Raw genomic sequence first — 72089 nt, 5'->3', positions numbered from 1 at the left:
TTCTTTGGTCATATGCTATAGATCCATTCAAGTCCCAAGCAGGGCACAGATACACTACTTGATGGAAGGAGAACCAAAGAGTTTGTGGCCATCTTTAACCTACAATACAGGGAATGTAGACAAGATGGGTAGAATTTCAGTGCATACAGGAGCGCTAGTAGCGCAGCGACTAGAATTTCAGTGCATACAGGAGCGCTAGTAACGCAGCGACGCTCCCGCCGCGGGTTCGGATCCTATATAGGACTGGCTGGTTCACTCACTGGCTGAGTGCCGGCCACGAAAAAAGAAAGAAAAAGAAAAAGAAAAGAAAGTTATCTTAAAAGAGAGAAATTCAGGGCTGGCCATAGCATCCCTAAAACAAGCAAACAAAACAACCGTAGGAAGTTCAACAGGGCTACAGGTAGAGATACCTTTTTCCAGAGAAACAATCAGAATGAAAAAGAAAAAGAAATAAGAGAAGAAAGGAAAAAAAAGTTTTAGAAGAAATAACCTTATATAATCTTGAAAAGGGCTTTTAAAGGGGAAATAGGGTTAAGATAATAAGAAAGGAAAGGTATAGAAATATCCCTAAAAAAATTTTTTTGCAATTAGACTATGTCTCTAGTGTTTGTTTCTCTGAACTCTATATCATTAAAAGAAAAATGAGACTTGCTCAATAGAAAATATTCAGTAAAATAATTTTCAAAAAGATAGCATATTCTGTTTTAAGGAAAGTCGTCAATGTTAATTCATCTTTATACATCTATTCCTTTAAATAAAGCACTAAGATATTTCCTTAATTTATAAAACAGTGTTTTGATTATATTTTGACTTCATCACAGCGGAACAAAAACATGAAAAAGCAATGCACATGCAATTTGAAAAACAGCCTTTAGGATGTGAAATCAGAAAACTACACTTTAAAATTTGACTTCAAATGTCAAGTTTTTATTAGACATATTTTATTTGGTTGTTAATTTGATCATTCCCTAAAAATAAATTAAGCAAAACAATCCAAAAGACATAGACTAACAATGTTGGCTTCTTCATAAGATAATCCTATGTCACATGTATTAGTCAGGGTTCTCCAGAGAAACAGAACCAATAGGATAGACAGATGATAGATTGATTGATAGATAGATAGATAGATAGATATAGATAGATAGATAGATAGATAGATAGATAGATAGATAGATAGATAGATAGATAGATAGATAGGCAAATGGATAGGTACCAGTATCAATATTGATATAGATATAGATAAGAGGGAATTTATTACAAGAATGGCTCATGTAAACCTGGAAGTTCCACAATATGCAATATTTTGCTGGTGAATCAGGAAGGCTGGTGGTATAATTGAGTCGAAGCTCGAAGGCCTGATAACAGGGAAACAGATGGTGTAACACACAAAGACCTGAAAACCGTGTGTGTGTGTGTGTCAGAGGGAGGGGCATTGGTGTAAATCCCAGAGTCTGAAGGCCTAAGAACCAGGAGCTTCAATGTCCAAGGACAGAAGATAAATATCTCAGCTGAAGTAGAAGAAAGAATTCAGCCTTCCAATGCCTATTTGTTCTATTACGGCCCTCAAGGGATTGGATGATGCCTGTCCACATTGGTGAGAGCAGATCCTTGCTACTCATTCTACTGATTCAAATGCTAATCTTTTCCAGAAACACCCTTATAGACAAACCCAGAAATAGTATTTTATCAGCTATCTGAGCACCCCTTAGCCCAGTCAGTTTGTCACATAGAATTAATCATCACAGTCTACCCCTTTTGAACTTGGCACCCATGTGCAGCTCCTTAAATCATACTTGATCTTCAAATAAAGACAATAAGGAGGCAATAATTTCTCCTAACATGCTACAACTATCCTGCATAAAACCAAAAATGCACTAATCCATTCCTCAGAAGAGGAAATAAAGTCCTTGCTATGGTTTGAATGTTTGTGTCTCCTTCAAAATTCATGTTAGAATTTAATCTTCAATGCAATAGTATTAAGAGGTGGGACCTTTTAGAAGGGAATTAAACAATGAGAGCTCTGTCCTCATGAAGGGATTAGTGCCTTATAGAAGGGCTGGAGGAAAGTAGCTAGGGCCCTTTTCCCTTTCCCTCTTGCAACATGAAGATGCACTGAAAAGGCCCTCTGAATGCCAGTGCCTTGATTTTGGACTTTCCAGGCTCCAGAATGATGAGAAATGTTTCTGTTCTTTACAAATTACTCAGTCTCAGGTTCTTCATTATAGCAGCACAAATGGACTAAGAAGATCCTTGAATGATATTTACTCTTCTCCTGATATCCTATAACTTAACTACTATGACATAAATAAGAAAGATAATTATTTAATATGCACACACACAAATTAATACACACCCACAAATGTATTCATAACAAATTAAGGAGAAAATACTTATGACAATTTTAATTCTCATTTCTGTGATTGTTCACATGGTCAAGGCTGGTATTTATAGCTATCTTTTTTCTACTACCCATTCTGTATTCCCTTTCCCTTAAATAAGAAGTTCATCTGGTTATGGTTCTTTACTTTGCAGGTGACCCAAGTCTTTGATCCTGAAATGTCTGGGTCTGAACTGGGTTGTAGTTTTGTACTGGCCTTAATCCCAAAGCATGGTAATACTAAGAGGTACCCTAAGGGATGTCTTGTATTCCTGACATAATCTTCCTCACCTCCAGTAGTCCAGTTTCCCCTTGTAGTCTGGATCAGTCAGCAATACCATATCCTTCCAATACCATACCCTTCACAGCCTTTTGAATCAGAGGTATGAGGAGCCCAAAGTGGCCAGGTGGCAGTCTTAACTTCCAGTTTAATGGAATTATTATATCTTCAGTGAAAATATTTCTGCATCTGGAACTAAGACCTCTAGACCAGTAGGGCAGAAAGTCATGAGAACAGAAAGCAAAAAATTTACTAGTGAGTTATAAGGGTTACCGATGAGTAGTGCCACTCCCATTTTCACACCTTGATGCCCGAACCTGTGAATCCTGGCTTTTGGAGAGATAGCATTATATATTGGAAGCCTTCTGGAGAACCTTGCCCCAACCCTGCAAGGTATTGCTACTTAGCTAGCATTGGAACTGAGTAAATGAGGACATTCAAATTCTTCTATCAAGCCAGCTGATTCAGGTTGGTGGGAAACATGGGAAAGACCAATGAATTCCATGAGAATGAGCTTATTGCTGCATTTCTTTAGCTATGAAGTGAGTTCCTTGGTGAGAACCAATGCTGCGTGGAATACAATGATGGTGGATAGGACATTCTTTGTATCCATGGATGATAGTTTTGGCAGAAGCATTGTGTACAGGGAAGTCAAGTCCATATCCTGAGTAAATGTCTATTCCAACAAGGACAAAACACTGCCCCTTCCATGATAGAAGTGTTCCAGTGTAATCAACTTGCCACAAGGTAGCTGACTGATCACCCTGGGGAATAGTTCCCTATCAGGGGCTTAGTATTGGTCTCTGCTGCTGGCAGATGGGCAAAGTGGTGGCTCTAGCCCAATCACCCTTTGTGAGTGGAAATCCATGTTGCTGAGCCAATGCATAACCTCCATCCCTGCCACCATGACCACTTTGTTCATGAGCCTATCAGCTGATGACAGAAGTAACTGAGGAAAGAAGCTAATTGGTTTCCACAGAATGGATCTTCCTATCTACTTGATTACTAAAATCTTCCTTAGCTCCGGTCATGCTTTGGTGAATATTCATATGTGATCCAAATATCCTCATTATTTTTGCCCATTCAGAAAGGTCCATCCACATGCCTTTTCTCCAGACTTCTTTGTCATCAATTTCAATCATGTTCCTTCCATGTCTGTAATTATCCAGTCAAATCATTGACTATAGCCCATGAGTCTATATAATCACACATCTAGCCATTTCTCCTTCCAAGCAAAATGCAAAAGCGGGTGCACTGCCCTAAGTTCTTCCCACTGGGAAGATTTTCCTTCACCTGTTCTTCAGAGATGTACCAGAGAGTGACTGTAGTACTGTAGCTGTCCATTTCTGGGTTGTGCCTGCATAGCATACAGAATCATCTGTAAACTAAGGCAAAATCTTCTCTTCATCTATCAACTGTTAATAGGGAACAACCCATAAGGTCATAGGTGCAGGCTGGGAAAGAGAAAGCAGTGTGGCAGGAGTGGGGACCATGGACACTTGGGCCACTTCTTCGTGTAACTTATTTGTGCTTTCAGAACCAGTCTGCATATATACCACTTCCATTTGATGATAGAGCGTTGCTGTGCACACCCAACTTTATGGCTTGGTGGGTCAGATAACACCCAGTTCATGATGGGCAGCACAGATCACATGGTAACTTAGTGGCCCATGGTCAAGCATTAAGCTTCTGCTAAGGCCCAGTAGCAGCCTAAGAGCTGTCTCTGAACAGGAGTGTAGTTATCCACAGATGATGCCAGGGCCTTATTCCAAAATCCTGAAGAGCTATCATGCAATTCCCCTATGGAGGCCTACTGAAGATTCCAAACAGCATCTCTATCTGCCACTGATACATCAAGCACTATTAGATCTTATGGATCATATGTTCCAAATGGCAGGACAGCTTGCACAGCAGCTTGGACCTTTGGCTGAGCATTCTTTTATTTTGGGCCCTATTCATAACCTGCAGCTTTTCTGGTCACTTGGTAAATGGGTCAGAGTAACACACCCAAATGAGGAATATGTTGCCTTCAAAATTCAAATAGGCCCACTAAGCATTGTGCCTCTGTCTTGGTTGGAGGAAGGGCCAGATGCAACAACTTATCCTTCACCTTAGAAGGGATATCTTGACATGTCCCACACCACTGGACCACTAGTTATTTCAGAGGAAAGAGGCCCTGAATTTTAGTAGGATTTATTTCCTACCCTCTGACAGGCAAATGTCTAGAGCAGTTGCTACTTCTTGCTCTCTAGGTCCAATCAGCATAATGTCATCAGTGTAATGGACCAGTGTGATATCTTGTGGATAGGAAAGGCGGTCAAGATCCTGCAAACTAAATTATGACATAGGGATGGAGAGTTGATAGACCCCTCCCCTCAGGTAGGACAGTGAAGGTGTGCCGCTGGCCTTCTCAACTGAAAGCGAACGTCTTCTGGTGGACCTTAGAAATAAATATGGAGAAAAAGGCATTTGTCAGAGCAATAGCTATATACCAGGTACCAGAAGATGTGTTAAATTGCTCAAGAAATGAAACCACATCTGGTACAGCAGCCTCCATTAGAGTAACCTTGTTAAGCATACAATAGTCCACAGTCATTCTCCAAGATTCATCTCTCTTCTGCAAGGCTAAATGGTAACATTTAATGGGGATATGGTGGGAGTCACTACCCTGCATCTTTCATGTCCTTGATGGTGGCATAATCTCCAGAAATGTTGTACTGTTTCTTCCCTATGTATAGGCAATTCTAATGGCTTCCATTTGGCCTTTCCCACCACAATAGCCCTCCTTACACACATCAGGGAACAAATACGGGGATTTTGTCAGTTGCTAGGTGTGTCTATTCCAATTATGCATTCTGGACCTGGGGAAATAACCACAGGATAATTTTAGGGACCCACTAGACCCACTGTGAGATAGACCTTAGCTAAAACTCAGTTGGTCACCTGATCTTTATAAGCACTTAGTCTGACTGGAGGGCCACAGTGACATTTTGGGTTTTCTGGAATCAGTGTCACTTTAGAGCCAGTGTTCAGTAGTCCCCAAAAGGTCTGATTATTCCCTTTCTTCCAATGTAGTTATGTTGTTAAAAAGCCACAGATCTCTTTGGAGAAGGATTGAACAAAGATTACCAGTATAAATTTCAGTAGTGTCTGGAGTCCTTCCTCGAGAGGACCTGGCCTCTCCTTTATTTAAGGTTAAATTCTGGGTCTGTGAACTGGCTCAAATCTGAGAGTTTATTGAGGTGCTGTGACCTTTTTTAACAAAATTCAAATTAGACTTTCATTCGTTTGACCTAAAATTTATCTGCTGGTACAGATCAGGTAAGAATTTAGTAGGCTTCCTAATAATTTCACTTCTAGAAGCAGTATGATTAACTTGCCAATGCCATAGGTTTGTGTGAATCGGGCTATTGTAACTGCTGTTTTGACTCTGTTGTTCATTATAGTAACCATGCCCACCTTGCCTTTAGCTGTGGAGTGCTACCACCTGGTCCCTGCCACGTCAAGATCCAACCACTCCCACTGCATTAAAGTTTTCCAATTGTGTGGCTATTCTTCCCACTGTAAGATCTGGCCTACATTGAAAAGCAACCACAGAGCTCTTCAAGGATGTTGGGGCTCTCCTCACAAATTTATTTCTCAAGGTATTGGTGAAAGGTATGTCTCTTGGACCCTCCCAGTGTGGGTAAGTCTTAAATGACATATCCATTCTAACACTTTAGTCTTCCTAAGCCTTTGAATCCCTTCATTTACATTAAATTGAGGGAGATAGACATATCCAATTCTCTCGCATTGGGCCTTCCTTTTAACCATGTTTTGGCCAAACACACAAATAAGTGGTTAGAGCTCTTTCTGATTTCCCAAGTTGCAACATTATATGCAGGATCTCTGCTTAGTGGGCAAATATGAATAAATCTGGACTGATCCAACTTTATGTTTCTTCCACCATTATTCTAAACCCTTAATATTTATTCCCACACATACTCCCTAGATTTCTGCTTATATAAATTAGAAAACTCAAGTAGTTCTTTGGGAGTGTAATGCACCTCCTCATGGGTCACACTTTGTTTTTTAGCTTTAGGGGTCTGCTGGGACTTCAGTCTATTTATATCTCTGGAAACAGAGGGCTGGCGGGGGTTGGAGTGGGTCCTGAGGATAATCAGAATTGTCTTACATGGCTACTGCCTCAGGGGAGACCATTACTGTTTCCTCAAGCATGGCAAGGTTAGTCCCCTCAGATGTAGGTGACAGGCTGGTACCACCTTGGAAGGGGGTGCCACTGGAGGTGGGAGGCAACTTCCACTGGGGGTGGGGAGGCTGCTTCTACTGGAATTGGGGAGGTCTCTTCCATTGGCAAAAAAGACTCATCAGAATTTAGGGTCTTGATATCCCCAGCATCATCAGGGTCTTCCCTCACATCCCCATTCCAACTGACAGTATCTGATTCGTTCCAATCAATACCTTCACTTTAACAGTAGACACCCTGCAAGGCTGGGAGTTCAACTTGCATTGTAGTCAAGCCAATCACAGGATAAGGTTAAGAGTTTGATTTTCAGCAATTTCAGCCCTTCAACTAAAGTTGATAAGTCTCTCACTCAGGACACATCTAGAAGCTCTTAGGTTATTTATGAAGCCCTTCAGTTGGGAATTCAGATCCCTGAACTCATCCTTTTCTCTCACCACTTTAGCGACATTAGGAGCAATCAATCAACATCATTATATTCCTTAGTTTTCCAAAACTCTTATGATATATATGATAAAAAAAAGTATCATATTCAGAGTTACTTAGCTCCTTGCTTCTTATAAGTGGTTGATTAATTCAGATATTTTGCATATCTCTAAAAATAGTTTACACCATGGACTATCAGTAATATCTTTACTACTGAAAATAGAGTCATTAGCATTTTTAAATATAATCAGATTAGAGAGCCATTTCTAGAAACCCCCAAATCAATTCAAAAATTTTATCCTTAAAATTCTGTTCTACAACCATTCTTGGTACCAAAATCTGTATTAATCAGAGTTCTCCAGAGAAACAGTAGCAATGGAATATATATAGATATACAATAGGGGATTTATTAGGAAACTGGCTTACATAATAATGAAGGCTGAGAAGTTACACAATATGACGTCTGCAGCCTGGAGAACAAGTACAAAGGCCTGATAATGAAGGGAGCCAATGGTGTAATTTCTACTCAGAAGCCAAAGGCCTGAGAACCTTGGGTGGGGATGAAGGTGAGGCACTGATGTAAGTCCCAGTTTCTGAAGGCCCAAGAACCAGTAGCATCAATGTCTGAAGGCAGAAAAAGATAGCTGTCCTAGCTCAAGAAGAGAGAGAATCCACTCTCCCTCCACCTTTGTGTTCTATTCGAGCCTTTAATGAATTGGATGATGCTCACCCTCATTGGTGAGTGTGGATCTTCTTTGCTCAATCTACTGATTCAAATGCTAACCTCTTCCAGATACATTCTCACAGACACACCCAGAAATAATGTTTTACCAGTTATCGGAGTATCCTTTAACCCAGGCAAGGTGGTACATAAAACTGACCATGATGTAGCTAATTTATAACTTTTTGATGGCTAAGCTCAACTCATCCTCAAATCCTGAAGATCCTCAAACTAACACATTCCTGTTCTTTTCTCCTGCTTTATTCTAATTACATTCCTCAGTCATCAATACAAATACTTCAGTCATCCTGGCATTTTCATTGATTTGGCTTAAATACTAGGCTGATAATTAATGCACGTCTTGTTTTCTCACTCCTTGACCAAGAATGTCAAAATATTAACTTCTAGCAAGCTCTATTTAGAGCCAATAATACACTTGAACCTATCAAGATTGAAAGATTAAATAAGCCTCAGACTCCATTCTATTTTGTAAATTTTCTCATTTCCATCCAACAGAAAGCAGCCATACTTCTTAATATATTTATTTATATGAATATAACAAGTATAAATATTTTCTTCAAGTCATTTTAATTTAAGTCATTAATGAGAAATTTATAAGATATTATTTGTTTGGGGCTCAAAAAATGAAACCCCAAAATATGGTGCTTGGACATGCTGAACTCAAGAAGCAACCTCAAGTACTCTCTGAGACCTCCACCACTGCCACCACCATGTTTCCCTACCCTCTGTCCTTCTCAGAGCATAGGATGGAGGTATTCTTGGATATTCTCTTATCTACCTTGATACTGGACCCACTAAAGAGAATACAATTGCCTTCCATTCCCTCTCTGAAATATCATTACCTATCGCAGAGAAGAAGACTGAGGAATGCAGCCCCACCTGGATGAACTTTTTCAAGAGATAATATCTTTTGAGTTTATTCAAATTTCAATGAGAATCATTCACAAGTTAATTTCTGTCTCCCTGGTCTATTTATCCCCCCTAAAATCATTTACCATCCCTCAAAATTGCTGCACCTCTGTATTAGTCTATTTCTGTTGCTTTTACCAAAATATAGGGAACTGGGTGATTCGTAAGGAAACAAAATTTATTGCTTATAGTTTCAGAGGCTAGGAAGTCCAAAGTCCAGGGAACACATCTGGTGAGGGTCTTAGTGGCTGTGACAGTGATCCAGGGGTCTAACATGGCAGAAAATGGCAGAGCAGAGAGAGACTTAACCTCTGATGTGCTCTTCTTTTAAAGCCCTCAGTACCATGCCATGACAACCATGTTCAATCCATTCACTATGTCATGGTCCTACAATCTAATCACCTCTTCAAGGCCCCACCATTCAATTACTGTAATAGGATTTCTTACCCTCAATAGTTACAGTTTGAATTAAGCATCTAATATATGAACTTTGGGGACACAATTCAGTCAACCCACAACACCCCCCATCTCCTCTATGAAGAAGAGTAGATAAGCATCTAGACCTTATTGAGTTATTGGGTAATCGTTCTCCTGCAATTCCCCATGCTTATGCATTTTGAATAAATTCTGTATGCCTTTATTTCTTTTTAAAATTAATCTGCCTATTATCAGTTCATTTTCAATAAACCTTTTTTTTATTGAATTATAATTGATTATACATATTTTGGGGATTCAGTGTTCACGTATGTTGATCAAATCAGTATTACTAGTATGTATATTGTTACAAATTGTACTTATTCTTTCTCCCTCTGCCTCCTCCCTCCCACCACTGATAACCCTAGATTTCTTCTCTCCCTCTGAAAGGGTAATGGTTACTCTGTGATTTGTTTCCTAGATGATCCCTCGAATGCTGAGGGGTGTGTTCAAGTCCCCCAATATTATCATAGAGAAGATGCTTCTGTCACTCTGGAATGGGCTTTGTGGAGAGAGACATCCTCTTCTTTTCTTTGGCCTCAGCTGGTGACTCTCCTTGTATCAATGCACTCCAGTGGCTTGTGGACCATCTGCATGGTGGTGGTGATGTCTAGCCACTTTCGCGGCAGCCGTGGTTACTGTGATGGCTATGGTGGGCCACCCACATGGATGTGATGTTTTTAGCATGCTCCTTGGCACTGGTAGTGTGCCTGGTTGTGGGCAGGGATCCTGTTCTGGCTCATTGCTCCAGGCCCCTGGGAGGGCACCTGAGGTGCTGGCAGTGTGCCAGGTTGTGGGTGGGGGTCTGGTCCCCAGCTCGATACCCCAGTCCCCCAGTTGGGGCCCTGGGTGCTGGAGGTGCGCCTGGATGTGGGCGGGGAGTCCGGTCCCTGGCTTCAAGCCTCAGGTTCCCAGGCTGGCCCTGAGGCACTGGTGGTGTGCCTCGGCTGGAACTAATTTTTTGTCCTTTGTTTATTTCTAAAATGGGGGAACTTCCTATGGGGACTAGTACTTGAGCTCTGTGGTTGAGCTGTATCATTGCTTTGCTGCTGTTTCCCTAGGGAAGGCTTTTTGTGTGGCTCAGGGTTTAATGGTTGACCTTATAGGTACTTCTGGCTCTCCAGAGACCCAGTGCACCTGGGTTGTGTAGAAACTCTGATCTGGGCCTGAGTTTTTTCATCAAACTGCACCCCATGCAATTCTACATTCCTGACCAGTCTCCTCTGAGTGGTCCTATGCTGATTGTTGGGTGGATCAGCTGTCCTTGCTGTGTCCCAGTGTTCTCCCAGTGGGCCCATCTACGCCACTGCCCATGCTCCAAACATTTCCCATGGGATGGGCCCTGCGCCGGTCCCTTGCGATTACTCACCAGCCTCTGAATGGCTCCCCTTTTTCAGCTGTTCTGGCTCCTCACTCCTATGTGGGTCCACGGGAACCCTATTAGTGGTTTTGCTGTCCTAGGGGCTACCAAGGTCCTCTTCTCCCCTGCTGCCTCCAAGCAACTCCATCCGAAGGGCACAGCTGCAGTTTCTGCTGGCTCCTGCTTCATACACTCAGCAGTTCCAGGCTTAAAGCAACTGCAGCCCAAAACGCTCTGAGCAGTATTTTCTTTCTCTCATCATGGTTTCTCCCGCCTTCGTAAACTCTGTAGGTCTCTCCTCCTCTTCCCCTGAGCTACAGCAGCCCCAGCCTAGTTGTTACACTTATATTTGTAAATTGGTTGATTTATGGGGGAGAGTGACGCTGGGAACCATCTGTTCTGCCATCTTGACCAGAACCCTTCCATTTTCAGTAAACCTTTAGAGAAAGGAGGGAAAGGTTTCCCTTGGCCCCTATATATTTATTGAAAAAATACTTATTAAGAGTCTAAAACAAAAATAGTGGTGGCTGTACATACTACAGGGACAAGAAACCATCAATTGAAGTCAGACTTTTTTAATGGCCACTCAAAATTTTAATATATTTCAAAGCAAAAGTATATTTTCTGTGAAGGCCAGTATCTTATGTTATAGTCCATTGTTAAAAAATATATTACATTTTTTCTGTCATAAAATATCATTTTCCTGACAAATTGAATTAAATTATTTCCTTTTTTAAAAATTTTATTTTAATTGGTCAATATACAATGTGGTTGATTACTGGGCCAATTACCGAGACCTCCCTGCCTCCTCTCTCTCCCCCTCCCTCACAGCAATGTCCATTCTGTTCACTTCTCGTATCAACTTCAAGCAATTGTAATAGTTGTGTCTTCTTCCCTCCCCCTCGTTGTTTGTGTATTTATTTATTTATTTTTAGCTCCCCAAAATAAGTGAGAACATGTGATATTTCTGTTTCTGGGCCTGACTTGTTTCACTTAATATAATTCTCTCTAGGTCCATCCATGTCATTGCAAATGGCAGTATTTCATTCTTTTTTATAGAAGAGTAGTATTCCATTGGGTAGATATACCACATTTTCCATATCCACTCATCAGATGATGGACATTTGATTCCAACTTGTAGCTATTGAAAATAGTGCTGCAATGAACATTGGGGAACACTGTACCTTCGACTTGATGAGTTCCATTCCTCTGGGTATATTCCCAGCAGTGGGATATCTGGGTCATATGGTAGATCTATCTGCAATTGTTTGAGGAACCTCCATACCATTTTCCATAGAGGCTCACCATTTTGCAGTCCCACCAACAATGTATGAGAGTTCCTTTTTCTTTCTTTCTTTTTTTTTTTAAAGATGACCGGTAAGGGGATCTTAACCCTTGACTTGGTGTTGTCAGCACCACGCTCACCCAGGGAGCCAACCGGCCATCCCTATATGGGATCCGAACCCGTGGTCTTGGTGTTATCAGAACCACACTCACCCGAGTGAGCAATGGGCCACCCTGAGAGTTCCTTTTTCTTCGCATCCTCACAGGCATTTATCATTCACAGTCTTTTGGATATTAGCCATCCTAACTGGGGTGAGATGGTATCTCAGGGTGGTTTTGATTATCATTTCCTGAATGCTGAGTGTGGTTGAGCATTTTTTCATGTGTCTGTTGGCAATTCGTATATCTTCCTTTGAGAAATGCCTATTTAGCTCTTTTGCCCATTTTTTAATTGGGTTACTTGTTTTTTTGTTGTAAAGTTGTTTCAGTTCCTTGTATAATCTGGATATTAATCCTTTGTCAGATGTATATTTGGCAAATATTTTCTCCCACTCTGTTGGTCATCTTTTGACTCTGTTAATTGTTTCTTTTGCTGTGCACAAGCCTTTTAGTTTGATAGAATCACATTTATTTATTTTTTCTTTGGTTGTCCATGCTTTTGGGGTCATATTCATGAAGTCTGTGCCCAGTTCTACTTCCTAAAGTGTTTCTCCTATGTTTCCTTTAAGAAGTTTTATTGTTTCAGGGTGTATGTTTAATTCTTTAATGCATTTTGAGTTGATTTTAGTATATGGTGAGAGGTATGGGTCTAGTTTAATTCTCCTGCATATGGATATCCAGTTATGCCAGCATCATTTTCTGAACAGGCAGTCTCTTCCCCAGTGTATAGGCTTGGTGCCGTTGTCAAATATCAGATGGCTTTGGTGTATAGGTTGATTTCTGGATTCTCTATTCTATTCCATTGATCAGTGTGTCTGCGTTTATGCCAGTACCATACTGTTTTGGTTATTATAGCTTTGTAGTATAGTTTAAAGTCAGGTAGTGGTATGCCTCCAGCTTTATTTTTTTGGCTCAACGTTACTTTGGCTATGCGTGGTCTTTTGTTATTCCATATAAATGTCTGGATAGTTCTTTCCATTTCTGAGAAAAATGTCATTGGAATTTTGATGGGGATTGCTTTGAATTTGTATATCACTTTGGGTAGTATTGACATTTTCACTATGTTGATTCTTCCAATCCAAGAACATTGGATATCTTTCCATCTTCTTGCATCCTCTCTAATTTCTCTCAGCAGTGGTTTGTAGTTCTCATTATAGAGATTTTTCACATCCTTGGTTAACTCAATTCCTAAGTGTTTTATTTTTTTGGTGGCTATTGTAAATGGGCAGGCTTTCTTGATTTCTGTTTCTGCATGTTCACTATTGGAGAATAGAAATGCAACTGATTTTTGTGTGTTGATTTTGTATCCTGCTACTGTGCTGAAATCATTTATCAATTCCAAGAGATTTTTTTGCAGAGGCTTTAGGCTGTTCGATATATAGGATCATGACATCTGCAAACAGGGACAATTTGACTTTATCTTTTCCAATCTGGATGCCCTTTATTTCCTTCTCTTCTCTGATTGCTCTGGCTAGTACTTCCAACACTATGTTGAATAGGAGTGTTGAGAGTGGGCATCCTTGTCTAGTTCCTGTTCTCAAAGGAAAATCTCTCAGCTTTTCCCCATTCAGGATGATATTAGCAGTGGGTTTATCATATATGGCTTTAATTATGTTGAGATACTTTCCCTCTATACCTAACTAATAGAGGGTCTTTGTCATGAATGAATGTTGAATTTTATCAAATGCTTTTTCAGCATCTATAGAGATGATCATATGGTCCTTATGTTTGATTTTATTAATATGGTGTATCACATTTATTGATTTGCGTATGTTGAACCATCCTTGCATCCCTGGGATGAATCCTACTTGATCGTGGTGAATAATTTTATGTATGTGTTGCTGTATTCTCTTTGCTAGTATTTTTGTGAGGATTTTGGCATCTATATTCATCAAGGATATAGGCCTGTAGTTTTCTTTATCAGTTATATCTTTACCTGGTTTTGGTATCAGGATGATGTTTGCTTCATAGAATGAGTTTGGGAGATTTGTGTCTGGTTCATCTTTTGGAATAGTTTGTAAAGAATTGGTGTCAATTCCTCTTTGAATGTTTGGTAAAATTCTGCTGTGAATCCATCTGGTCCTGGGCTTTTCTTTGTTGGGAGCCTTCTAATAACAGCTTCAATCTCCTTTATTGTTATTGGTCTGTTCAAATTTTCTACGTCTTCATGGTTCAGTTTTGGGAGCTTGTGTGTGTCCAGAAATTTATCCATTTCCTCCAGATTTTCAAATTTTTTGGCGTATAGTTGTTTATAGTAGTCTCGAATGATTCCTTGTATTTCAGATGAATCAGTTGTAATATCGCCTTTTTTATTTCTAATTTTGGTTATTTGAGTCTTCTCTCTTTTTTTTTTTTTTTTTTTGTTAGCCATGCTAATGGTTTGTCAATTTTATTTATATTTTCAAAAAACCAACTTTTTGATTCATTGATCTTTTGAATTGTTTTTTGGTTTTCAATTTCATTCAGTTCTGCTCTGATCTTAATGATTTCTTTCCATCTGCTAACTTTAGGTTTGGATTGTTCTTGTTTTTGTAGTTCTTTAAGGTGAAGTGTTAGGTTGTTCACTTGCCATCTTTCCATTCTTCTGAGGTGAGCATTTAATGCAATAAATTTCCCCCTTAGTACCACTTTAGCAGTATTCCATAGGTTTTGGTATGATGTATCATTGTTTTCATTAGTTTCAATAAATTTTTTGATTTCCTGCTTGATTTCTTCTTGGACCCACATGTCATTAAGTAGAATGCTGTTTAATTTCCATGTGTTTGTATAGTTCCCTGAATTTCATTTGTTATTGATTTCTAATTGTAATCAGTTGTGGTCTGAAAAAAATACATGGGATAATTCCAATTTTTTTGAATTTGTTGAGACGTGATTTGTGACCTACAATGTGATCTATCCTTGAGAATGATTGATGTGCTGATGAGAAGAATGAATATTCTGAGGTTGTTAGAAGGAATGTTCTGTAGATATCTGCCAAGTCCAATTGGTCTAGAGTGTTGTTTAGATCTTGTGTTTCTCTGCTGATTCCTTGCCTAGATGATCTGTCCAATATTGATAGTGTGGTGTTCAGGTCCCCTGCTATTATGGTATTAGTGTCTATTGCCTTCTTTAGGTCTAATAGAGTTTGCTTTATAAATCTGCCTGCTCCAACATTAGGTGCGTATATATTTATGATTGTTATGTTTTCTTAATGGATCAATCCTTTTATCATTATGCAGTGGCCCTCATTATCTCTTTTTATGGTTTTTAGTTTAAAGTCTATTTTATCAGATATAAGAATAGCTACTCCAGCTCGTTTTTCATTTCTGTTTGCATGGTAAATTTTTTCCATCCTTTCACTCTTACTCTATGTGAGTATTTATAGGTGAGAAGGGTCTCTTGAAGGCAGCTTATAGTTGGGTCTCCTTTTCAATCCAGTCAGCCAGTCTGTGTCTTTTGATTGGGGAATTTAAACCTTTTATTTTAAGAGTTGTTATTGAAAAGTGTTGATTTAATCCTAGCATTTTATTGATTTTTGTTTGGATGTCTTAAGTGTCTTTTGTTCCTTTCTTTCAGATTTACTGTTTGTTTTCTGTATTTGTTGGTTCCTTGGGTTGTAGATAACCTTTTTGTTTTGTTTTATTTTCTCTTCATTGTTGCCATTTTTATTTCACTAATGGGTTTTGATTTTTCTTGGGTTTTTATGGCAGTGGTAGTTGTTTTTCAGGTACCAAACCCAGTATGCCCTTGAGAATTTCTTGTAAGTGTGGTTGTGTTGTAGTGAACTCCCACAGTTTTTGTTTGTCTGAGATATATACTATCTGCCTTTCATATCATAAGGATAGCCTTGTGGGGTAGAGTCCTCTTGGCTGGCAATCTCTGTCTTTTAGTATTTTGAATATATCATCCCAGTCCTTTCTGGCTTTTAGGGTTTGTGATGAAAAGTCTGATGTTAGTCTGATTGTGGCTCCCTTATATGTGATTTGATGCTTCTCTGTTGCAGCTTTTATGATTCTGTCTTTGTCTTTGAATTTTGGCAATTTGACTATAACATGTCTTGAAGATATTTTTGGGTTGAATACATTTGGAGATCTTTGAGCTTCCTGAATCTGAAGATCTGTGTCTTTTCCTATACCTGGGAAGTTTCCCACCACTAATTTCTTGAATATGTTTTCAAAGCAATCTCCTTTTTCCTCCCCTTCTGGAATACCCATGTCTCGGATATTTGAGTGCTTAAGGTTTTCTGATATCTCTCTTAGATTTTCTTCAATGTTTTTAATTCTTTTTTTTTTTTTGTCTGCCTGTGTTATTTCAAACAGCCCATCTTCAGGGTCAGAAGTTCTCTCTTCTACTTCTGCAAGCCTGCTGGTTAAACTCTCTATTGTGTTTTTTATTTCATTGAATGAATTCTTCAGCTCAGCAAGCTCTGCTACATTCTTTTTCAGGGCATTGATTTCCTTGCACATTTCTTCTTTCAGGTCCTGTATACTTTTCCTCATTTCATCATGTTGTCTAGCTGAGTTTTCTTGTATCTTATTTAGTTTCCTTAGACTTATCCCTTGAAATTCCTTGTCAGACATTTCAAGGGCTTCTTGTTCTATAGGATCTAGGGCTTGAGAGTTATTACCCTTTGGTAGTGTACTTTCTTGATTTTTCATATTTCTGGTATCTTTCCTGTGATGTTTAGTCATTGTGGCAGGGGATTTCACAGTCCACTGGTTTGACACTATTGTCTGGCTAGGATGCTACTGGGGCTGCCAATTTGGTACAGCTGCCTCAGTGTCTGCTCAGTTGGCCACTAGTGCCTTGGGTGCATGGTCGCCTCAGGTCTTAGGCCTCTCTGAGGAGGTGCCTCTCTGGTTGGCATGCACTTGGCCAGGATGGGGATGGAATCCGGTGATGGCGAGGCCACCAAAAAAAATGTGGACTTGTTTTTTAAGTGGAGTCTGAGAATATCAAACTTTTTAATCTTGTAATTTCAAATAGCAAAATGACTAAACAATGCAAGATACATAAACTCTAATACAATTTCAAAATTCTATGATTATAGCAAATATGGGTCAATTATAATTGAGATTATTCTTCCAAACCTTGAAAATGTGCTCAAAATTTTCTAAATGTGGAGTTAAAGTACATTTTTCCAAAATAACAGTACATTTTGAATTTAAACCCCTAAGATAAATAGCTCACCCTGAGTATGAAATCTTTGAAAGCAAATTCAACAAACCCTGAAATTCCTTTAAAAACAAAGTAACTTATTACTGAGACTTTCAAAGAAGACTACAAGAACATTAATTTTTTTCTGCTTATAAAATGGGTCTGAAATCTGTTGAATATCAGATGGGGCAAATAAATGTAATAATGTTAAGGATACCTCTGAAATAATTTAGAGATGAAGATTATTTACATGTAACACATTAATTGTAAACAAATGACAAAATAATTTTAGAACCACATAAGTTTTATGGTTCCCGAGACATGTGTGTGGAGGTACATGTGTGAGAGCTGGTGTGTGTCCTATGTCTTGAGGGTGGTGGTGAAGGGATAGGGATTGTTGTGATCAGAAGTATCATGTATTTCTAAATATGTTTTTCTTATCCAAAAATGGAGTTAGGAGAACTACACATTTTCTAACGTTCCTTACATTTGTAGCTATTCTATGCAAAGTTAGGACCAGTTTTTAAAAAATCAACTACAATGTACCTCATTTTTCTCTCAAACCAGTTTATTATGAGTCCCAATTCAGCCTAGACAAAGAGAAGGATGTCCCTTTAGTGATTTCTAAAAGATTAGTTTCAATTCTGCCTCCTTTTCTTTTACTTCTTTTTATTCAGTCATTAGCTTTTCTCTGGCAGTGAACAAACCACTTGTCCTAGGCCTTAATGATGTTGAAAAGCAACCTAAGCTTAAAAATCAATTTAATGACATGTTCCTATAGCATTAGGGTCCATTGCTTGCCTGTATTTGGCAAAGTTAAATCACAGGGTGATCTGTTATAGCACCTATAAAAATAAGTATACTCTCAGCTGTGAAAGCCCATGAAAATCCAAAAGGCATTACTATCCATCTCATTTCTAAACATCTGCGCATCTTCATCCAACTCCAGGAACAGTAAGTGATTAAGAATGCCTGCGAGTCAGCATTCACCAGCATTGCCATTTTCTTCCAAATTTGGTGTTCAATAATTTAGCTGACTTGCTCACTGAAATGAATCTGGAATGGCTTAAAGACTTGATTTCATAAAATACTTTAATCCTTTTCTCTTTCGAGAAGTATATTTGGTGAATGCAAAGTAAATCAGTGACTTTTTGAGAATTCTTAGCTGTTGACATTACCACCATCATTATTTTGTCTGTTAGCTCTGTTTTTCTTGTTTTGCCATGATTGTTAAGAGTTATGAATTTGTAAGAGCACCAGTGTAGAATAATTGTATTAATTTTTTTCAAAATCCTAATCCATGTATCATTATTCCTTCATTTACTTTTTTTCTGACAAAAATGTTTGTTTCTTTTTAAAGATTTGTGCTGAATTTTGATTATTATGGCTCTGTTTTGTACATTTTGCACACCTCAAACAAATCTCACTATAGTTAATAGAATACAATATTTTTTTAAGTACAGATTTTTTTTTTCCTTTTCTTATATAAGTATCAGGACTGGACTTATAGTTTTTGCTTTTAATAAAACAAACCATTATGTTTCAGTTTTTAAAACTACAATTTTTACTTGAGTATCTGTAAAAATAAGCTTAGTATTTTCAAGAAATGCACACACCTAATCCAAAGATAAAAGGACTCTCTTCTACGTTGCTGCCTTATGTGTGATCTTCAGACCAACAGAATCAACTTCATTTTAGAGCTCAGTAGACATTTAGAATCTCAGGCCCTACCCCTAAACTTCACTTTAACACATCCCCAGGTGGTTCTTCTGCATGTGAATATTGGAGAAGCCCTGCTCTAACAATCTTTTGGATACACACATAATAACTTTTTTGATGCCAAGCTTTTATTTTTACCTCCAAACCCTACCCTCGCTGGTTTTTAGATTGTGTTTAAAGTTATGATCTAACCTTTTGATATTATGCTTAATATACTCTATACCAAAAGTGTAAGGATTTTTTGTGTTTGTTTCTAAAGAATACCTTGTATTGGCTAAGAATCTTGCATAATGTTTATATAGCAATCTTTCCTTGGTAAAAGGATGCGTAGTTGAGCTCAAATCTCAAATATATTCTAATTGGAAAAACAAAAAGTATGGAAGTAGAGAAATGTGAACTATTGGGTGATTATTTTGTGAGAAGCTTAGTCAGTCTACCAAAGGATGCTCCTTAATATACCCTGTTTCATTTATAATAATTCAATTTATAAAGATTCAGTTTATATACCCAGAAGCACATATAAGACAGCCAATGGATTATGACAGCAGCAATTATTTAGGGGTTATGACACAAAGAATGGTTCTATAAATAGCCATAATGCCATGTTTTCCTCCAGGGTCAGCCTGAAGCTTGAAGCATTTCTGACCATAGATCAATAAATCCTAGGCCCTTTTATCTTAATTTTTCTAAAAGAGATTTAGAATATTTTAAAAATAGTAAGTTACAGATAGTTTTCTAGGAAGAAAACACATATTTGATGAAAAGTATAAATTAAATGCATTTAATGTTGAATCATTAGAAATGATTTTATTTTCATGAAAGATCAAATATTCATTCTTGTATCCTTATATTAGTGTTGAAAACCAGAATTTTTATTTATTTTCATTATTTGCAATATTTTATTTTAAGTATATCAATATCTTAGAAAAATTTTCCATCCAACCAATCTAAACTAGTTTAGTGATTATTATGAAACTTCGATAAGAACATAAAGGTTTCAATGCTGAATAAAATAAATCACACATAAATGGAAAAACAAATGTTGGATTCTTTTTTTGAAATCGGAAAATATTTGATTATTTAAAAATAAATTAAATCTGTTTTTTTCTTAAAAGTAATATTACAATAGCACTCATGTTCCTGATTTTGTATCAGTATGTATAATCATTTCAAAAAATCACAAGTGATAGACAAATAACATTCTATATTCTTTTGTGGATTATATAATATCAAAACAATTTTTAAGTTTGTTCCACCAATTCAATTATTCTAATGTGAACCAAATAGAATGAGTATATAAAGGATTATTAATAGGAATCACATGTGCTAAAATGAAATGCAGAATTAGATGTATTTGTTGTAAAGCCATTCATTTTCTCTACATTCACTTTAGGATTTGCAGTTTTGTTTTCTGGCTTTTGTTCTAGTATAAAATATTTTAATATGTTTCTAGAGGATTTATTTATGAAATTTTGTTTACAAAGTCGTAACAATTAGAAACATGAAGCAAAGGTATCTCCACAATAACTTTAGCTTACAAAAATTAATGTAATGGATTCTCTGAGAGCAGGAGGAAATGTCCCAACAGCACTGGTACCTCCCTGTGCTGGGACATAAAGAGCCTATATCTGTGTGGTATTTCAGGAGGATCCAGCCTCAACTAACCTCATGGTGGATGGCAGGTGGGCAAGAAGACCCTGGGAGATGCTGCCCAACCATCGCCATAACCTTTCTCTAGCAGATGATCAAGCCTTTTCCCAAACAGCAAAAAATGATGCTCTCAGGTGTCACCTCCTACAACCTCTCACTCTTTTCCTAATAACTAATATATCATGATATCTACACATCCTTTTATCTTCTCCAGTTGCTAAAAGTGAGGCCCCTCTTCCTGCTGGAGTCCAGTGCCCTTCATTTCTCCCATTTCTGTCTCTATTCACTGTCTCATAGCTTCAAAGCCTCTCTCTTCCTATAAATATATATTGTCTTGTATTTCTCATCCTAAAACTGTTCTGTATTTTCACAGAACCCTCTTCTCTGTTTTCTTCCTCTGTATTCCTCTGAATGCCTGTGAATGTTCTTACCTTGGTTCTCTTCTCTTTTCATTTTATACCTTTTCTTTGTGTGTTTTTCCCTTTCTATCTGTAATTACTTACTGCCATTTGCTATTCAATTGATCATCAGTTCTTAAGATACTACTCTTCCCCAGCACGGTCCCTCCTCCTTCCTTTCACACTGTTATAGGTTGAATTGTGTTCCCCCAAAGACATGTTAAAGTCCTAACTTCCAGTACCTGTGAATGTGACCTTATTTGGAAACAGGTTTTTCTGCAGATTTAATCAATTTAAGATGAGTTTACGGAGGGTGGGCTTCTAAGTCACTATGACTGGTGTTCTTATAAAAATGAGAAATTTGGACACAGACATGCATTTAGGAAGAACGCCATGAGAACATGAAGGCAGAGATCGAGGTAATGCTTCTATAAACCAAGGAATGCCAACAATTGTCAGCAAATCACCAGAAGCTAAAAGAGAGGCATGAAACAGATATCCCTCAGAGCTTTCAGAAGGAATCAACACTGCCAACACCCCAAATTCAGACGTCACCTTCCAGAACTGTGAGACAATAAGTACCTGTTGTTTGAGGCCACTTAGTTCATGCTACTTTGTTAGGACATCCCTAGTACACTAATAGACACCCATTCACCTCTGTTCAGTATTTAAGAGAGTGATGCAGCCCAAGCTTCTCAGCATGATACAAAAATGGCAGCTATAACCATTCTTGCTTATCCCTCACTTTCATCGATTGCTACCTCCATTTACCTTCTCCAACTTTACGTATCATGAACGCAGTCCTGTTCATCTTTCCCTTAGCACCCCTGTTCTTTCAGAGTAGTTTTATACATACTGTTTTTCTGCCCATTCTGTTCCTTTGCATTCCTTTGTCTATAATACCCTATCTCTTGTCTGATATGTAAACTGTTTTTGTTCTATAAAAGCCAGTTTAGATTTCATTTCTTCTTTGATGTGTTCCTTGACCCCTCTTTGAAACTGCCCATCCATCTATAGTTTCATTTACTATCTTCTGTCTATGCCTATTATGAGATTGGGGTTTGGGGAGGTGTTTATTTATCTTTACATCCTTCACCTCTAACAGAGTGGCTGGCCTACAGCAGTTAGTGTCTATATTATTCAACACATTTTTGTGTACTTACTACTTTAAACATGTTCAAGTAATCTGATTTCAGATATAAAAAACAAGGAAGAGACAATCTTCTGTGTAGAGGTTTGGTGTTTACTAACAGGTAAAGGCTTGTTATAATATATAAAAATTCTGTAATATACTATAATGTATGGCATTGAAGCAGTGACAGGTAGACAGATTAATTCTAAATAAAAATCAGTTTGTCCCTTATAAACAATATTGAGATTTATTGACAATAAAAATACTTGGCAATTTTAATTTGTTGTTATTTTCTATAGAATTTTTTTTTAATTGTGAGTTTTATTCATTAATACAATGAATTTATAGATTTAAGTGCTAACTTGCTCAAAATAGACTGCTGACATCATAAATATTTTATCGCACATTGATCCTGGTGGTGTCAAGAATCAGTGAGCCAGGTTGTGATCTGAACTTTATCATGAAGTGATCAACTACAGATACAGAGGCCTCAGAAGCATCAGCAAGTAAAGCAGAACAACACGTAGGGCACAGATTTTAAAAGCAGCAAAATACTCAAGAAATTCTTATTGATTATTAGATATTTAAGCATCCGCATTATGCATAGTTTCACAAAAAAAGTAGTAGACTTGAGGATAAGAGGATGAGAAGACCAAAACTAAGGATAATTTAGATGCATCTTAGCCTATTGGTCCAGATTCTAGAAATTTAAGTTCATGGAGGCATGCGCAATATAGACCAACTAATTTGCCTCTCTCTGCAACTTCTGCTGCAACAGCAACAATATATTTGGACCTCTAATCATTTCTATAAGAGTAACACATTTATTTGAAATTTCTATCCTGGAAAGGAGAATATATTTAAATATAATTATTTGAATGAGGGCAAGTTGGATGCAGAGTTGCAAATAGTGCATGGATTACAAATATAAACTATGGTCACATATCAGAAATAATTGTATCTGAATTGTGTCTTATTCAAAGGTCACACACAGCTCACTTACACAGTAACTCCACCTTAACTGTGGATGATGTTAACAATTTATCACTGCTCTTTAATCCTTCTTACATATTTCATGATCATAGATCACAACCAGGTTTTCCAATATTTCCTATCAATTCTAAGACTTTCTTGCTGTGAGCTCTCTTTTCCAGCTCTTTTATAACTGTTTCAAACATTTCACTCCCTCCCCTCCTTCATCACTGTCAGTATGTATTCCAGCCTTTTACTCTTATTTCACAGACAAAATAGATGGTGATATGCCCAGTCACTAGCTACCAACTTGGCTAATCTACTTGTATGTCTACTAGTCTATCACCTTCACCATCTTTCTCATTCCCCTACTTATCCTTCAACCCATTTCATTGTGGTGTTTTATCTTTAGCTCCTTACCAAAAGCTTTAGATAGGAATTAAACAATTTCTGCTTTGTAAACATACACTCTTTTGAACCAGAAAATACCTCTGTATCTCTGGCCATTCCACTTCAAGTTTGTTTATGCCTGCCTCTTCTTCTATCAGTAGAATTCACCCTGCTGAGTTTTGAACTTCCTTGGGACAAGTGATCCCTTTATTCCTTCCAATTTTCCCTTTTGAAATGGGAATGTCAATCCTATGTCTGATGCACCATTAAGTTATGGTAGCCGATAACTTGTTTTCTAGTTTAAATCCACAGATGGAGAGGAATTTTGCCCCAGGTTGGATTGTACCTAGACTCTCACTCATTCCTGATTTAGATGATTTAGAACATATGATTTTGGACTTGAAGAGTTGTTGCTGGAGTGAATTAAGACTTTTGGGGATGTCAGTATGTTGTGAAAGCATTCTGCATTTGGGGATGACGTGGATTTTGAGGACCAGAGGGTGGGAGTGCTGTAGTGGGTCGAATTGGGGTCCCCCCAAAATAATGCTCAAGTAAGTCCTAACTCCCAGTACCTGTAAAAGTGACTTATTGGGAAATATGGTCTTTGTAGATGTAATCAAGTAAAGATGAGGTCATACCAGATTAGGGTGAATAGAATAGAATAGAATAGCCACTAATACAGTGGCTTCTATCTTTATAAGAGAAAGAAGTGACAAATTTGGACACAGAGTGTCCAAACATAGTGAATAAGGCCATGTGACACTGGAGACAGAGACTGGAGTGACAAGAACCAAAGAAGCCCAGGATTGCTAGCAACCACCAGAAGCTAGAAAAGGCAAGGAAGCATTCTTCCCTAGAGTCTTTGGAGGGAGCATGGTCCTACTGACCCTTTGATTTTATATTTCTAGTTTCCACAACTGTGAGAAAATAAATTTCTGTTGTTTTATGCTACCTAATTTGTGGTCATTTGTTGTGGCAGCTCTAAGAAACTAATACAGATTTTTGTAGTCCATTCAAAGTAGTTTATTCAAAATTAGTATTGAACAAAAATGCCCCCAAAAAAGTAAACTTGAAGAGATATGAAAATTTAAAGCAACCCTCAGGGTATCTTTCTAAATTTGGAGTAGTTGAACTTTTAACTTCTTACGTGTTTATAACTTGTCACATTTGCTTAGAGAGAAGTTTCGGAAGAATGATGTCATCTTTCTTAACATCAAATCAGTTAAGAGCTGTTTTATAGAATCATCAGTGTGGTTGTTGGTGTTTATATTTTTAGGGTTATTAGTTGCATTGTAGGTGTTAAAAACAAGAGCTTGGTGGAATTCTGGAGTAGGTTAGAAAACCAAGATCAATATAGCCTGAATAGCCAGTGAAGGTTTTTCAGAGTCTTGAGGTGGAAGATAAAAAAGTGGAAAAGGAGAGGAAGGATGAAGAAAGCAGGAAAGGGAGCACATTTATGTTATAAGAAATAGTATGAACAAAGATGCATGGACTGAATGTTTCATATTATGTCAGTGGACTTTAAGGAAATCAACCTAGTACAGTTAATTTTCAGGCTTATGTATTGTTAATCACCAATTCAGATATTTCAGGTTCTCAATTATGTTTTTTTGTTCTAGTGAATTGGGGTTCACTAATAATAATAAAGAAAACTAGAGAAACTGTTTAATTTTCTTTGCCTATATACTTAATATTTTTCTATGTGTATAATATCTATTCATACTTAGTATGAATTAATTCATCTTTAAAATGTAAAAAAATGCATGCATTCTAATAATCCTATATACACTTCCATGCTTAGAAATATCTACTTTTATGAATATATGTAATTATGTCAATTTATGTTCTGGTCTTGAGTTTCTTATATGATTCACCTATTTTTTCCATAAAAATGTATCTCTTAAGTACAGAGTGAAAGAAATTTTGGTGTCAATTCTTACATACTGTTATGTATAAAGATTATATTTTAGCAAGGTAGATGGTTTCTCTGTAGAGTAGAATCTAAAAACTTCTTGCAAAAGAAATTGAATACTGGTTAAGTGCTTTTCATCTTCATGTGCTGAATAGATTATTAGTGATTCCTTTGTATTTTTGATAACTTTATAAGCCATGCAAATGACAATATTGTAAGATATGGTAGAATTTTTATTTGTGAATATTGGAATAGAACGTTGGAATTATATTTCCCGTTTCAAAATTGTGAAAAAAAGAGAGAAGTTAAAGTTATTTTAAAGGAGAAAAATACATAATTAAATCAATTCTCTGAATTATATATGGTATTAACTGTTTGAATAGATAGTTGACAGTTAGGTAAGAAATAGCAAATGACTAGATAATGTAAGATTTTATGGTGGAAAATATACCCACAGTGTATGTAATATTATATTTTTTCTCTATATACAATTAAATTACCAAAAACTAATTTTTAAGTTGTCACATATTTGTTACTAGAATAGCACTTTATTGTTTGAAATTGACATATTATTGTTCTTTTAAGGTTTATACAATTAATAATTAGAAAGCAGTAACATTTACGGTATTTTAAATCTTTAACTGGATGAATGATAGTGAAATTTAATTAGTCTCTTTAACTACAGGAGTTATTAGTTGTACCTCCTTGTAGCAAATAAATTAAATCTTCCACATTTATACAATATAAAACTAAAAGACACAGAAATTTTGGTTTTAAAGTCACTTTGATACTGAAATTATGAAAGAGCATCCACAGTACCTCTGAATGGGCCAAGCTATAATTGTTAATGGTTTGGTTTTCCCTTTACATGACTTGTCGGAACATTACATTTAAAACCTATAAATAGAAACTGAATCTCTACAGAACAAATTTCAAACAAGCTATATCCTAACATCCTTTCCTTTGAAAATACATCTAAATAATTTAATGTGAATCTTGAATGAATAAAACGTTTGTCATAGCACATAGGAGTAGAAAGATAACATCATCTTTTATGCTGTTAATACTTCTTCACCATTACATTCCAGGAGTGAGTTAAAGAAATTCAGTGTATTAGCCAGTTAATTTATAATGATTGAGCATCTTTTTCATGCCAGCATGGTTCTAGGAGGATACATATTAATATATACATATTTCTGTTCTAGGAGGATACATATACAGTTATGCACCCACAATGACATTTTACTCAACAGATCCCGTATACAGTGGTCTAATAATATTATAATGGCTATACCATATAGCCTAGGTGTGTAGTAGGCTATAGCATCTAAATTTGTGTAAGTGCTCTCCAAGATGCTTGCACAAAAACATCATCTTACGATGCATTTCTCACATCATATTACTGTTGTTAAGCAATGCATAACTAAATAAAAGAAATAAGATTACTGATGTATGGCCAACCTTGGTATTACTCAGAAACAAAAAGAAACAGAAATAGAAAAAAGGCAATGTGGCTGGAGGAGAAATATGAGGTGAAAAAAGTTTGCTAAGGAATGAGATTGGTCATAGGTAAGAAGAGCCAAACTCAGGTATTTCCAATTGAGTGCTGTATACAATTTATAGGTATTCTGAGACAGTGACTTCCCCTCAGAACTGGGTGCTGAGATGAGATTAAAGGCATAACTGGAGATGTATCCTGTCAGCCCTTGTGTGGCATGTGGGGACCCATGCCAGCTGGAAACTTGGGGTGTGGTTCCTTTGATCTAAAGGAGCCCCATTCTTTTCTCTAGGATGCCCCACAAGCATTATCATTTTCTATAGGCACTGTCACAAAAAGATCTGAAAAGCCTCAAATAAGGCCTTTTTGGCCATTTTAAGGAGTTTGGAGATTATTCCTACTGAAATGTAACACCAGGAGAGGTTGCAAACACTGGAATGAAATAATCTGATCTACATTTTCAAAAGGTATCACTTTCTGCTTTTAGAGAGTAGATTGTAGAAGAGTAGAAAAGTGGAAGCAGGAAGACCAATGAGAAACTTTTTGTAGCTGTCTATTCCAGGGTCTCTCAAAATGTGGTCCAAGGACTAACAGCATCAGCATTGTTGGGAAAAATGCCAAAACAATTTTCTCATAAGCTTGTTTTGTCCTTGAAGTAATATTTTGTTTTTGAAACAGTATTTGCTTGTTACACTAGTCTGGCCTCTCTAATCACTACTTGCATTTTTGGCTTCTGTAACCAAGCTTGCTTATCAGCCTAGACCACATAAATTCTGAGAAATGAAACTTACTGCTATGTATGCTAGCCTCATAAATGTGTTGCCTATAAAAGCTTTGTAAGACCTGAGCTTGGGGTCCAGATTTCCAAGCATTAGTTTATCTGGGCCAGCCAGGGTAATAAAAATACCTGACTCTCCAACCCTCTGAGTGCCGACCACTTCTTTGTCCAGTCCATTTCCATAACAGCATCACAAAAAACTTGCTAGAAAAGAAAATTTCCAGCCCCACTACCTCCCAATATTTACATTAATCTGTGTTTTATTTATGTCTTAATCTATGTTTTATCTAGGTGATCCCGATATGCACTAAATTTTGAAAACTACTGTTCTAATGCAGAAGTGATGTCTTGGGTAGAATGGTAGTGATGAAGATGAAAAGAATTAAATAGATTTGGTGTTTGCTTTGTTTTCTTTTTAAGTGAGGCCAACAGTAAATACTTCAGTATCAGAGTATCAGCCATAACAATGTCCTCATTCCAATAGTTACTAATGAATAATTTTATTTCAGAGCAAAACTCAAAATTTTCTGGCATGACATTTACATAATGTACATGTTTATTAACAGCATATATATAAAATATATAATGTGCATAAATTTATAATGTGCATAAAATATAAATTGCATATGTATATGTGTGTATACATATATGTATACACACATATACATGTGTGTATATGTGTACATATATAAGTATCTATATAATGTGTATTATATACACACTATACACACATACTTTTTTCTTAAGAGAGTGTCGTGTCGTCTTGATGAAATATTTGGATGTAGATCCAAACCAAGCAATTATTTGACAAGGTCAGTTCTTTCGTGTAACAATAGATCTGTGTTGAACAGCATCAAATTCTCTTGCCATAGTCACATCCATATTTTACAGTATGTAAACTGTGGTTTCATTTGCGTACTAGTGGGAGCATGTAAACTGATTCAAAGGTGCCTCTTGGGAAGTGTCATGATAATCTCTACTTAATCAAAAATACAAATTAAATTCTTTAATTTTCATAACAAAACTTAAACTTTGGCAAAACTTTAATTTTGGCAAAACTTTGGCAAAACTTTTCTTTAATTTTCATAACAAAACTTAAACTTTAACAAAACTTAAAATTTACCTAACGCCTCTTAATAACAAATGGTTATGTAAGATGCATGTTTACATGTTTACAATGACCTTGGTCTCAAATTACAAGCTAACTGGCTCCTGTGAACAGTGACAAATGAGTGGTACAGAGAGTAAATGCTGCAAATTCTTAAGAAGAAGAGAGAACTGAAATCTGGTCAGATTGTCAGAGAAGGCATCCTGGTTATGAGAGGTCCAGATAGGGCTTTTAAGGAAAGATGGGAGTGAAATAGGCAGGAGGAAGACGTGGTACACAGTGAGAGGAGCAGTTACAAAGGAGGGGAGGTGGGTATGATCACAATGTGGTCAGGCAGAGTACACAGGCCGTTCTAGACCAAATCACTGTGTTTCTGGAGGGGAGTGGTGCGACAAGACTTGACCATTAGAGTGATAGGTTAAAGAGATGTCTGAAGGAAGCCTTTAAAATAGTTTCAGTAAGCTGGCTGGTTAGCTTAGTTGGCTAGGGTGTGGTGCTGATAACACCAAGGTCTGGTGTTCAATGCTTGTTCTGGCCAGCCCCTCCCCCCCCAAAGTTTCAGTAGAGATTTTCATGATAAAACTATTATAATGAGTATGTCATTTGATGGTGATGTTCAAGATGGATTGAAATAGAGAGGAATATTGAAGAGTGTTTTAGAGACATCTAGAAAGCTCCAACCATGCTGTCATTGCATTGACATGAAAAACAGAAAATGGCTTCCAACTGGTCACAGGTCAGTAGAAAGAGCATTGCATTGGGAAACAATAAACTCCTTGAGGGTAGGACAATCTCTTGCTTTTTTTTTTTATACTTTTCACCTAAATCAGCATTAGATATATATACAAGAGATACTTGTAATCAGTTAATTAGTAGAATTTTAGTTCTGGAATTATCAAAAATTAACAAAATCATAAACACTAATCCTTCTGAAGTTCATTGATAGAAACTAAATTCCAAGGTCCTTTCCAACCCTAAAATGTCATCACTTAGTAAAATGAGAAAGGTATTTCCTCTCCATGAGATATAAAAAGATATTTTAATATGTCAATAACTCTCTTCTATTTTTATATAGCTCTATGAAGGCAGTAGATTTGAGAAGAAATTCCACAGAAAACAAATCTCTCTTCATCCAACCAGCTTTGTTTTATAATTTTTTTTTAAGGAAGAAATCTACCAATAACATCTAATTTTCATTTCTTCAAGATGGTCACCTCTCAATAGCATGGTTATCTAGTATGATAGCATATTTCTGTTCCCTACTCGCAGGTATTGCCTAGCCTACTGAGCTTTTTGGGAGCTTTACCTTGTTATCCAATAACTATTTTCTGACACCACAGCTTCTTAGAATCCTAAGGGCATGGGCCAAATAAAAAGATGAAAAGGAAAAACTAAGAAGTCGTACAAACAAAAGTCTATGTCAAAACCATCAATAAATATATTCTCATTCATTGAACAAGCACTTACTGAACATTTACTATGTGCTAGACACTGTTCCAGGGCAGAAGATACAGCAGAGGACAAAACAGAGAAAAACTTCTGTCTTTGTGGAGCTTATATACTTGTATGTTATAAGATTTTGAAAGCAAGTTTTGTGGCTCAAACTCTTGATTCAGAAAATTCTTTTGTTTTGAGTTCATGCTCAGTTACATTACGAAGTGAATAGAGTGGACCATTTCACACCTTAGCCTTCAAATCCCAGAAGATGAAAAATGTGTTTCTGCACAAAACATTCAAATGTATTCTTGAAACAAATGGTGTGTGATAAAAAAGCTCATTTGCAGATTGTTGCTAATTGTGTCTCTTTCATATACGTTTGCTTCCTTCAGTGTGAATTACAGTGGTAAAAAATGATTATATGTTTCAAAGAAGAAAAAATTTACTGCCTGGATGTTATAAAATTTAATAGTCTTTCCTTGTGTGATGTTTTATCATCGGCTCCAATGGATTAGGACAATTTTCATGGTAGGACTGTGAATAATTGAATATTACCATGTGAAGCAAAGTGAGAAGAGATTAGAATCCTATTTAAAAGATACTAGAACTGTCAGATATTATAAATAAAGTATTTGAGTAGAAAGCAACAAAAGTGCTGATTACCATTCTGAAATATTATCATAGTAGTCACTGAAATGTAATTTTTATTTCTAAATGGCTCTGAAAACTGTGAGACATTCCTTTTGCCCCTTTTTAAGTGGTTAGAAAATGGATCTTGTTTAATGTGTTTTCTTATTGCCAAGTATAGCAATCACCTTATGAAGGTGCTTTCTAAAATAGTCCTTGAATGGCCATGTGTCAGCCAGTTGCATGATGGGTCTGTGTACTTTCCACTCAGATGCTGTGATTGTTGGCTGCTAAAAACACACAGCTGCCCCCTTCTTCAGATGTGCCCCTTTAGCAAAATGTGACTTAGAGGCTTCTGGCTCTGCCTTCTCCCCTGGAAGAGAGCAGCTTCAGCCATAACCTTCTAGTATTAGACACAAAATCTGGCCTCCTTGCCTCAAAATGAGACTAATTTTATGAAACAATTTAGGCTCCAGAGTTTCCTAGTAGAATCAGAGAGAAGCGAATCCACAGAGAGAAGCCAATCCCCAGCCAAAGACCACATTTTGTTTAGCTTTTATTCCTGTGCCCTGTCTCTCTTGTGTCCTTCACATCCCTTCTCCGGAGAGCACTCCCCCGAATAAGTCCTTGGAACAAGAATCCCAACCCCAGGCTGTGCTCCTATGGAACGCAGCCTAAGTCATGATATACTTATAGATGGAATTAAGTTGCTGCATGAGAAGACGTCACTGCTTCTAGGCCTTTACTGGCTCTTTAAATCTGCAAATACAGCTGACCCCTAAAACAACTCACAAACAAAAGGCAGTTCCCGGGGATTTCTCATTCCCTTAGTTTCCAGTTTGCTCCTGAGCCACTCCATTAACCTTTTTCACTTGGACCACTGATGCCAAATTGCAAAATTGACTTCAGTATTCTCTTCCCGTCCCTTTAGCCCATTACATGTCCATTCGGGTTTATTGAACTCAGCACTGCAGCTCCCAGCTGCTTCAGCACTGCCAGGCCTTGCGTTTTTCTTTTTGCACAGTTCTGCTGAGGATGCACCCTGTCCCACAGAGCCCGCTCTGCTGAATGATGTTTGTGCAGACACCAAAGGAAAACTTCACCCCTAAAGGTTCATTAATAACAATCACTGACAAATTTAGATCAATAAGAAGAAAAGGCATAATAAATTGTATTATTTAATGTTCTGGGAGAAAGCAAAGCATGGAGGAATCACAGGAGAGTAATGTCCCAATTTTCCATTGGGGTAAAGAGCTAATATACCCATCACCATAGGGAAAGGGGATATGGGGGTGCAGGAGTAAATGATTCTTAGGGGGGTGCAATGAGCCTGGAGAACATATCATGGCTCGGAACAAAGTCTATTTGGCCACACAGCAGATAATGACTGGTAAGTGATTTTCTTTAAAATGCTGAATGGGACCAAAATATAAGACAGTAGTCTGTGATGAAAGTCTGTCCAGGTGTGTTGACAGACTCCAGTCTTCCTTCTTGTGATATGAGTTAAGTTAATGAACACTCAGGGCAAAGACAAGAAGTAATTGTCTTCTTTGCTGGACTTCAGGCAGATAAGGCAACAGCTTCATCCTGTGCTTTGGAAAGAGACAGGGGATTGAGGGACATGAGGGAAGAAAGAACCCTTGAGGGAGACCTCAAGAGAGACCTTGAGCCTGCTTCTTTATTTCAACCTGTCAAAGCAGCATATTTGGGAGTAATAGCTTTTTGCAACCCAACACTTGTGACCTAGGACTCAGACAAGCCATACTTCAAGAGTCTGCTACTGCTGTTGGCTCATCTGTATCCCTTCAGCCATGCTAAATTATACCTCCTTCTAAAAGGAATGGAGAAGTAGGATGGTCCCAGGAGCTTTTAATACCCTTATTAAGTAAAGAGAGGAGGCTAAATTTTATGAAAGGTACATGTAAATTCTTTTTGTTTTCCATGTGTGCTGTATATTACACATTATATGTCAGCAACATGGAAGGATCAATTGAAAAAACAAACATGCTATGTGGTATGTGTATTTTGTTAGTGAAGAACCTTTTTCCCAACTAGAATTTTTTTAACGTGCTCAGGAAATGGTGAGTTTGACTTCTGTTTCCTGCATATCAACTCACAAGAGTAACTCTTTCAACAGCTGTGAAGCAGTAAATGAAAAATTGACTGAGTTACTTGTCATTTAATTTGCAATGATTTCAGTGCTTTTCAAGTGCTACACAAGGCACAGGGTATATATAATTCAATTGTATTCTTTTTTGTAATTTGAGGATGTTAGACTAAAACTTGCAAGTTAACTGGAAGACAAAAAGTTCATGCAAGTTTTGAAAACTAATTAGTAAATAAATATCATGCCATGTCAGATTAGTTACTCAGCATTTTTCTGCTTACAATTCTTCCCCTGCACTTTTGTAAAAATTCAGTATTAAATACTTCATGAGGTTTTATTTCATTTTGGTTTATAGTTGTTGCATGGAAACTTTGTAACCTTTACTGGATTTATGAATTTTATTTAAACCAAGTTATGTGTAGGGACAAGTCTACCTTACCATTATTCCCTGGAAACTGGCAAATTTGTTTTGTTCTCTGCTGTGCGTGTTATTTTCTTGCCCAATTAAAAAAGGTTTATTTTGAGTAAAAATTGTAGGAATGCTAAACTCTAGACTAGAGCATCTCTTTCTCTAATGGGTCTTAATTAACTTCTATGTAAGAGTCCTTAATGGCTCCTATATTAACTCTATTTCTTTTTTTACAGAGCTGAACTGTATAACTTTATTAGATTTGACTTGATTTATCAGCCAAATCCTTAATTCCATTTTACTGCAATTTAAACTTTTTGAATTAAGAAGACAGATGAGATTGATGGCCCTGAAAATTCTTATTATTTCCATTTTAGGTATAAATCACCAAGCTTGGAATACAACTGTGATGTGCAAGGGTTGCCAGAGAACAGGTGAAAGAAAATTATTTTACATTAGCAGAAAGAGGCTATCAGGTGCTCTAAATTCTAGTTTCTAGAAGGATTATCGAGTGTGTTATTTGAAGAGGAATGTATACTTCTGTACACCAAACTACTCTGTTGCTCATCAAGACATCTGGAATCATTCTTTCCTATTCCTACTTCTTGTGTGTGTCCACTCTTTTGCCATATCCTGTTGCACTTAACAATAAGGTTTACTGGAAGTCAGCACTTCCATTTTGTTTTTCTGGCCATTGCTCCAATCAAAGCTGCCATGATATCTCCCAGGACTATTTCAGTGGCCTCTTACCTGACCTCCCCACATACACTCTTGACCTTCTAGAATTAATTCTTCACTCAATAACTAGACTTTGCTATATTGAAAACATAAATTGGGTTATGTTTACCTGCTGTTAAATATCCCCCAAATTTTACCATTGCATATAGAATAAATCTAAATTCCTTACCACTCTAATCCATCTCCTGCAACTTTATGACTGTCCTATGTATATCTTATGTGTGGTGACCTTGGACTCCTTTTGATTCCATAAATATACCATTTGTTTGTTTGTTTTTTAAATCTCAGGACCCATGCTGCTTCATTTGCTGTAATGCTCTTTCTTCTAGACTTGATAAGTCTGACTCTTACTCATTCTTCAAATCTTATCTTAAATTTTATTCTCTTAAGGAATTCTTGCCGGACTCCCATAATCTAAAATGATCTTCCAACCATTCTCATTCCTATTTTGTTTTGGGTTAGTTGTCATGGCACTGATGCATTTTGTCATCATGTGTGCATTTGTTTCCTTTTGTAAAACCTGTCATTACACCAGCCTGCATGAAAACATGGACCATGGCTATGCAGTTCGCTCAGAGACTAGCATAGATATATGTTGAATTTTCTAAATGTGACTATTCTAAAATAATTGATTGTTTTCTAAGATGTAAATATATTTGCTGTGGTTTTTTTGAGACTAGAGGGATTTGAAGTGAGGTATACAAACTGGGAATTCATTGAAATAATTGGTGATTTACATGTGTACATCTTGGATGACATTTTCCCTATTTTATAAGTGGTTAATAATTATGCATAAACTCTGTCAGGCTTCCCCAAGTATTACCATACAACTTGTTAATAAAGCAAAGCTAAATAGATTAAAACTTAATGTGATTAAAAAAACTCCATCATACAGAGGACTACCAGTGCCTCAGAAGTAGGAAGTCAAGATGGATATTTATTTACACAGTGTGGGGAGGACTTGAGGACTTTAAAGTTGGTTTTTCAAGGCAGGCAACTGATTGGTACTGGAAAGTTTATGACATTAACAGTTCCTAAACTGTTGGTGACATAGCAAAGTAAAGGTTTTGGACAGAGAATTTTAATAAGTAAATTGTTTATGGTAACTGAACTGTTTACCCAGGTGAGCTTAATACTATCTTTGATAAATGGATCTGCAGGAATTGCCTAAAGCAATTAGTAAAGTTATTTATTATTTTACAGTCTTACCTTTCCTAGGCAAAACTTTTCTGTTTCAAGCAGCCAAATCCTGTTGACACAGGTGATTTTGATTATTAGTGATATTAGCTATGTCATTTTTGATGAGGGAAGTCACAGTGCTTCTACAGAATAATAACATTCTACTACAGAAAATCATTTTACTGTATATTTTGCAAGAGAGACAAAAAAAGAAACAACGGATACACAATATACTTGACTAAGAAAAAAGTAGAACGAGAGAGAGAGAATATTTGCTAAAATGGGCTTTCCAATTTGGGCCACTATTTCTCAAAGGATATTTGAAGAATATTGCTTCTAAGAAAGCTTGAGATATTATGCTAGAATCTGTTTCCAAATGCACTGGAAAACACTGAATTAAATAATTTTAAACAGGTATTCCCCTCCCCTTCAAGGCATTTTATTGCCTTTAATGTGTTAAAGTATGTTGTGAATTTCCAACAGTGAAATAAAACAAAGAAAATTTGCCAAATTTATTTGACCAAAGTACTCTTACATTGTGGATGGTCTCCTGGGACCAGTGAATAATGATGCCCACTTTATGAAATGCTGTTACAGGTCAATAGAATTATATAGTATTAAGAAAGTATACAGTTATACTGCTTCTGTCTTCAAAACCATTTGTGAATAAAAATCTATAAAAAGAAATATTTAAAATCACATATCAGAACGTTAGTAATATTTTACAAAGGGTACGTGATGATCATTTTGGCACAATTATAATACCTAGTTTTATTTATTTTTATTTTATTTTTATTATTTTTTAAATTTTATTTTGTTTTGTCAATATACAATGTGGTTGATTATTGTGACCCATTACCAAATCCTCGCTCCCTCCTCCCTCTCTCCTCTTCCCCCCCAACAACCTCATATCTGTTCGCTTGTCCTATCAACTTCAAGGAATTGTAATTGTTGTGTCTTCTTCCCTCCCCACCCCCACAGGTTATTTGTGTATTTATTTATTTATTTTTAGCTCCCACAAATAAGTGAGAACATGTGATATTTCTCTTTCTGTGCCTGACTCGTTTCACTTAAAATAATTCTCTTAGGTCCATCCATGTTGTTGCAAATGGTAGTATTTCACTCTTTTTTATAGCACAGTAGCATTCCATTGTGTAGATATACCACATTTTCCATATCTACTCATATGATGATGGACATTTGGGCTGATTCCAACTGTAAACTATTGTAAATAGTGCTGCGATGAACATTGGGGAACAGGTATACCTTCGACTTGATGATTTCCATTCCTCTGGGTATATTCCCAGCAGTGGGATAGCTGGGTCATATGGTAGACCTATCTGCAATTGTTTGAGGAACCTCCATACCATTTTCCATAGAGGCTGCACCATTTTGCAGTCCCACCAACAATGTATGAGAGTTCCTTTTTCTCCGCAGCCTCGCCAGCATTTATCATTCACAGTCTTTTGGATTTTAGCCATCCTAACTGGGGTGAGATGGTATCTCAGTGTGGTTTTGATTTGCATTTCCCGAATGCTGAGTGAGGTTGAGCATTTTTTCATGTGTCTCTTGGCCATTTCTATATCTTCCTTTGAGAAAAAGCTATTCAGCTCCTTTGCTCATTTTTATATTGGGTTACTTGTTTTTTTGCTGTTAAGTTGTTTGAGTTACTTGTATATTTTGGATATTTATCCTTTGTCAGATGTATATTTTGCAAATATTTTCTCCCACAATGTTGGTTGTCTTTTCACTCTGTTAATTGTTTCTTTTTCTGTGCAGAAGCTTTTTAGTTTGATATAATCACATTTATTTATTTTTCCTTTGGTTGCCCATGCTTTTGGGGTCGTATCCATGAAGTCTGTGCCCAGTCCTACTTCCTGAAGTGTTTCTCCTATGTTTTCTTTAAGAAGTTTTATTGTTTCAGGGTGTATATTTAATTCTTCAATCCATTTTGAGTTGATTTTAGTATATGGTGAGAGGTATGGAATGCTGCTGGGATAAATGGATATCCATATGCAGGAGAATGAAAATAATACCTAGTTTTAAGTAGCCTTTTCATTTTGCATGTTTATTGTACACAGAATGAGATTGTACAAACTTGATTCTTTTTCATTGAAGAGCAAAAATTATACTGTGAATGAAATTGTTAAGTATGTCATATTTTCAGGAACATTTTTTCAGTTCATAAAGAGTTAATAGTTTTGCATATAGAAGAGGATGGGTTTGCCATGTCTTCCTTATATTCACCATAGGCCCTGTCTGACATGTTCCAGCTTTGCCTTTTCTAAGGGAACTGGTCTTGGGCAAGTTAATATCCCTGTGCTTCATTTAACTCATGGGTAAAATGAATGATGTAGAAATGCTCTGATAATAAAATGAATTAACATCTGGTAAAGCTCTTGAAGCAATGCTTTGCAAATTCTAATAATAAATGCTAAACAGTATTACTAAAAACAGAGAGAGATTTTAAAAAGTTTACGTTTTGGCTTCTTCCCATTTCTACAACAAATTTTGATATTGTTTTAATTATTTAAGCATATTCCATAGGTCAAATCTGTGATATTTCAAAACATAATACTATATGTTATTTTCAAAATTCGACTCCAAGGGTAAAAAGTAAACATAAACTTTTATTGTTATAATTCACCCAAATTATCAGAGCTATGTAAATCCTAGAAACTACAAAGTTAATAAGATGCTTATGCTTTTATCCAACTTCCGCCTTGGCCCGTCAGAACATATTCTTTCCTGACTGATGGTAGCTGAACACAATATGATGACTGAAAAAAAGAGTTCTTATCAGTAGCACTGGTCTACCCCTGCAAACTTTTGATTGAGTTGCTGATGTATAAACACCATCTATAATTGTATTCTTGCAACTGAAGATAGATGACCAAATTTGTCATCAGTCTGCAAGAGTTATTAACTGGAGTTGTGCTCATAATTTCCAATGCCACATTAAAAAATAAATAAATAAATTTCTACTTCCAGCTAGTTGAGAGAGGGTGTGAAGGGGATGTGAAATGGGAGAGGCAGGTGACAGGCAAGAGATGAGGTGATTTCCTTTGCCAGTGAACAGCTGTAGATCTAGGCAAGAGGGGAAAAAAAGAGCAGATTTATGCCCTAGATGAAATTAATATAAATCCAAAGTTGTTCCCAGATGGTGTGATTTCACAACTTGTATTTTATAACACTTGGTTTAGTGGTAAAATGGTCAATTTTTGTACTGGATCATACTTGTAAATTCTCTAACAGAGTGTCATATTTTTCATGTAAATACTTCCAAAGCAAATCTTATTTTTAGCATCAACTATAGGAAAGAAGTCATGAGCATTCTCTTTTGGAGTCACTTATGTAACTGTTTTCTATAAGAACTTGAAGAAGAAATTAAAAGAAATAGTCAAAGATGTGTATAAGGGATATTCAGTTAAGATGATTGAATTAGTTTGAACTAGGGTAAAATCCTCAGCAGATGCATTGAAAATTTGACCTGGGATTAAAAGTGATGCACTAAAGATGTTGCTAGTTGCAGATCTTTCATCGGGTGTTGACTATATGGCAGACACCATTACATACCCTAGTAAAATGGCAGTGAACATCATAAAGACTATGCTAGATGTGAAAGACAAAAAACCATCAAATAAAACAGCAATATGTTATTGTAAATGAGAAACAGGCTATGAGGACTGAGAGAGCTAGAGTATTGAGGGTTATGGTGCTTTTATATAAAGTTATGAAATGTCACTGTTAAGATGACATTTGAGCAGAGACCTGAAATAAGTGCAGGAGCAAGTCATGGGATAATGGCCGTGTTTTAATATGGAATTTAACCATTGGAAAATAGATATGTTAAAGTGAGATAACCTGTCTCTATCACTATGCATCGAGTGAGCATAGATGGTGATGGGCATGCTGGGATTATACAGATTGGTTTGGACCAGTCTAAGCCTATCATTGGAACCAAGCGTGGGTTGATTCCAAGTGAACAACCAAACTCATTGGCTGCTACTCAATAAAGAAATGATGAACGAATCTAGGGAGAAAATCACCACTGTCTATTAAAACTCTTAGGATAGTTTTAATATGCTATCAATATGCATATTTCATTAATCAATAATGTTAGTATCAGTCAGTGTTCTCCAGAGAAAGAATACTAATCTCTCTCTCTCTCTCTTACACACACCCACATACACACACACACACACGTATATATATATATGAGAGAAAGAGAGACTTTTTAAGAAATTGGCAAAGGATTGTGGGGGCTGACAAGTCACCTGTAGGACAGGCCCACAGGCTAGAAACTTAAGCAAGAGTTCATGTTGTGTTCTTACAGCAGTATGTTTTCTTCCAGAGGAAACCTCAGTTTTTTTCTCTTAAGGTATTGAACTGATTGGATGAAGACCACCCACATTATCAAGGGTAACCTTTAAAGTCTATTAATTGTAGATGTTAATGACATCTACAAAATACCTCACAGCAACATCTACACTAGTATTTGATTAAATAACTGGGCACTATAGCCTAGCCAAGTTGAAGAGGTCAGCTTCTTTGCCAGACACAGATGTTTTAATTAGAAATTTGTACCAACTTTAAGGACAGGTGTGTTCATGTACATGAGGTGTCTAAATATAATTTAATGAATGTCATGTAAGATTATCTAGTTATCATATTTTATAACTACTAAGAAACATGATACTATCATGGGAGAGGAGAGAGAAAAGTTTCTGAAAGTCTTTGACCTTCTTACAAAACCAGGTAATATTAGCATATGTGAGCATCAATATTATATGGTATTTATTTTGTGTACAGAAAAGTAAGTGTGAGATGATGTATCCATCCTAATAATTTAGAGATCTCTCAGTGCAAAATGCTACAAATGCACTTAGGGTGAGAGGTAGTTTGGATAAATTTCTAGTAAGTTGCATGCTTAATTCTCAGGAGAACACTTATATTGAAAGAAGAAAAATGGAGAGGAGTCAACACATTTCTCAAAACCACAAGACAAATTATGGAAAGCAAAGTAGCATATATTCAGGTGTAATGTGATGTGCAATGATAGCCAATATATAAATTATTAATAGTGATCTATAGCTGTCTGTAAAATAAATTGGTAATTACAAAAATATATTCAAGAGAGTTCATCTTTAGTAGCAGTTTTACTTTTGCAGATCTATCTCTGGCTTTTTACTTTGGTTGTCAGGCTGTGACTGTAGTGATATGTATCTGAGGAGCAAGAGCTGGTAGGCCCTTTGGTCAGTTATTTCTAGATACAAAAAAATAATGTAGGCATATAGTTTCTATTCATTTCTTATAAAATTTTGCAGCTAAGTGAGTGTGGGGGCCATAGATACCACTCTTAATTGTCACTGAATAACACCTTAAGAGAACCAGCAGCAAAAATATTTGATTTCTCGTTCATATGATTAATAAGTGATAGCAGTAACTTTTGTTCAAATTATGTATTTAAGTAATGTTCAAAGTTTTTCCAGTGTGTAAATTCAGAGCAAATCAAGGACTCAGGGAATCCGCTTACCTGGTAGTTACCTAGAGGAATTACATAATTAGATATGCATTTTATGAATGCATTGTAAAAGGTAAATTGGAGAGACTGGAAGTCTAGAGTCAGAAATGCCTGCAAGGAAGCTATGTTAATACAGGAGGTGACAGGTTGGAAAGGAGAGTGTACTTGTGATGCCACTACTCGATAGTATCTTTACTGTGGTAGTAGATATATGAACCCCTGTGTTGCAATTATACACATACACATGCACACACACAGGAGAACAAATAAAACTGAGGGAACATGAGTAAGATCCATGTCAATCAATATCCTCATTGTGATATTATACTATAGTTTTGCAAAATATTACCATTAGGAACAACTGTGTAAAGGGTACACAGGAGCTCGCTGTACTTGTGTTATTTCTTAAAACTGTCTGTGAGTCTGCAATTACCTCAATAAAGATTTCAATTAAAAAAAAAACAGGACTTGGTAGTTGATGAGGTACTGGAGCAATAGAGATGGAAAGTTTAGGCTGACACTTTGGGCAAATGGTAACACCATTCCCTGGGGTAAAAAGGTGGGGAGAGGAACAGATCTGAGGAAGATTATGGTGCATTGGTCAGCTAAATTAATAAATTGGCCTGGAGCTAAAGGTAGGTTTAACTGGTGATACAGAGTTCAGAGTCATCAGAAAAAGTCAGAGTTTGCAGCCATAAAAATGTATAATATTGCCTGCTTTTTACTCAAGTCTCATCTTTTAAGGTTCCAGCCCTATCTGGAAGAGAATGGAAATAGAAATCATGAAAACTGACAAAGATCAGAAAAGTGGCATAAACTATTTCCTCATTATTCGCATTGAATCACCCATTGTCCATGATAAGATTCCCTGTGATGAATGACAGTTGCTCGCCTCTTCTCCACCCAGGAGTCTCGGGATGAGTTAGTTCCTTCTACAAAACTCAATTCTCAGGAACGAGCCTCCAAAACTGAGAAAGGCTGCAAAATTAAAGTTCAATCATTGATCCTGAATTTCTGAATCTAAAACATTTCTCCATAGCTACTATGTTTCAGCACACACACACACACACACACAAGTGGATTTTCAAAGACTGAAGATTGATGTTGGCTTAAAAATAAATTACAATATTGGGAAAAGGTTAATAGATTTAAATTTAAGCGTTTAATTAAAAATTACAGAGAATACTATTTAACTATTTCTCTCTGATTAATAAGATATTTAAGGATGTCTGTTGTATAGTAAATCCTCACCAGTTAAAAACAACTTCCTGGGATAATATTAATCACTTTCTCATATAATTAATATTTAGGTTGAGATCAACAAAAATAAAATGAGTCAATTATATATATTTTCTTCTGATATCTATTTAACCTTAGTCTTTTTTCTAAAGGGAGAGATAAAACATTGACTAATAGAAAGAAAATGGCAGGCACATTGTGATAAGATATTTACCTAACTGATTCTTCTAGGCTGTAAGGATTCCAAGGAAATTGCCACCGTATGCATACAGTTATTTCTGTATCTTTGATATTGTATGTTCTGATCACTGTATGTAGTATATTTAGAAATTAACATCAATTCCTATCTCTCATTTATAATATTAACACATACTCTTCATGTTCTTAAGTCAGTAAGTAAAGGATTGTGGAATGGGGTAGAGGTAAAAAAAATGTATTTAAAATAACTCTTTTATTTTAAATTATGGCTGTGCCATTGGAAAATAGCCTCAAATGTTTTCTCATATCTCAACTCTTGGCATATTTTATTGACCCTCATGAATATTTTCTGGAAAGGCACATTTTCTGTATTTTTCCTCTTATTTGTTGATCTGTTAGACTAAAAAGACTCAAAATTGTACCCTTTCATTTTTGTTTATCTTAATATACAACTACAATAAAAGTTATTTCTACTTTTTTCTTAAGCTTCTTACCAAAATAAAACCCTTACTTTTTTTAAATTATTTTTTTTGATGTTCCTGCATTTTATGCTAAGTGTCTTTGTAAGATATTAGCATGATTTTTATTTGGGTCAATTTTAATATTCTTTAAGCTGTAAATTTGATATTTTATGTTCACACTAATGCTTATTCTAGGTTCTTTTTTATTTTTCCTATTATCACTAATCCTCGAAAAGCAATAAATTTTTATCCAACTTTATATTAAAAGTCAACTGATTCAAAGAAGTTTCAGTTTTAAAAAGCAAAGCAATCTTATAATATTTTTATCAATTTCAATGTGAAATTTACTCTGTGAATTATTACCAAAAGTAACTTAAGCTGTCAATTAGCTTATAATACTTTATGAAAGTTGCCTTAACTAACGACAATATTTTATCAAAAATTACAAATGTGAGATATAGTGATCAGTGGTTATTCATAATGTTATTTGCAAACACATTTTTCTTTCATGGTTCTATTGCTGTATCTAATTGTTCTCTGCTCATTGACCATTCCTAAATCTCTCTTTTTTTTAAATGTTCAGATATTTTTTCCGAAATTTGTCACTTACTCTAGCTCACTTGTTTGAATATTGCTTTCCTCATCGCAGATTTTTCTCAATATGTAAAACTAAATACATTATGTTCTCTTTTTTAAAAAAATTACTTTTCTTAACATCTCTACTTAATCTGAATGACCTACTTTGATTTCTTTTTCTCCTTTGTTCTTTCCTGCTAATAAAACCCTGACTTTAATTGAATGTAAAGTATAATGTAGGCTGGAATTTTAAGTGATGACTGAATTTTTTCTTTATTTTGGAGAGGGAAGTTGTCACATTTTATCAAATTTTCTTCTCTCCTAATTATCACTGTTCAGTTAAGGGGGCTAGGAACATTATTTCATACACCCTTCCCTCTTGGTTGGCTAAGATACAGCCCTATTTTTGTGAAAGTTGAATAGCTATTATTTTAGTCTCAGGTAAGTGTACCTTAATCTCATTGTCCTTTGTTTTCTGGGATTGTTAGTGCTTTCCTTTCTGAAATTTATTCTCTTTTCAGGAAAATAGCAAAGAGAGTGTGTCATAAAATCCAACTAAAAGAATGTAGGATTAGAAACTGTAATACATTAATTAAAATTTCCACCTCTTCATCAGTGTGACAGTCATTAATAATTTATTTAATTCCCTACACTTATTTCCTTATGGATGAAGTGTAAAGTTTATTCACTGCTCTCAGGCAGATACAGTGCTAAAGAAATAAGGTGGGGGCCAGTTTTGGTAAACTCACAAATGCTTATTCAAGGATTTTGTTTATTTGTTAGAGAGTTGGTTCTCTATAGATATATCAACATGTCTGTACATCTTTTAAACAGAGGGTTTGACAGCATTTCACTATATTTGCAGGTTAGTAAATAGCCCTGGAAGTTAGAGATAATGTCTGGACTATATTTGCAGGATAGTAAATAGCCCTGGAAGTTAGAGATAATGTCTCCCTGCAGAGCAGAGGGCAGATTTGTTTACTGTCAGTATAGTAAAGACAATGTCTCTCTCCGGGACAAATGTTGGGCATGTTTTCTTTTACCCCTTTATTATTATTATTATTTTTTTTTAATTTTATTTTGTCGATATACATTGTGGCTGATTATTGCTCCCCATCACCAAAACCTCCCTCCCTTCTCCCTCCCCCCTCCCCCCCAACAATGTCCTTTCTGTTTGCTTGTCGTATCAACTTCAAGTAATTGTGGTTGTTATATCTTCTCCCCCCCCCCCAGTTTGTGTGTGTGTGTGTGTGTGTGTGTGTGTGTGTGTGTGTGTGTGTGAATTTATATATTAATTTTTAGCTCCCACCAATAAGTGAGAACATGTGGTATTTCTCTTTCTGTGCCTGACTTGTTTCACTTAATATAATTCTCTCAAGGTCCATCCATGTTGTTGCAAATGGCAGTATTTCATTCGTTTTTATAGCTGAGTAGTATTCCATTGTGTAGATGTACCACATTTTCTGTATCCACTCATCTGATGATGGGCATTTGGGCTGGTTCCAACTCTTGGCTACCCCTTTATAAAAGATTAGAATTTCCTAAGCTTTGGGTTCCTTAACTATGACACAAACCCACTGCATGCACAGCGTCCGCCTGGCCCATGTCCACGTGTCCTCCCATGTGACTTGGGGAACAAGGAGAGCCCCCATGAACAGGAAGCTCATGCTGCCTGCTAAACCACTAAGTCCTTTGTTTCTCACCCGGAAGTCTTGTAGCTTCTGGCAGTATCCATGAATCTGAGTTAGCCTAACTTACCAACTTGCAAGCAGAGTACAATCTAGACCTTTCACAGTTCATGACAACCTGGTATGAAATGGTGGGCAACAGAGATCTTTATTGATGGAAATGATGAGATTATTCTGAATCCCTAAAAAAGTTCAGAGCTAGAAAACATGTTCGGCTGTTTTCTATATACAGGTGAAACCTTAGAAAGAATCACCCTGCAGAAAGGTGCCATACTGGTCCAGATGAGGGCCAAGGGTAAATATATGTGGAACAACAATGCTGACCAGTTAGATGCATGTGACCTTGGTGATGGTGGTGGATATGTATGGTAAGTTTAGTAAATCCAAAAACTGAACATAAACTCTAATTTCTACAAGTCACATGTAGAAATGCTATCTGATGCTATCTTTGTATGAGAAGTAGTGACCATGGAAGTAGAAAAGAAGATAATAAAGAATGATATTCTAGAAGTCAAAAGAAGAAAAGTCTCTAAAATGATCAGTGATAGTGCCAAAATCTTCAGAGGTCAAATTGGAGAAAGAATAAAAGTAGTCCTTTGCTTGGATTAAAAGGAGAAAATTAAAAATATTCCAAGATCACTTTCATTTGAGAGGTCAGAGTTGAAGCCTGAATGGAATGAACTGAAAAATGGATGGTGTCAAAGAATATATTGTTTAACAAGATAAAATCATGATTTACACAAATACAAAACAGACACATATCAAGCTTTTCTTTAATTCATTAATTGATGAAGGAGTCATTAAGAAGGCACAACTAGTTCAAAGGTGATTTTGAAGAATCATACAGGAATGCTAAAAGGTATTTACAAATAGATGAAAAAGTGGTCAATATTCATAGGACAATAATCAAGTGTATATCCAGTAGACACAATTTGCATTTCTATTAAAATTCTACAACTCACAGAGTTATAAAATACCTCAAAAATGGTGAGAGGCCGAGATGAACCTGAAGGCCTACTAAAAAGAACTCCATAGTAATTTTTTTTCCATTTTACATTTTTTCCTCAATTTTCTTATAATAGGCTTTAAGGAAACAGTGAAAGTGAGTACAAAAATAGGAGTCAGGGAAGGAGACACTAAATAATTGTATGATCTTGGAATTTAATTCAACTTTCAGTCTGAATTTCTTATCAACAAGAAGGGGAGGTTGAATCGAAGCTTAGTTGTACTCAAACTTTTCTTTTAAACCAATTTTTTGGGGGTGGGGCAAATGAAAGCTTCGTACGAATTCTGACATAGACCATAAAGAGAGCTATTCTGTTGGAAGTGGAGGTATAAACCCTAGGGTACACCTTCTTGAACTCCTTATCTGCAGAGCCCTGAGGCATTTTTCTGAACCAAGATTTTAATATCTCATATAATTTTAAGGATGGGACAAATTTCTGTCTTTTTTTTTAAATCATTTAATTCCATGTATACTTTTCCATGAACTGTACTTGCTCATACAGTTTAATGTTATGTTCAAAATTTGGATTTATTATATTGGATTTATTATATTTATTATATTGGATTTATTACATTATTTTTTTTTTGTTATATAACACCCTACCAAGGTCATATGCAATAAGTTATCTGATATATAAAGGGATAAAATATACTTAAAATATAATTAATCATACCTCATTAAAATTAAAATAACAAAACTATTTTAACATGAAAGAACATAAAATTAAAATGAGCCTAAAAGTATTTTAATTGTTCTGTTTGTCATTATATTAAGTCTTCATTTCATAGTAGAAAAAGTATTATGTGTATAATTTTTCAGCGATTGTATGTATTAGAATGCATTTTTCAGGTGAGGTTGAATTGATATATTCTATTTTAAAATGAAGTTCCTACTATACTGTTTAATTTGTATTTTATAGTAGGTAGTGGCTGAGAAAGACTATTATAGAATTGGTGAGAAAAAGGATATGAAAATATTTTATAGAAAAGGTAGTTTTTTTTGGAATCCACTTTACCTACTATCTTTGGAGAAAATGTATAGCACAGCTCTTTGAAATCCAAAAATAACTTTAGAAATTATTTTTATTCAATTGACTTCATGCAGAGCATGCCTGTTGTCACATTTGGAAACTTGTCACATGGAAAGGGAATTGTCACATTGTTTTAACCATCACAGCTTGGCAAATGGAGCTCCTATGACTTTCTACTTAAGGCTTCAACCTACCTTACCTTCTCATCTACCTTCAATTCATTGACTAAGTGATTTACTCTGACATAATGCCAACAGGTTAATATCATATAATTTTTTTTTTTTTTTTTTTTACCTTCAGTGAACTCTTTACTTTTTCAAAGGACAGATGTCAAGTTTTTCTGGACAAACAAAATAGCAAAAGGACATAAAATGAAAAAGGTTATTTCACTTTCACAGGGTTGAATGTCTAACTTTGGTAGAACACTTGATTTTATTTTTCTGACTGCCCCTTTACTCTCCGCTTTGTAACATTTTCTCCCCCTAATTTTATCTCTAGGGTTGCCCCTAAGGCTGGATGTTAACTTTTCTAATCGTCTCCCACATGTAATATTTTGGAAAACTCATTGCAGACAAAAGGAAAACAATATATTGATAGTCTTCAAGAATCTCAGGCTCTAAAAATGTCTTACAAATTCAGATGTCTTCAGGGGTCAGAAAAGTAATAGAAATGTATGAAGAAGATCAAGATTAAGAAACGATAGGGAATCGTCAGGACACTGGGCAAAGTAGAGAGCTATTGTATGTGGTGGGGCATAGCTACTGCCTAGTTCCTGCAAATAGGTGCTGAAATCTAAAAATTTATAAAGTTGGAAATTCAAACTTTTATATAAAATCTTTTTGCTGTTAAATTCTGGCAAATAGTTTATAGCAGCAGCAATCATACTACACAAGGAGAATCTCTACATGTCAAACTCCACATGCCCTTGGGCACCAGTACTAGATAGGATCGATAGACCCAAGAAACTTCCTCAGCATCTGAATACTATCTTTCAGACATTCTTAACTTCCACATTCCCAGCCCTCTTTAAGCAATGATCTCTTGGTTACTATATAATTGTAATACTTTCATCTTCTCTCCTTTCTAAGTAAACTTCACAGTGCTGCAAAAATTATCAACAAATAACGTTCAGTCACAGCTCAATATTTCTTACCTTACAGTGGCTGCTGATTACCTTTGAGGAGGAATAAAGGATTGGAATTCAAAAGATCTAGGTTTCAGGAATCTGAACAAGTAGTGAAAACTTTCATGGAATAAGTTTTCCCTTATAGGCTTATTATAATGATAAAATGTGATAATACATGATAAAGTTCATTATAGCTTAGAAAGAACTAATATTAACTAGAGTCATAATTCCAAATTAGTATTATGTAACAATGGTTTCTAAATGTTTAGATATGTCTCTCCACTCTTTTGTCTTGCTGATCTTCTAGACTTCTATAACACAATATAAAATTTTTGCACCTTAATATTGAAGTACCTTTCCCCATAATTTTAACTGTGACTTTATATATATTTCTTTGTCTGCAAAATTTAACATGAATCAATTAAAATTTCTGTCCTTTGATTTCTTTAATATAAAGAATTAAAATTATGATACTTGAAGTCCCTTCTACATAAAATGGATGAGGATAGAGTTTGATTCTAACTTCTCTTCTGCTTTCATCTCTTGTCACAACTGGATGATATAATTATAGAGTCATAGTGGTAGAAGGTACCAGAAAAATCACTTAATCCAATTTCTTCACTTTCAGAGGAGAAAAACTGAAACCCAAAGATGGTAAGTTACTGGCTTGAGGTTACAGGGTAAGGTAAGGCCAGACCTGAAAGAGATTTTAATCTCCTTTCCTTTCTAGTGCTCTCTCTACTCTTCTCCATGCCTGGCAAACGATTTCAGTGGCTCCTCCTTTTCATGAGAAGTTTGAATCTCTAGATTTAAACTTCAGAAAGCCAACCACATTTGTTCTTTCTTTACTTGATCTACAAAATGGTACTTTAGTGTCTTATCTATATAATTACCTTTGTACAAGTTCTTTCCATAAAATTATTTATTCTGTGGAGCAAATACCACCTTGGGAAGCAATACTAGGTAAACAGGCTATCTAAAGAAAATAAATGATTTTCAAAAACGTTGTATTCCAGTCAGCGCGTATGGCCTTACCTCTGAGCCCTCCTGTTGCTGCTATGCAGCCTCTGCTCTCACTCAAGGTGAGGCAAGTCCTTGGGCACTTTTTATACTTTCAGACCTTTGCTTGAGCCATGTCTTTCAGTCAATCCTTTTCACCAACATTAAGTCAGTGAAAGACTATATCTTCCTTCATGATCTCCTACAAAAAATTCTTCATCATTTAGATTTCCTCAATCTTCCCTAATTAATCTACTTCATGTCTATCAGCCCTTAATAGTAATGTGATAAAATATTTCTGCTGAACTGTGATATGTTTTATATTTTATAAAAGTGCCTTTGACTATACTAAAGTTATTCAAAGACCTGAGATACTGATTAATTCTAATGAATGGGATAATAATAATAGCTATTTAAGCATACAATTGTTTATGTATGCTTTCCACCTTCAAAGTTGTATATGCATTAGTTCATTTAAGCTTCTTGACAATCCCACAAGACAGATATCATCATCAGTACCATTGTATGGAAGAGAAAATAAAGACAATGAGCCCAGTTTCCCAACAAAGAAGAGCCAAGAAGTGACAAATGAAGTGTTCTTTACATAATAGAACTGAGTATATTCTTAACAGAACCACTGAACAGATTTGCCATTCAAGATATTTAACCTATAGAATTTTCTGCTATATCACTTACAAAATAGCCTTAGAAAGGGTAGGTGAGTTTGTGAAATGACCAAAAGTAAGGGTAAATATGCTCTTTAACTGTAAACTTTTCAAGCATACAATTTTATTTTTTTTAATGAGAAAACCAAATATAAGATGCTGGAAATTGAGGGTTTTCGGCAGAAAGGATAAAAAATGAAGAAACCATAAAAGAATGTTGAATTTTGTTGAATGCCTTTTCTGCTTCTATTAAGATGATCATATGGTTTTTGTCCTTCATTTTGTTAATGTGATGTGGTATCATGTGCATTGATCTACATATGTTGAGCCATCCTTGCATTCCAGAGATTGAGCCCACTTGATCAAAGTGAATGATCTACTTAATGTGAATGCACATTTTTAAAGGTTTTCTTTTAGAGACAGTAGAAAATATAGAAAACTTTTTTTTTCCCCTTCCAAATCAGGGGCTGGAAAATTATGTTCATTGACCAAATCATGTTTCCTGCCTATTTTTGTAAATAAAGTTTTTTTTTAGAACACAGCCACACCCAGTCATTTATGTACTATCTATAGCTACTTTCATATTACAGGTGAAGTTGAGTTGGTGAAGTTGAGTATCTGCCTTTTAAAAATTATTTGCTAACCCTACTCTAAATAGAAGTTATATAACCTGCATGTTTTCTCTCTTTATATAACATTACATTGGGGGAAAATACGTAAATCTAAAGGTTTCTAAATGTCTACACCCAAGATTCTGTTTGCATTTTCAAGGGGCATACAGAGTAACACTGGGAATATTTATGAACATTCTGAAAAGGCTAAGTGACTTGCCCATCCTCATTGTGACACTGGATCTTGTGCAACTATACTGTAGTATCACCCTTGTTACTAAAATGTGTATAACTACTGATTTTCATGCTTCCACTAAGCTGCTTGTCATATATTTCAAGGAATTATTTGTTAAAAATTTTGTATGTTTATATTTGTGAGGATCTGTAAAACCTCATGTATTAAATAACATTTTCTTCCCTTTGATTCCTTAAATAAATAAATGACTTCTAGTCCTTAGGCAGTAGCTGTGCATCCAACTAGCTGTTTTAAAAATCCACATGTTCTTTTGGTACTTAAATTGAAATACCTTTAATTGTTTCTGAAAGTGGAACACTTCAATACAATTTTCTCTGTGTGCATGTTCCTTAGGTTGATGGCTAACAATATGGATTTGTATTTCATATAATGTAGAATGTATTCCTGCTGTTCATGCACAGCATAGAACCTTTTCAAGTGATGTTTCCATTGTCACAGCATCTTATACATTTCTTGATATACTTCTTATAATGCTCTATTAGTCAAACTATCTCTTTGTCCATATATTCAAATGAACTGTAGAGGTTATTAAGTTGTCCCTGGCAAATAGATTTATTTTTCTAAGATAAATGCTTTTATAAACTCAATGTGTGACAGTTTTATTACAAATTATAAATAGAATGCCCTGCCAGATTTTTATGATAGCCATCACTAACTCATTTGGGCCCTTATTATATTTCAAGCCTTCATGTTCGTGGGTATTTTCTTTTTAATCTAGCAAGTCTATTTGGGGATGTCATAGGTTTTAAATTTTAGTGTTTGGTTTATACAATTGGCCCTTTAAATAGTAACCAAGTCGTTAGTGATTTAATTATGCTGTCAAACATTACATTTAATACCTCTATTGGTAATCTTCTTTGTCCCATTTCTGTTTTAATATGTTTCATGTTTCTTTCTAGATAGGCAATTGTAGCAACTGATAAACTTTGCAAATTTACCTTTAGCAATAGTTATTTCAAATTCTATTATACTGGTATTTTTGTTTGCTTATATAATATGATAAATATGGATAAGAACATATGTTAAAATATTCTAATGATTCTTAATTCTCAAGCAAATATGTGCTTAATGCTAAAAATGAAAGCTATGTTAATGATAGTCACTCTGTACACTTTAACAACAACAGTTTACTCACTAACTAGCTAACTTTCGTAGCACACATCTATACTAGGGCATCACAGAAGGACCTAGCTCCTCAGACTGGCCTGAGGATTCAATGAGATTATACTCATAAACATCTAAATTCATGACCAGAAATGCAGCAAGAGACTAATACATATTACCAGTTACCTCTTAGAAACTGTTATAAGCTACTCGTTGGAATTTTTTTTTCTTAACAAGGTATGAGTCAGTCCTGGCTGTCATAACAAAATACCACAGGCTAAGTGGCTTAAACAACAGAAATCTAATATAGTCACATTGGGATTAGAGCTTCAATATATAAATTTGCAGGTTCACAATTCAGTTCATAACAGAAGATAATTGAATTAGTCTGTTTCTGTTGCTTATAACAAAACACACAGAACTGGGTGATTTATAAAGAAAACAAAATTTATTGCTTACCGTTTCAGAGGCTCAGAAGGCTAAAGTCCAAGAAACACATCTGGTGAGGGTTTTGATGGTGACTTCAGTGATGCAGGGTAAAATGGCAGAGCAGAGAGAGCAGAGAGAGAATAAGATAGACTCTCTTCTCTCTTCTTTTAAAGCCCTCAGAACCACGCCCCTGACCACCATTTTAATCCATTCACTACTGCAGGGTCCTACAATCCAATCACTTCTTCAAGGCTCCATCATTCAATTATCATAATAGGATTTCCCACCCTCTTAACAGTCACAGTGGGGGCTAAGTTTCTAATAGATAAAACGTGGGGAACACAATTCTAGCTTCAGTGAGTTTGGGAGAACATAATTCAATCTACTATTTTAATCTTATTTATAATTTATCCTTTCTTCAATTTAATAGTTTTGTTTGAAGAGCATGAATTCAAAGTGGACTGCCTTTTCAGTTTATTCACTAGTAAGGCAATGTGCAGCCCTGGGTCTCTGTGGTAAATCAGAAAATCTGGAATAGTGTATTGAATATACTCATAAAATTTTCACACAACTATACCAAGACTATTGCTCCCATGGACAATCGTTTTAATTTGTCAGCCACTTGTTGGCAAGAATTCAAATCAGAGATTTGTTTAGTATTACTTGCTTCATGGAAACATTGAAATAACTGGTATCCCATTCTTAAAATGAAATGAAGCTTTACAATGTGGATTGCTTATTTCTTGAAACTCTTTCTAATCTTGCTTCCATGATGTTCCCTTCAAGGTGACTTGTTTCTTCTGAAAGTTTATATCTAATACAAATATATGTAAACCAAAATTTTACACTAGACCATGAGCTTCTGAAGGAATGATCATGGTTTACCTATTTTTTTTGTATCACTGACACATAGTACTTTTTCTGACACATACACACACTCAATAAGTTGTGATTGAATGATAAAAAAAAAAGGCTGAGTAAATGGAAAGAATGAATGAATTAATCCATGAATATAAGAATCACTTTTATCTTTCAAATGACCTAAAAACCAGTCATTGTCATCTCTTTGCTGTTTTGGAAAGTCCAGTGCTTTTAAATTTTCATACAATAATATCCATTTAGTAATTTTGGCATTTATTTCATACTTTGCCTGTATTCAAAATATCAAAAATTATACTTACCTGCAAGTACTTTCCATATTTGAAAATTGACATGGAATATTAACCTAACTATGATTGTCTGAATTATGGCTTCTATAGAAAGAGACTGGTCTTCTGTTCTCTATTCATGCTGAAATTAAAAGGAAAGAAATCAGACTCTGGATGAAGTTAGATGATTAAAGATAGTAATATGGAGATGGCAAAATATTCTTTGTACTACAATTGGATAAGGCTACTATTGGATTTTACACAATCTCTTCTCAGATGTGGTTAAAAAATGGAATTGACTGTCAAATTGCTGAAGGAGTTTAAGAATAGTGCTATTGAAGTCAGGATTGATTGAAGTCCTAGGTGATTTCTCAATGCTACTTGAAAAGTTGTTTCCATTTTACTTGTATAAACATTGAAGTAGTAATTTAAGAGAACCTCAGTGGCATAAAAGTACCTCACCTCTGTTGGCTGCCAAAGGAAAGATTTAAGACAACCCAACTCTTTAAATATATATTTCTTCTCTCTAGAACTATGGTTCTCATTACATTTTTTTCTTTACCAAGATATAATAGACACTGCTCAGAAGCATGACACATTTCCATAGATAACCCCAGTTTATATGCTGCAGTGAACATAAATTATGTTTTCCAGATTTGTACAATTCCCCACACTCTAGTTGAGAGACCATAAACTCATAATGCACTGTGATGTAGTAAGATGGCATTACACAGTGATTGAAACCATTGTCATAGATGGTAACTCCTTTCCTTCCTTTCCTCAATTTATTTTTAAAAGTTTCTACTCTTTGTTCTGGATACAGCTTAGATTTGTACTGTATTCTGCATTTTACTTGAGCTCCTTTCTTACTAGCTGATACGTAAGAAATGTTGAATAAATAAGGAAATTAAATCATAAATAAATGATGCTAAATATATCCCTTAAAAACATGTAAAGAAAGAAAGAAGAATGAGAGATAGAGGGGAGGCAGGAAGGGTGGAAGAACGGTAGCATTAATTTCATTACTAGTCTCTATAGGAAATGTGGAACAGTTCAAAGAATACTAGATTTAGAGTACAGCAACTTAGCTTCTAGTCCCAGGCATGCTACCTGAAAGCTTGGAAACCTTAGGCAAGCAATTTTCTTTATAGCTGGAAGCTTCAGCTTTATAAACAGTGAAATGAAAATAATAGCAAATCCTCTGCTTGCTTACAGGGGTTTTTCTCATGCTGAATTGGGGATATACTTTGAAACACTTGGCAGACTTTATACCTCTGCAAAGTGTTATGAATGTTCCTTTAATTATTAGCATCTTGAATAGCCACTGCTATTTGTAGATGGCTTGTCAGTCTGAAAGATGTTTGCATAGATTATTTGAAATAAACTTACATATATTTATACTAACATGGAAATGAACCATTCATTTGAATACAAAACAAGAAGTAAAACCTAAGTATGACTAAGTAGATGACTATAAGAAACATATTTTGAATTGTGTTCTCCTTCTTTGACTCCAAGAGTAGTTACTTAAAACAAGGAGTAATATTATTAACTTATAGTGTGTTTGATTTTTAATTATCTCTCCCTGCTCCCTCTCTACATGGTAGTGAGGACTTGTGTACAAGATGGATTGGAAAAGGACTGAGATACTCTCAGAACCAAGGAACCATGTGATCCATGAAAGTAACATTCCCCTTTCTGGTAGGCACAAGCCTCCATGGAAGATTAACACATTTAATGCCAAAGTATTTACTATGTTTAAGTCAATAAATAGTATCTGTCACTACAGGACTCCCACAACCTAATCAATGAAATTAATGAATGAACTGATTTTTGTTGCCTAAAATGACAGAACCTTCAAAATCCCCTCTTCTTAGTCTGTACAGTAAGGGTATGTATACACGTATACATGTACCTACTAAAATATGTCAACTCTGTAGCACACTGAACAGCATGCACACACAAGCAAAATCCCCCCCCCCCCCCGGACCAAGGCATGCACATGCACACAAACAGCCTTTATGCCATAGGGATTAACTACCCCATCTTTGTATTTAATAATAAAGTCATACTCAATAAATATTGACTCAAAATATTTCTAAGTGACTAACTTGATTGTCTCCAGGGACAGCTGTGTACAAAACCTATCAGTATTATTTTGTTTAATTTGACATTCCAGTTGTGTCTTTTTCTGATATGTGTCATTCAAAATTAGAAGGTACTCTATACATCCATATTGCTGATAATTATGGTTAGTTTTTTAAAGGTGTACTTATGCTTTATAAATATAAATTGTTCCAACGTAAGCACATAGAAGTAATATATTTACTGCAAAGTTTGAGGAAGGAGTTGACTCTCAAGAACAGAAGATTTTTGGTTAAATGTCTTGTGTCCTGATAGTCAGTAAACTAGCACTTGTCAAGTACCAGGGCCCCAGGTATAATTTCTTTATATTTTTATACCTTTATAAACTCAGTAGCCCATATAATAATATATGTGAAGAAAGAAGAGTTAAATTTATGGATCATCAGAGGTTATTAAAATCAAGTAATTAAAAAAAAAATACTTGTCAATTTTGAAACTCGAGGTTGTTGGGTTTTTTTTAAGGTTTATATGGGTAAGTGCCAGAACCCTCTGCTAATCTAAGTGTCACATCTGCATTGGAACTCAATATAGTTCTGACATTCCACTGAAGTAGCAGTGGTGGTAGATAGTTTTTTGAGGCAACTGTGCTTAGAATAAGGAAGATTTGGACTCTCTGAGTAGGTCATTTTATTTCTACTTTTTAGCAATGCCTTTGTTTGTTTTGTGCTACTATAAAAGAATGCCACAGACTAGGTAATTCATAATGAACAGAAATGTATTTCTCACAGTTCTGGAGGCTGGCAAGTCCAAGATCAGGGTGTCGGCATCTGGTGAGAGCCTTCCTGATGTGCCATAACATGACAGAGGCATCACATAACAGAAGCGCAAAGAGAGGGGAAGAGAGACAGAGAGTAAATGTGCATAAGAGGTGGCCAAACTCATCCTTTTATAAGGTACATTTTCCACCTGTGAAGGTGGAGCACTCATGGCCTAATCACCCGTTAAAGGTACCACCTCTTAATACTGTTCCAATGGCAATTAAATTTTAACATAAATTTTGGAGAGAACTAATATGTAAACCACAGCAAGCCGTAACATGGATTAACTATTAACTATACGTGTTACTTGGACTTTCACATAGCAACAAAAATTAAGGGTTATTCAGAATTATATCTTAACTGAAGGAATATATTTCCTTATATTTTTAAAATTAATACTTTCTTAAGAAGTATGACTATATGGTGTAAATTTGTCTTTAAAATTTGTGATTTTAGTATATGATTAGCTACAAAATAGAGGTTATCACTCAATCTGTCCCAGAACAAGCACCCTAAGTTTAAAGAAATAAATCAATATTATTTAAACATATACCCAGAGAGGTATTATTTTGTCGAGTCATTTTACATGCATTCAATGAACGTAATATTATATATGAAGACCTGTGCCATTGGAACTTACAGAAGAATTCTAACATATACTCTTTTTATATACAATTTGGATGTTACTTAATATAATAAATAACTGCCCTAACTCACCACATTTTAGATAGAAATAATAATTGCACAACAGTAGATGCAACAACAATAATTGCACTAATTGAGCAAGTACTATGTGAGAGTATCTATGCTAAATACTGTCCTTATATCAATATGAGGTAAATTCATGTACTGCCATCATTTTACAGATGAGTAATCTGAGATTTATCAAACCCCCAGTGACAATTAAAGTAAGTAGTAGAAGCAGAATTCAAGGCCAGTTCAGTCTCAATTCTTAACCACTGACTCACCTTTATGTAATTTGTTATACAGAAGAACATAAAAGCACATTGTAGTAGTTCGTTTCTGTTGTTTATAACAAAATACAAAGAACTAGGTCATTTTAAGAAAACAAAATTTATTGCTTACAGTTTCAGAGACTGGGAAGTCCACAGTGCAGGGAACACATTTAGTGAGGGTCTTGGTGGTGGCACCAGTGAAATGTGAGGGTCTTGGTGGTGGCACCAGTGATCCAGGAGTCTCACCTGGCAGAAAATGGTGGAGCTGAGAGAGCAAATTTCTCATTCACTCTCTTTTAAAGCCCTCAGAACCACTCCCCTGACCACCATTTTTAATCCATTCACTACCTACAATCAAGGCCCCACCTTTCAATTACCGTAATAGGATTTCCCACCCTCATCAGTTACAATGAGAATTAAGTTTTGGGGGAATATTCAAACATTATTTGACAGGTGCAAAGCTATATCACCCAAGTTATTTGGCAACATAATAATGTTTATCTGAATGTAAAGCAAAGAACAAAAGAAAAAATCATTTGAATTTGTTTGGTAACATGACCAGTTAAGAGATCCAAGTGAAATTATTTTAATATCACTTAATTAATTCAAATGTTAATGTGGGGGAAAAGTGTAAAGCCTTAAAAAAAGTGGATCAAGTTTTGTGTATTTGAAAGCAAATATTCTTTCAAACATGTTGCCAAAAAAGTAATGTTGGTTTTCTCTTTTCTATTATTTTAAATATGAATAGATTACAAAATACACGAGTTTCTGAAAAGAATCAGTGTGATACGGAAGGAAAGACAGACTTCATGGTTAGAGCAATGCAGACTTGAATCTTGCCCTTCCTTGCCTCCTATTCTGCTTCATCACCTATTGACCAAGAGCAAATTTCCTTAATTTCTGAGAGACCCTGTTTCCTCACCTGTCCCAAAAGGTTGACCTGAGGATCACAGGAAGTAACACATGCATGGAAACAGCAGGCATGATGCCCAGTTCAGCGCAGACAGTCAGCAAATGCTCCTTTTTTCTCCTTTCTAGTATGATCAAACAGATGTGGGACATTCTTGCATAAAGAAAGACAGATATGTTACACAGACACTTTTAAAAGGAAACAATAGCATTTACAAAGACAATAATTATTCTAAAACCAGATATTCTACATCTCAGGCTGTACTATTAAGTAACTGTTACGTTCACAGTCATTTTACTCTGTGACTAATATTTCTGATCTACAGAATGGGAAATTTGGACAAAAATCTACCAACTTTGAAATGCCATGATTTTAATACTTTCCTGGATGAAAACCACAGGCAGAAATAGTATCTATTTAATCAGATATTAGCTCATGATTAAAGTCCATAAAACTGAATGTTAATTAGATAATTTTCTCTAAAGACCTATTTTCTGAACATTCTGTAGGAGACAAATAGGAAGAATGAGATTTAGCATTTTAAATACACAATTCATTTTACGTATTCCCAAATCAGAAATTGCTTTTACACAATAAAGCCCTCCTGTAAATGACTTCCAGAGGTTTAGGTTATCCTAAATTAATCACTCACATAGAATATCAAAAGCAGTGTGCTTATAAAATGTAAAGACAGACAAAAAAGAACTTGGGGGGGGCATTTTTTAATTGTTTTTTAATGGATGTTCTTATTTTAACTAAAAATCAAATGTATAATTTAACTACATAAGGGATGCTTATGTCAGATAATTAATATATAAATAGAACTTGCTGACAATTTAAATATGCATGTCTTTATTTCAAAAGGATAGACTTTAAAAAAAAGTTTATCCAAAGTATTTGAACCATTTTAATTTTGTTAAACTTTACATCTTAATTATTCAGGATTTAGGTGAGATTAAAAATATTCTCAGCATGACAATTCAAGGTAAGTGTACTTGAAATTCAATACTGCTAGCTATTGCCTTTCTGTCTAGAGGTGCAATGTCCAATATGATAAATATTAGCTACATATGCCTATTTAAATTTAAACTAATTAAAGTTAAGAATTCATTTGATCAGTCACACTAACAGTATTTCAAGAAATCAAATAGCCACCTGTGGTTAGTGGCTACCCTATTGAACTGCTTGGATATAGAACATTTTCATCATTGCAGAATGTTCTATCAGACTGTGCTGGCCTAGAGTTATTCTTTCTTTTGCACAACCTCTAAAATGAGTATATATTCTGAATGTTTCTATATTGGAATTGTAATTTTAATACATTTGTTTAAAACTACTAATTATAAATTGTTCATACCATTTAAATAATCTAATTTATCATAATTAAAGACAAAAGATTGTTAAACAATTAGGGTGCTTAAATTAAGGAAGATTTACTAATGAGATTTAAAATATGCCTGGATTAATCTCATTGACAGTGGGACAATGCCTTAACTAATACTGAATGACAAGAAGGCTATAACAATGGGGTGATGATGTTCTTTGTGTCTGGAGTCTTTGTGATTTTCACCAGTTTTGTCCAATAGAAATACCACACAAGCCGTGAGTGCCAGACACATGTAGTTTAAAAGTTTTAAGTAGCCACATTAAAGAGATCAATGAGAACAGGTAAAATTAATTTTAATAATACATTTTATTTAATCCAGTGTATGCAAAATATTATCAACATGGGATCCATATAAAATTATTGAGATATTTTACTTCTTTTTCATACTAATTGTTCAAAATCTGGTGTGCATTTTACACTTAAGTACAGCTCATTTTGGATATTTCACGTACTCAGTGGACACATGTGACTCCAGGACACATGTTAAACAATCAGATTTATACAAGGGATCTTCCAAAAGTTCGTGAAAAGATTTGTATTATCTTTTAATCCCATTTTCCTGTGAACTTTTTGAAGTGTTCTTGTATGGTCAAAATCAGCAGACATTCACTTGTTCACTTATTCAGCAATATTTATTAGCGCACATTGGATGCTGAGTACTGCACCAGATGACAAGTGCAGTGGTGAATGACATTGTATGAATCCTTAGAGAACTTCCAGTCTGGTAGGGGACTTCACACAAACAAACAGGAATGTATGATGCTACCTGAAAGACTTCTACATCAAAAGTCCCAGGCAGAGTCCTTGGCTAATACAGAAAAAGAATTAACCCAGTATTTACAGTGTCTATGAACACTTCCAGAAGGAAATTTCTGATTTAGTGTTTTCATAATATGCATGATTTGACCAGAAGGTGCAGGGTGAGGATGAAGAGACAGGTATGAGAGAACAGAATATTCTCAATAGAAAAGGAATGTGGAAAGGAGGGGAGTGTGTGTGTGTGTAACAGAGTGAGAACCAGTGTGAGAGTAAGGGATGGTTGAGGAACTGAAAGTGTGACATAAAGTTTGAATTTCTACTCCGTGCATGGCAAAAAATTGATACAAGTACAGCAAGGTAGTTTCTTACCCTTGACTGTGATTGCTGTTATATATTATGCTTAAATCAACATCTATCACATATTGGTTGGTAAGAAGGAGAAACAAAGGGCCAATAGCATAAAATGAAAGAAGCAGGAAATGAACAAAATCACTGTTAATAGGGAAAGCATTAGAGGGACTACAGAGTCCTCAAGCAATTGCCCTTGGATGCTCACTACCAAAAGTCAATGTGCTTTTGTCAGTAGTAAAATCATAAAAAATTAGCATTGTTCTTGGTATATGGAATGATGCTCCTTACCCTAGAAACAACCTTCATAGTCAATGAAAGTCTGAGTGAAAGGATTTTATTCTTATAGGATGGTTTTTATTCTCACATAGAAGTCTACTAAAAACTACATAAGTAAGTGTTAACACCAGCTTTCTTGGGATGAACATTTTGCACCCTCAAGCCCCTCCAATAAGTAAATAAATAATAAGTCTAAGCCATTTTATATTCCTTCAGTTTTATAGTTACAATTTCTTTTAATAGAAAGCTCATTGGTTCCCAGTCATTGCCAATCAGCCTAATTTTGTGTAGTCCTGTCTTGGTACTGTACAGAGAATCTTGGATCAAAGCATAGCTCATCTTAATTGTCATTAAGAGGTAAAGGGTAAAATGCAATATTGTCAGCTCTCCATTCCAATTAATGGCAAAGTTAAATTTTTATGGTTTAATAATTCTGCCACAGAGCAAAAATAATTGGGTGAAGAAAGTAGAAATTGAAGTCAAATAGAATTGAGCTTCAAAATGAGAAGAAAAAAAAAAAACATTATGATTGACTTGAGATATATCTAAAGATCAAGTTCTAAAATTCTTCATTTATAATAAGATTAGATTCTAGTATTTCAGTAGCAATACTCATAACCTTATGGACACCTTGGATAATTGCAGTTTTGCATTCTAATGAAGTGGAGAAACAGTACATTTCTGTCTAACTTATTGTATTGGATATTGTTCATGGTAGTAATTATACTCGTGTAAATCATTGTTTCTGAAACAGAATTTTAATAGATTTTCTCCCAAATAAACATCCTCAATTTCTCTTACACAATTAAGTTTCATCTCATTTTGTCAAGTCCATTGACACAAGGATAGAATATTTTATGAAACCAATACAAATAACAGAAACAGAGGAAAAATGCAAGTTTGTCCTGGCATTTATTTTTAAAAGATTTCCCCCAAAGTAAAAGTTAGAAAGCATCTGGCACTTGTCATTTTGTGATGATGGATCTGAACAAGGAGACACATGTACGTGTCAGAAACAGAAATAGTTCTGTGTTCATGATCTGTCTGTCATCAGATTTGGGGGGGGGATAGAGGGAGAAGTGGAGAAGTATGGGGTTTGAGAATTAGAAGGGAAATCCACTGATTTATTTTGAAGAGAATGTGAATGCCACTAATCCTCCTTTATGGGTTTACTGATTGAGCTGCTAGCCTTATAACCTCTTTTCACTCTAAGCTGCTATCCCTTTCCTACCCAATGCCTGGGAGAAAAAGATGATGCTATGGGGTACTGAGAATAAGATGCAGAAAAGTTCTTCCATTCTTTTTTTGACAATATATTTAAATATTAATAATGTTATACAATTAATAATATTTTTTCTATACTTAAATATAGAAAGTACAAATATATGTTTTAATTATATATATACACACATGTGTGAGAGATATTTATAGATATAGGAATACATATGATATGTGTATATATACATGTGTATATACGTGTGTGTGTAAAAGAGAGAGAGAGAGAGAATGACTATTGCAAGCTTACCTATTTTGGAAAATTTCCTGAAAGTCTCTGCTTAATTACATAGGTTAACTTTAGGGAAGATTTTAAAAGAGATTGAGTTTGTGTAGGTCTCTTATCCAAATATAGTTTTGGTATTTATTTCAGGCTTTTACTTCTTGGATCATGTTCTGAAAATATATCTCCAAATGATTAGACATACCAGACATTCCTTACCCAACGTTTTTATTGAAATAGGTCCATATTTGTCTCTGGCCTTGAACTTTCTATCACTATGGCAAATGAAAAGAAGTTACATTTTGGTCACATCTGTTATCATGTTTCAGAAATGACCAATCAGTAGGTGTTAATCATTAGATAACACCAACTTATGTAGGTGTATAAGAAATGCCTGAGGATTACTGTTCACGCTTAAATGCAATTTTCATCATGCAGTTAAATTTAATACTAGAAAAATATGGGAATATATTTATTTGCATTAAATCCTAAGAAAAGTTTACATTTAAATTCAACATTTTGCTTTAAGTAATGAATATCAGCTGAGAGGAGAGAGCTATTATTGCATCAATTTCCACATAACTTCCACTTAATGAAAAAGAAAAAGCATGACAGTAGTCACAATTTGTATTAAATGTACCATCCTCAGAAGTTTTTTTATTCTCATTCTTATTCCTAGAACATGTGTTTGATACCTCCACACATATGAGGGCAGGAAGGTTTTCTTTCTATAATAAGTAAACAAGGAATTTTACAGATATAAACACAACAAAGTTTGGGAGCCTGTATATATTAAAGAAAGATAGAATGCTTTACTAAGTTATTTTGTGCTGAAAGTTTCAGTGGTGTCTGTTTAGACTCAATAGACTGATGCTTACAATAGACATCAAAATTATTCTTTCACTAGAACAGGCATCTAAGATTTAAAAAAGAAAAAAATATGACAACAAAGGACCATAAATTTGGTAATTTAATCTTGGTTTTGATCCTTACTGTAGCATGCCTCTGTCTTCTGATCAGTTGTTGCGGGATTTACTTTAGTAACATTTGGTTATTGCCCAACTGTGACTCCTCCCCAAGGGCTTAATCCTAGACATTGATTTGTCTTCCCTGCTAGCGCTTTAGATAGCTCATCTAACCTTGGAGTTTAAAATAACATCTCTGTGTTGTTAGTTCATATCTCTACTATCCCAAATTTTAATACCCCTTGTATTGGTCTGTTTCTGTTCCATACAAAACGTATGGAACTGGGTGATTTAGAAAGAAAACAAAATTTATTGCTTACAGTTTCTGAGGCTGGTAAGTCCAAAGTCCAGGTAACACATCTGGTGAGAGCCTTGGTGGTGGTGACAGGGACGGCAGGGTATCACATTGTGAAAATAGTGGAGCAGAGAGAGGAGAAAGTAACCTCATTCACTCTCTTTTTAAAGCCTTCCAAACCACACCTATGACCACTATTTTTAATCCATTCACTATGGCATGTTCCTACAATCTAATCACCTTTTCAAGGCCCCACCTTTCAATTACCGTAATAGGATTTCTCATCCTCAACATAGTTATGATGGGGTTAAGCTTCAAATATATGAAATTTGGGGTCCACAATTCAATCAATCCATAGCACCCCTCATATTTTATACCCACTGCATTTGTGATGTAAAAAAATTCCTTGGCTGGCATGTAAAAGAACCTTATAAAATGAACAGGAGTTACTGAAAAGCTGTCTGCATTTCCTGTTAAAGGTGGCAGACTGGTTGTTTATGAAAATGCTTATCCAAGCAGTCATGAAAATTTTTCTTTATAATATTTAGTGAAAAGTGCCTTCTATGCACTGAATTGTGTCCCCCTCCCAAATTTATATGTTAAAGCCCTAACCCCCAATATGACTATATTTGGAGATATTGTCTTTAGAAGGTAATTAAGCTTAAGTGAGTTTATAAGTATGGGGCCCTAATCTGACAGGACTGTGTCTTTATAAGAAGAGGAAGAAAAAGAGATCTTTCTCTCTCTACCATGTGAGGACACACTGAGAAGTAGGCTATCTGTAAGTCAGGAAGAGAGCCCTTACCAGAAATCAAAATCGGCCTGAACCTTGATCTTGGACTTTCCAGCCTCCAGGATTGTGAGAAACAAATGCTGTTGTTTAAGCCACACAGTTTATGGTGTTTTGTCATGGCAGCCCAAGCAGACTAAGATACTTTCCTTGACAGTCCATTTTCAACTCTAGATTCCAGACTCTTCTCTAAATCTTTCCCAAAAGGTCTGTTTAAATGATCACATTTATTTCTGTTCAGGAACAGTTTTATTTCTTAAAGATCTTTACAACTTTTACCTGAAATAGCAGGCACTTGTATTTACTTTGATTTCTTCCCCAAATAATTTTTCTTTCCCTCAGTGTCTGTTCAAAATCCTATCACTTAAGTGCACATTTAAACAGAAGTAATTTTCCTCTATAACTCTAGCAAAGGTTCTTTAATGACGTATTCCAGTGTGGTACAGTGGGTTTTCTTATACTCTGTTGGTGCAAGTATGTGCTGGAGCAGACATTTTGCAGGGAAGTCTGACAGTTTGTGTAAAGCCTTAAAGTTACTTTTATTTTTTGATGCCATAATTTTACTTATAGAAATCTGTCCAAAGTCAGTGATCAGAGGTGCCAAAATTTTCTAGGCAAGAATGTTTGTCATATCAAAAATAATAAATCAAGCTCCATGTCCATTTGTGGAGAAAAGCCAACAGGGCTATGGCAATTCACATTGTGGAATACTATGAAACCACTAAAGAGCATATATGCAAAAGGCTTTTAATAATCTGTGGAAATTGTGATGATATAATAAAGCAAGGGTATACACTGTGATTTCATAGTTATGATTCTACAATGATGTGGGTATGTATGCACATTTTTAAGTATTTATAGGTAAAAGACAACAGAGAAATTTTAATAAGGGTGATTTTAATCTTCATTTTAAACTTTTATCTTTTTTCCAACTAATTTACAATAACAAATCTTACTCATAGAGTTGGAAAAAATCCATATTATGTTTTAAAAATGTTCTCTAAAGAGACTTCACAGTACTTTCATACATTGTCATATTTATCTTTCTACTACTATAATTGGGGTAATATACTTACTATTCCTAAGGTTGCTCTAAGTTCTAACTTATCCTGTGAATGACTTTGCTTACATTGCTTCCATTTGCTAGGAAATAAAATAATTCCTTACATATCAGACGATATTCCTACTATTATCCAAATAGAAGATATAATGTTCTCTGCAAAAATTTTTATAATCTTAGAGAGCCTGATTCCCTTTTATAACACATTTTAGAGAAACACTTTATTTTAGTACCAAACATTGTTCACATACAATAAGGAAGGTATGAAAAGATTGTTCCTGCTGTGTATGAGACTGTTAGCACAAAAAATTGTTTTTTAGGTGGATCCAAAGATTCTAAGATTATATGTTCTCTTGTCTATACCCTTTGGAGTTCACCCAATGCCAAGCATCACAGGATATTCAATATTTCATTGAATGGACTTTTTGAAAGCTCTTCTAGACCAGACTTCAGAGTTACATTATGTAGTGAACATTCATGGATATGACTTTGACATCTTTATATACTCATTTTAGTTGCACTGAATTTTAGTAAAATGAATATTATGAAATCTTTATAAGGGCTTCAAAAGTAACTATGGCAATCTGGATGCCCTTTATTTCCTTCTCTTCCCTAATTGCTCTGGCTAGTACTTCCAACACTATGTTGAATAGCAGTGGTGAGGAAGTCAAACTGTCCCTGTTTGCAGATAATATGAACGTATATATAGAACAGCCTAAAGACTCTACCATAAAACTCTTAGAGTTGATAAATGATTTCAGCAAGGTTGCAGGATACAAAATTAACACACAAAAATCAGTAGCATTTCCATATTTCAACAATGAACTAGCAGAAAGAAGAAATCAAGAAAGCTAACCCATTAACAATAGTCACCAAAAAATTAAAATACCTAGGAATAAAGTTAACCAAGGATCTGAAAAATCTCTATGACAAGAACTACAAGCCACTGTTGAGAGAAATTAAAGAGGACACAAGATGGAAAGATATCCCATGCTCTTGGATTGGAAGAATTAACATTGTGAAAATGTCCATACTACCCAAAGTGATCTACAGATTCAATGCAATCTCCATCAAAATTCCAATGACATTTTTCTCAGAAATGGAAAAAAAAAACCCACCTAACATTCATATAGACTAACAAAAGACCACAAATGGCCAAAGCAATCCTGAGCAAAAAAAAAAAAAAAAAAAAAAAAGACTCTAACTGACTTTAAACTATACCACAAAGCTATAATAACCAAAACAGCATGTTACTGGCATAAAAACAGACACACAGACCAATGGAACAGAATAGAGAATCCAGAAATCAATGCATACAACTACAGCCATCTGATCTTCAACAGAGTCTCCACCCTAGGGAAGAGACAGTCTCTTCAGCAAATGGTGCTGGGAAAATTGGATATTCATATGTAGGAGAATGAAACTAGACCTGTACCTCTCACCATATGACAAAATCAACTCAAAATGGATTAACGAATTAAATATACATCCTAAAATAATAAAACTCCATAAAGAAAACATAGGGGAAACACTCCAGGAAGTGGGATTGGGTACAGACTTCATGAATATGACTCCCAAAGCAAAGGCAACCAAAGGAAAAATAAATAAATGTGATTATATCAAACTAAAAAGCTTCTGCACAGAAAAAGAAACAATTAACAGAGTGAAAAGACAACCAACCTTGTGGGAGAAAATATTTGCAAAATATACATCTGACAAAGGATAAATATCCAAAATATACAAGTAACTCAAACAACTTAACAGCAAAAAAACAAGTAACCCAATATAAAAATGAGCAAAGGAGCTGAATAGCTTTTTCTCAAAGGAAGATATAGAAATGGCCAAGAGACACATGAAAAAATGCTCAACATCACTCAGCATTTGGGAAATGCAAATCAAAACCACTTTGAGATAACATCTTACTCCAGTTAGGATGGCTAATATCCAAGATTGAGAATGATAAATGCTGATGAGGTGGCTAAGAAAAAGGAACCCTCCTACACTGTTGGCAGGACTGCAAAATGGTTCAGCCTTTATGGAAAATGGTACAGAGGTTCCTCAAACAATAACAGATAGATCTACCATATGGACCCAGCTATTCCACTGCTGGGAATATACCCAGAGGAATGGAAATCCTGATGTCAAAGGGATACCTGTACTCCTGTGTTTACTGCAGCACTATTTACAATAGCCAAGAGTTGGAACTAGCCCAGATATCCATCATCAGAGGAGTGCATAAGGAAAATGTGGTATATGTACCAATGGAATACTACTCTGCTATAAAAAAATAAAATAAAATACTACTATTCACAGCAACATGGATGGTCTTCGGGAAAATTATATTAAGTGGAATAAGCCAGGCACCAAAAGAGAAATACTGCATATTCTCACTTATTTGTGGAAGCCAAAAATAAATAAATAAATAAATATACAAACAAATATATGGGGGGCAGGGGAGAAATCACAACAATTCCTTGAACTTGTTAAGACAAGTGAACAGATATGATGTTGATGGGGGTGAGGGGAAAATGGAGGGGGGAAAGGTGGAATTGGTAAAGAGAAACGAAAATCAACTACATTGTATGTTGGTAAATTAAAATTAAAAAGTAACTATAGCATATTAATTAGACACTCTTTGCCTACACAGGAACTGTAGTTGCATTTCCAATTTTTGTTTAGTTGTGGGTTTATTTCCAAGAGTACAGCTAACTATTCTATATTTGGTAATGTAGCTGTGGACCTGTATTTCTACTCCTTAGAAAATGTATTTGCCAGTTAAAGTGCAATCATGAACAAGTAAATGAGAAGTAGCAAGTTTTGCAATATAGACTATTACTGTCAATTTTTGAGAATGGCACTGCTGAGTTGGCTGATTCACATAAGAATCATAGCAACCTTGTCAAAGTTCTTTCTCCTGGATGAATTCAATGAAATGTGAAGTCCAATAATGCTATAAAATTGTTTTTTATTTTCTTCAAAAAAACACTAATCATTATAGTTGGTTTAGAATTACTTTGCTTTTTATCATTGTTTTTATGCATATTTTCTTGCCCACTGGAATTTTAAAACTTTGTGCTGATTAAATCATTTTTTGGTCCTTAATTTAAAGCAATTTTTAAAGCAACCTGAGAAGTCTTCAGCATTTTTTAAATACTAGGCCGTGGGCCTGCTTTGATGCATGATATCAAATCCCATGTTTAGTTTCCAAGCCTCACAGCAATAGCAGTGAGCAATCAATCACATTGTAGATTATTTCACATCTCTAGCTGGGGTGCATGCTGTGCTTCACAGAAATCTCAGTAAGAAAACATACATTCTCATACGTTCTTACGCATATAGTACTACTTTTACTGTCAGCCTTAGGGCAAGAAGATAATAAGGTACAAGTTTAGCTTTTATTTTATTGAAAGAATTCATGATTGATACATGTTTATGAAAAAATAAAATAGGAGACAAGTAGTTTGATTACAAGTCTAAAGCATTCAAACTTTTAAATTAAAAAAACAAAACAAAACATTGTGATCCCTACAGTGCAACCCTGCTCCCTTGTTAAGAGGTGGTAATCGACTGCAATAATTCAGTCAGACATATTTGATCTGTTTATTCAGCAGGTTGGATTAGAGGTTCATTAAGGAACCAATAGAATTTTTACCTGCCTATTTAAGGATTATCCTAGGAAACAACTTTTTGTCCTAAAAACTTTATATGCAACGGAAATTACCTTCAAACTTCATTTTAACATAAATATTTTTGTTTTCTCTAGTCTTTTCTTAAGCCCTGACACCATTTTGATGTCTCAACCTCAATAAAAACTAATCAGCTTTCCTACATAAGTTCAGTCTTAAGACGTGTGTATTTACTTACAATATATGGATCTTCACTCATTTAGTAATATAGAATAGCTACGTGTGAGATGCGTTCAAAAGAATGCATTTCTGAGTTTCTTGTCACCTGATTCCTATTTAAAATTTAATAGGAAGAAGTAGCATTTATGACAGAATTCCTGAAGGATATGCAGTTCACTTATTCCTCAAGAAAAGTTAAAATGCGTAATGCTAAAATGTACTCTTGGCCTCTGTATCACTGAAATAGAGTTTCCACAATGCTATCAGCCTGTGTTTAGTGTCCTTTTAAAATAAAACAGCCCTATGAAACTTGAATGTGTTGGTTGTACGTAAGCTGAGAAAAGTTTTAATTTTATTACGCAGGGTCTTCTTTACGAAAATCTTCTGAAGAGGTTCCTTTCTTGTCTTAGGATCAGTTTTTCTGAACAACTGCTTAGCTTTTATTTTATGGGCCCTGAATCTTGTAATGACTGTTTCCCACTTTTTGTGTTGGCCATCCAAAAGCTTAGAACCGAATAAATGGCTCAATCATTCTGTTGTAGCTTCATTTAGATTAAATTTTATCTTTTTACCCTTATTTTCCCTTTACTGTATACTTTCACCTTTTAAAAAACATAAATTTATGGGTATCTTTCAGTATCTTATTCAGATACTTTCAATCATTTTTTAATAAGGTGGTGTATACATATAAAAAAAACTATTAAGCATACTCTATTTCTGGGATCAGAGAATCTGTTCTGTTGAGAAATTTGCCTCGTTCACCTTTAATTATCCTAAGGAGATTCTGGTCTTTCTTGATGTTTATAGTACTCCGGATCATTCCTTTAGAATAGAGTATAGAGCACTCCAGGAGCATGACCGCTATCAAGAATGCTGAGATAAACTTAATCCTCTTAACCTGAAAAAGGCTTCTTTCATTGTCTTTCAGTGTATATTTGATAGATACAATCCACACATTTTATGAGGTAATTGAGAGGATTATCCATTCGTTTTTCACCTTCTTGAGTCATTGATTCACAGCTTCTCTCAGTATGCAATAACACACTAGTCTGATTTTATACAATTTTTCAATCGCTTTCTCAAAAATATCATTTGATCCTCAGATTCTGTGGGCAAAAACAGATAAAAATCCTGAAAACTCTTGATCATTTTACATTTAGCTACTGAATTTAATTTTGTCTGAAGGAGCCTGACATTTTTCCTCATTCGATTCGTTATCTCATTACAACTCGTTATATGCATTGGCAATTCTCTCGTGTTCTAACTGACACATTTTCTTACCTGGCACGATCATGTTGCAGGGATATAACCAAATTTTTCTTTGGAGGGTCTTAAATTGTTTCAAGCCACATCAAACCACAATTCAATCTCACTGTTGAAACTGGTCTTTTTGTTTTTCTGTTTCTCTTTTTGAAAGCTTTTAGCAAATCATTTTTGTATTACAAGTCTGTATATTCCATCATGCTTTCTGCAAGATTACGTTTGCTGAAATAATATTTGGGTCCAGAGGCCAGTCTGAAAAATAACAACCAAATCTAATGAGATATCATTTCAACTCCTGTAAGACAAGGAGAACTTTCCTTTTTCACAACAAAATTTTTAATTAGTTCCTTCATGCAAATTCTACTGAAAAACTCAAGTACTCCTTTACTGGATAAATGCTATATAGATATAATATATCAGGAGGTTTTCTAAATTATAATCCTTCTCACCCTCATTCACTTATTCAGTTTCTGCATAAAAATAATTTTACTGCAAATAGCTAATTATAAGTAATTTAAGTTCATGAACTTAATTATGATGGTGAAGCTCTGGTACCATTTCAGATTAAGAGTAGCGAAAATTTTATTTTTATGTGTCTGTGAGAAGAATACATCAAAATTATTAGTCACCAGCAGAATAGGAGTTAGAGAAGATAAAGTCCAAAAGCCAAATTTTCATACATTTTATTATTTATATATATATATTAAAATTTTGATGTTAAAGACCTCAAGAGCTTGAAGAAAATAAAATTACAGAGCAACAGTCCTATTTTTTTTAAATCAAATATGATTTTCATTTATGTCAACTTAATTTCAAGAGAAAGGGCTTGAAAATAAGAGATTATCTTTTTAAAACTAATTGTCATATTACAGAGGAGAGTTAAAGTTAGAAAGTAAACTTGTTGACTCACAACTTATTCTCTAATCTAATCAAACATTGAATTTAACCTTTCAAATTCCCTTTTCTTTCATCTTTTCTTGCTTGTATATCTTAGGCAGTCTTCTCTATTTTCTGATTCCTTAACTCATTAAGCCCATTTCTGGTCATGTTTTCCATGTGCTCTGTACACTCCTCTCTGAGATAAAGTGTGATCTTCATCCACACTCAATTCACTTTCATAATTATTTAGTGAGAACTCAAAAATTGTTTAAGATTTACATTATAGCTCTTATGTCTGGGCAGGGTGATAGGCACTTCATATAAAACAATGAATAATATATAAACACTTTCCTCAAATAGCTCATAGCCAGTAGAAGCCATAGGCATGTAAAGAAATAATTATTATATAAAAAGATGTGAAATAAATGAACAGTCAGAGTGAATGTCA

Source organism: Cynocephalus volans, chromosome 1, assembly GCF_027409185.1.
Source record: "Cynocephalus volans isolate mCynVol1 chromosome 1, mCynVol1.pri, whole genome shotgun sequence".
NCBI classification, from domain to species: Eukaryota; Metazoa; Chordata; class Mammalia; order Dermoptera; family Cynocephalidae; genus Cynocephalus; species Cynocephalus volans.
Note: the sequence above shows the minus strand (reverse complement) of the source record.